This window comes from Antechinus flavipes, chromosome 1 (genome assembly GCF_016432865.1).
Source record: "Antechinus flavipes isolate AdamAnt ecotype Samford, QLD, Australia chromosome 1, AdamAnt_v2, whole genome shotgun sequence".
NCBI classification, from domain to species: domain Eukaryota; kingdom Metazoa; phylum Chordata; class Mammalia; order Dasyuromorphia; family Dasyuridae; genus Antechinus; species Antechinus flavipes.
The window spans coordinates 84,158,872-84,224,006 of NC_067398.1; the positions used below are offsets into that span (position 1 = coordinate 84,158,872).

General features: G+C 46.1%; 2 protein-coding genes across 4 annotated transcripts in view; both read left to right on the forward strand.

Moving 5' to 3' along the window:
• MON1A (MON1 homolog A, secretory trafficking associated) overlaps positions 1 to 4,455 on the forward strand; it is an 11,721-nt gene extending 7,266 nt beyond the window's left edge. For both annotated transcript variants that reach the window (XM_051986267.1, XM_051986259.1), the window contains exons 4-6: positions 983 to 1,748; positions 3,795 to 3,942; positions 4,169 to 4,455. In XM_051986267.1, coding sequence (XP_051842227.1) covers positions 983 to 1,748; positions 3,795 to 3,942; positions 4,169 to 4,309 — 1,055 coding nt within the window. In that variant the 3' untranslated portion in view covers positions 4,310 to 4,455. The remainder of the gene's footprint in view (positions 1 to 982; positions 1,749 to 3,794; positions 3,943 to 4,168) is intronic.
• A 25,993-nt stretch (positions 4,456 to 30,448) lies between these two features.
• Positions 30,449 to 59,748, forward strand: MST1R (macrophage stimulating 1 receptor). Of its 2 annotated transcripts, none has more exons than XM_051986282.1 (21): positions 30,449 to 30,583; positions 30,909 to 32,202; positions 39,277 to 39,465; positions 39,821 to 39,946; positions 41,355 to 41,525; positions 41,997 to 42,157; positions 44,542 to 44,701; positions 44,831 to 44,967; positions 48,456 to 48,617; positions 48,841 to 48,934; positions 49,223 to 49,435; positions 49,570 to 49,716; positions 50,303 to 50,465; positions 54,412 to 54,513; positions 54,598 to 54,777; positions 55,331 to 55,411; positions 55,749 to 55,930; positions 56,273 to 56,382; positions 56,823 to 56,988; positions 57,802 to 57,938; positions 58,622 to 59,748. In XM_051986282.1, the coding sequence occupies exons 2-21, from the start codon at positions 30,979 to 30,981 to the stop codon at positions 58,929 to 58,931; spliced, it is 4,215 nt and encodes a 1,404-aa protein (XP_051842242.1). In that variant the 5' UTR covers positions 30,449 to 30,583; positions 30,909 to 30,978; the 3' UTR covers positions 58,932 to 59,748. The 2 variants fall into 2 exon arrangements, with proteins under 2 accessions (XP_051842242.1, XP_051842251.1); XM_051986291.1 differs by having other exon boundaries at positions 39,821 to 39,901.
• Positions 59,749 to 65,135: the final 5,387 nt, after the last annotated feature.

The window sequence follows — 65,135 nt, forward strand, 5'->3', positions numbered from 1 at the left end:
TGCACTTTCATTTCCTATCCTGCATCAGATTAGCCTTGTGTGCACAGGTCTAAACTAAAGAGAAATCAGGGCAGGGGACTGTTCTTAGGGACCTTCGACAATCCCTAAGGCTAATGGGTAGACACAACCGCCCTCCACAGGCTTTCTTAGTCTGTCAGAGTAGAAATAATCCCAACTCCTGCACATTTATGTAAGGGTAAGCGTGGCCCCTGCCTTCAGGGAGCCCTCGGGCTGCGTGGGAGACATAAGGCCTCTCCTTAGCAAGCCCCCAGCAGGAGGGGGTCTCTGCCCTCAGAATGCCTCTGATTTTGGAGAGAGACATAGATCCTGTCCTCAGGGAGCTCCCAGCCCAAGGGACCTACACCCAAATGCTTTCAGGCCCAGAAATAAGCTGCGTAAGTAACTGGGAGACACCGAGTTGAGGTGGGAGAGTGGGGATTAAAATCAGGGAATGCTTCTTAGAAGAGATTGCAAAGAGCAAGGAGAAGAGCCTTCAGGGCACCGGGAAAGTCCTGGGCAGTCACTGAGGCCCAAAGCTGGGGAAGCAGGAATCTCAGAGAGCCTCGAAGCTTGGACTGAAAAGCCTTTTATGCCAATACGACCACCGCCTGACTGCTGAACTCTGTGCTCGGGGCTGCGGTAGGTACAAAACGAGGGCTTTGCCCCCAAGGAGCTCCCAGTCCGGTAGAAAGATGAGACAGAAACAGATCGTTTTCAGGTACAGTGACAAAGCACATACATAAGCGTATCAGAGCATCCGGGAATTTTCTGTGACATTTACATCAGTGCTAACCAGGAAAGGGATCAGGGCTGGCTTCCTGGAGGAGGGGGGTTTGAGTCAGGCTTTCATAGGTGGGTAGAAATTTAACGGGTTTAGATGAGAACGACGGATTTTTCCATGTGGGGGCTACGATGGCCCCTCGAGCAGGGAGGGACCTCCCTCTCACCTGGCTGATTTTTCTCTTCCTTGCCCCTCCGGCAGACGGCTATAAGGTGGTATTTGTCCGCCGAAGCCCCCTGGTGCTGGTGGCTGTGGCCCGCACCCGCCAGTCGGAGCAGGAGATAGCCCAGGAGCTGTTGTACATCTATTACCAGATCCTCAGCCTGCTCACCTGGACCCAGCTCAATCACATCTTCCAGCAGAAGCAGAATTACGACCTGCGTCGCCTGCTCTTGGGCTCCGAGCGCATCACGGATAACCTGCTGCAGCTCATGGCCCGCGACCCCAGCTTCCTGATGGGCGCCGCCCGCTGCCTGCCCCTGGCCGCCGGCGTGCGGGACGCCGTGAGCACCAGCCTGCAGCAGGCCAAGGCCAAGAGCCTCGTGTTTTCCATCCTGCTGTCCCGGAACCAGCTGGTGTCTCTGGTGCGGAAGAAGGACCAGTTCCTTCATCCCATTGACCTCCACCTTCTCTTTAACCTCATCAGTTCCTCATCCTCCTTTCGAGAAGGAGAGGCTTGGACGCCCATCTGCCTCCCCAAATTCAACTCGGGGGGCTTCTTCCACGTGCACATCTCCTACCTGGAGCCAGACACAGACTTGTGCCTGCTCCTGGTCTCCACTGACCGAGAGGACTTCTTCACGGTCTCAGACTGCCGCCGCCGTTTCCAGGAGCGCTTGAAAAAGCGCGGGGCCCATCACATGCTGCGGGAGGCCCTGCGCACCCCCTTCTACAGCGTGAGCCAAGTGGGCATCCCAGACCTTCGTCACTTCATCTACAAGTCCAAGAGCTCAGGGCTCTTCACCAGGTGAGAGATCCCCCCTCCCCCCAGCAGGTACTGCCAGCACGGAGGGATGGCCACAGAAGCGGCCTTCTGCCGGGCCCACCAACAGAGTGGACATTCCCCGAGGTCTGAGACTGAGGGGAAGGGGGGGATGAGGTAACGAGGTTCCAAAGCACACAGGCCTGTCACAGGCGCAGGCTGTGCCCCCTGGGAAAATAATGGCAACTCATATTTCTTTACGTATTTTTATTTATTTTTGTTTCTTTTAACACTTAAGGCTTACAAAGCACTTTTTTAAAAAACAGCCACGAGCGGCATGTTGTATAAGTGTTATTATCCCCATTTTGTAGAAAGAATGAAAAGACAATTGTTAAGCTTATTAATGTATAAAGCACTAGAAATATAAACAGACAATTGACACATGGGGGTGACAATACCCACGGGAGGGTTTAGCCATAGGGAAAATGAGGTCCTTAGCGTGCAACTGCAATCCAGGTGGTAAGGTATAGGCTTACTGATAATTTAAGGGATACTTCCAGCATCCTAGAACTAAAATGTATCAGAATCAGGATTTCAACTGTTGTCTCCAGACTCCAAATTGGTGAAATTTCCCCCATTCTATGCTACTTTTCTGTATTTTTGGCAAGGATAGGAGGAATTGTCCCCCCCAGTTAAGGTCCTGAGGGCTTTGGAGCCCAGATCCTGGGTTTGAACCCCTTCTCCAAAGCTTAGTAACTATAGGATTCTTTGTATTTTTCTGTCTGATCTGTCTTGTTTGCCTCAATAGGCCTTATATTGTCCACCTTATAGTTGGAAGGCAAAAGCTTACAAGTGTCCTAAAGATGACAAATGACTGTTATTGCTAAAGGAGAAAGTACAGCTTTGGGGCTTCCCACCTCCCCTCATTCCCTCCTTCCCCACCATAGCCTCCCAAATACATACTCATATATGAGTACACTTAAACACATTTACTTTTCTGTCACAGAACTACAAGTTATATGCTAAAAACTTGAGTCTGAGGAGGGGCCTTCTAGCCTGGGAGACCCAGGATCCACTATCCCAGTCCCCTTAAACTGAGAGAAATAAAGAAAGGGCCAGACAGCAAGAACAAAATCTTCAATGAGTAGGGGAGTAAGTAGGGAAGAGAAAAAAAGGGATTGGGGAGTGGTCATCACCAAGGCAGCTCTTCATAGAATATAGTATTTATTATTATCCTTATTATTATTAATGGCATTTATATAGTTTTTTTAAATTTTCAAGGTTTCTTTAAATAATCTCACTTGATCCCCACAGCAACCCTGGGAGGTAGGTACTATCCCCATTTTACAGATGTGGAAATCAAGGTCAAAAGAGATCAAGTGACTTAATTCTTTCTAGTTCTCCTTGACACCTTGTAAATCTGTCTTATTGCAACAGCCTGCATAGCCAGACAGGTAAGTATTTGTGAAAATGAGATTTAGCAAAGAAGAAACCTAGGGATCCCTCCTTTCAACATGAGGAAACTGAGGTCCAGATTTAGTGAAAGGCACATAGGCAGTGAGGCGCAGAATGAGCAGCCAGTCTGAGTGCAGAATTATTGCCTCACCGAGTCACACTCACAGGAGATACCATAAATAAATCAATTCGTACTTAAAGCACTCTGTGAAAGTGCGGGATGTGGTGGTGATGACTGGGGAGCTCATGTCTGGATGGAGGCCACCAGACACACAGAGAGTAGCTCCCTTTCTTCAGAATTTCACGGTTAACAAAGATTTTTCCTATAACTCTGTGAGGTAGATGGTATAAGGATGGTTGTTCCCATTTTAGAGATGGGGAAACTGAGCCTTGGAAATAGAGAAATTTGAACAAGACGCTGCAGGGAGTAAACGTCAGGCGTAGAGTTTGAATTCAGGTCTCCCGACTTGGTATGTCTCTCTTAGATACACACTCATGCCCTCACACCCTCAAAAACACTCTCTGAACCTCCCATGCGTGTTTCCATATCTGCAAGACAAGGGGGGTGGACTGGGTGCTCTGGATCCAAGACCTTCCACGTCTTCATGTTCCCCCTCCTGTCCGCTTCCTCCGTAGCCCAGAGATCGAGGATCCATATGCAAGTGAGGAGGAGCAGGAGCGGCTGCTGGGCCTTTATCAGTACCTGCACAGCCGTGCCCACAACGCCTCCCACCCTCTCAAAACCATCTACTACACAGGCCCCAACGAGAACCTTCTGGCTTTGGTAAGGGGCAGAGGGCAGGCCGCCCTTCTCTCCTCCCGGCAGGGGCCATCCGTGCTGGGGCCTCCCTGCTGGGCTGGGGTCTAACCCTCTGGAGTCTGGGCAGGGATTGGGGCACAGAGAGGGGCGGCACCGGATTTGCAGGCTCTGACTCCCCTCCCCTCCCCCTAGCGCAGAGTCCCTTCCCCCTGGGGTTTCCAGAAGTGTGACTGATCCCTCTCTCTCTCAGGTGACAGGAGCCTTTGAGCTGTACATGTGCTACAGTCCCTTGGGCACCAAGGCCTCTGCCATTAGTGCCGTGCACAAGCTGATGCGCTGGATTCGGAAGGAGGAGGACAGGCTATTCATTCTCACTCCTCTGACCTATTGAAGGACACCAGGGGCAGCTGAGACTCCCCCACCCTCGGAGGGGCCAGACTGTGGGGAGTGCAGAGGGAGGCTGGGAGGGCTGGGGATCTGCTGGGCTTGGGGACAATACCTAGATGCTGTGTTTTCATTAAAGAGTGGATGTCTGAAGCCATCGCTGTCTGCTCCCGCTACACCGGGGCCTCCCGGGACCTTGCCACAGGTTGGATCTGCCTTAAAAATATTTCTTGCCCCAGCTCCCCCTCAGGGAGCTCACCTCCACTTCCCTGCCGCGTACTCCACGTTCCACAGCCACTGCGAACATCCGCTCACGTCTGCCCCACACACATCACGCACACCTGCTGATAGCCCTCGGGCCCACTCCTGCCAGTCCTTGTTCCCCAACCAAGGACATGTACCCACTCTGCCCACAATAAATAGCTGTGCACAAGGGATACACAGCGATCTGTATATAGGTTCCTTTGTAGTCTGCAAACTAGCTGGCAGACCTTAGCCCACTTTTGTAACACCCTTGACTTAAGACTGATTCTTACATTTAAATATATATATTATTTTAAAATGGTTTTTTTTGTATTAAAAATGTAAAAAAAAAAAAAAAACTTTAACTGGTGGGTATGCCCTGGTCTCCAATGTACATTTATATACATATGGATATGATGACAATAATAGCTTTTCTTTCTCTAGCACCTTGAGCTTTATAAAATGCTTTCTCCTCAGCAACCCTGTGAAGGCAGTGATTGATAGGCCCATTTTATAGTGAAGGAACCTGAGGATCAGATAAGTCAGGTGCCTAAGGTCTTGAGCGAATGTGAACACCAATACTCAAACCCAGGACTTTTCCCCAAAAAACCACATCAGTAGCTTGAAGCTGCACTAGGACTTTTGGGATACTGTGTGTCTATGTGTGTACTAAGTCTGCAATTTTAAGCTGTGTATGTATGCATACGAACACACATATATATGCATATACACACATACTGAATATAAAGAGTGCATTTTCCAGCACCTGAAGACACCTACTCATATGTACAAACTGCAACATAAACAGTTTTTCTATCAATTTCCTTTGGGAATCCATCCCTTTCTTTGTGGAGAAGAGAGCCCTGTATTCCCTCACTGTTCCTGAGATGCAAATAGGCCCTGAAGGACTAGGAGCCTTTTAAGTGATTTGTTACCGAAGGCTCAAGAAAAATCTTTGTATTTTAATGTTTATTTGATTGTTCCTCACCCAGGACTAATGCTTTCTCCTGCCATGTAAGCTACACTTGGGTCATGAGCATAACCATATTAATCTCTATCTTGGCCCAGCTGGCTCACTGCACCATCACTTTCCCTGACTGGACCCCTCCCTCCAAATAAGATTGAGTTGATACAAGAAGGAATTGGAGGCAACAAACATTTATGTAGTCCCTACTGTGTGCCAGGGACTGCGTACTTCACAAATGTCTCATGAGAACCCTTAAAAGTAAGTGCTGCCATTATCCCCATTTTTCAGTTGAGGAAACAGGCAGACTGAGTTTAATGATTTTCCCAGTTTCACAATTTATAAATGTCTGAGGATAGATTTGAACTTGGCTCTTCCTCACTTGCTAAGGGAGTGTTCTACCCACTGTGCCACCTGGTGACCTTTCCCTCTATCAGGGCTGTCACTTAATCCTAGGTAGACACTGTACCTCTCAAAATACACCCTAAAATTGCATTTTTTTTTCTCACAATTTCAGAAGAACTGCTATTAGTCAAGCAGCAAGTATTTCTTAAATCCTTAGGATCATAAGATCATAGGCTTAAATCTAGAGGGGACCTCAAAGCCCCTACTGCCATTTTACACACGTGAACCTACTATGTGTCAGCTCCTTTCACGGGCATTAGGGATCCACAGTCTCTACCCATGAGGAAACATTTGGCCATTTGAACCCAAGCACTATGTCTTTACAGCCTCCGCTATAATGATATTCATTGAATCATGCCCTGTCCTTCCTGGGTTGACTTCCCCTCTGGTTTTTAGGTGTTCTGTCAGACTAGGAGCAGAATTCATATCTCCTATCACAGACTCTAAGAGGGAATGATCATCCACCACCAAGGTTCCCTTCATTTGTACCCTAGTTTCTCCCTCTTAGTAAGAATTGGAAAAGGGAATAGAATTATCTTACTGGTTTCTCCATTTTTGAAAAATGGGATTTATCACTAAGGCAAGTCAAAAAGTTATTAGCCATTCTGCTGTTCTCAGAGAGAGAGGGGCGGTGGGATAGAAAGGGGAAGGAGAGAGAGAAGACAGCATGAGAGGGAAAAAGACAAAGGGAGATGGAAAAGAAAAGAGAAAAGAAAGAAAAAGAGAGAAGAGAGTAAGAAGGAAAGAGAAAAGAGGAAGAAAAAAAGAGATTTGGCAGATCTAGATAATTACTCTCTCATTACTGCATGAAGCCTCTGTGTCAGGCTTGTGATCTTTCCCCAACCTTCTCTATTTCCTCTTTCTTTATCGGTGATCTTTTAGCCCAGCTTCTTAAACTGTGGGTCACAACCTCATATGGAATCTTGTAACTGAATGTGGAGGTCACAAAATTATGATTTATTATTAATAAATGTTTGATTTGTATACCAATTTTATGTACTTATGCCCAGGGCCACATAAAATTTTCTCAGAAAAAAAGGGGTCACAAGTGGAAAAAGTTTAAGAAGCCCTTGGCTAAAATATTCTCAGATACAAAATTATCTTTGTTTCTTTCTCCTAACCTTTGACCAAATGCTATCATCTTTCCCTTCTTATTATTGGATTTGTTCTGCTTGAGAACAAATTGGCTCTCTCCCAGAGAGCCGAACTAGAACAATGGGTAAAACTTACAAGGAATCAGACTTTAATGGAATAAAATGGAGAATTTTCTAATAGAGGTCCAATATGAAATGTTTCCTTGAGAGAGAAAAGCTCACCTGTCATTTAGAGGTTACCAAATCAAGGAATCTCAGAACTGCAAAGGACCTTAAAGATTAGTCTGCCCAATCCCTATCTGAAGCATATAACACCAATAATCATCAAGTCTTTCTTTGAACACTGCCAATATGGGGAAACTTCCTGCCTTTTGAAGCAGCTTCTTGCACTATAAGTCATCTCTGATTGTAATCCCTTTCTAGAAATGTTGTCCCATGTGTTAGGGCATAAACCCTCAAAATCAAATGCAGGAAGGCAGAAATAGTAAATGCATTTTTTTTTTCAGTTCATGATGCAATAAAAATCACACACAATATAAGGCCAGGAGAAAAAAAAAAACAAAAAGTAATTGGAAACTAAATAATCTCATCCTAAAGAATGAATGGATGAAATATCAAATCATAGACACAATCATTTCATCCAAGAGAATGACAATATTTAGAAATGTTGTAGAGGGGCTTTTTGTACAGGAGTGGGAAGATGGATGGGCTAGGTGACCCTCTCTGAGACCAAGTGCTTATTAACCTGCTCCTACTTATGGATCTCCCATAATGGAGACTCACCACCTGTCCCCACACTCAGTGTATGGGAAAAGGTGAAGAACTCACAGATTAAGCACATATTGATCAGAGACTGTTAGCTAAAGTAGATCAAGCCTTTAGGCCTCAGTTTCAGTTTCTCCGGAGTCAGGTGATTTTAGATGAGGTCTGGACTACATTCCATTGTCCAATGTGGCCGGAGAAGCTGTATATCCCCTTGTCTACTGCATTCCACTGACCAACTGGGGGAACAGTAGGCTTATGCGACCAATCACAACACATAGAGGGAGGGATTTTGGAGGTTCTTTGTCTGAAATGTATAAAAGCTGTAAGCATTTTCAAGCCTATCCTGCTGTGAAATTTGGCTCGCAGAGCAGGGTGGGGTCTGCTTCTTGAGATTCTAATTATGCTTTCCATAAGGGATCTCCAAGTAGTCAATTTGTCTTTTTATCCCAAACAAAAGCAACCCATCCTACTTTGGATAGTTCTAGCTGTTTATTACATGGAGAGGAATTCTACCTCTGTAAGACCTCCTTTCATCACTCTTAGTTCAATCCTCTCTGACCAGCAGGGATAAAGAGTCATCAATGAGCCATCGAACTGTCCTTAAAGTATTTGAGGACAATTGTTAGGTTTTTTAAGTCTTCTCTGGATTATATGTCTCCACTTTCTTCAAATAATGTGCCAATATTCTTCCAAAAATGTGATGTCTAGAACTGAACACAATGCCATAGATCCGGTCCAATCAGGGCAGAGAACAGTAGGGCTATTATACCTCCCTCATTTTGGACACTACGCCTCTTTAACAATGAAGCCTAAGAGTCCATTAACTGTCTTTTGGCTGCTGTGCCACCCTGTCGTGCTTGTAGTCCATTAAAATCTCCAGTTCTTTTTCATGAACCAGACTAACTTTCTTTTGCCAAATACCTTAGCCTGGACAGATGGTTTTTCAATTAACTGAAAAAAGGAAAAAGAAGTGAAGACCCTTATAGCCTAGTGAGGTGGGAAACTGGCCTAAGGTAAACTTTTTGATCTTAGGACCTTTGTTGTTATTCATTGTATCCTCCTCTTCATGACCCCACCTGGGATTTTCTTTTTTTTTTTTTTAATTTATTTATTTGTTTAATTTTTTTCTGATACAGATATATATATATGTGTGTGTGTAAACTTCTTTAAATTATGCATTTCTTTATGAATGTTGAGAGAGAAAAACCAAAAGAGAAAAAAAATAGTGGGGGGAAAAGTGCACATAATATGTGTTGATTTATATTCAACCTCCGTAGTTCTCCCTCTGGATGCAAATGGTGTTTTCTATCCAAAATTTATTGGAATTATCTTGGATCACTGAACCACTGAGCCAAGCCTTTTATAGTTGATCATTTCATAAGCTTGCTGTTACTGTGTATAAAGTATTCCTGGTTCTGTTTGTTTCTCTCAGCATTAGTTCATGTAAATCTTTGTAGGCCTTTCTAAAATCAACTTGTTCATCATTTTTTATAGAACAATAATATTCCATTACTTTCAGATGTCATGACTTATTCAGCTATTCCCCGATTGATGAGCATCTACTCATTTTCCAATTCTTTGTCACTATAAAAAAGGCTGCTACAAATATTTTTGCACATGTGGGTCCTTTTCCCTCCTTTATGATTTCCTTGGGATGTAGACCTAGTAATGGCACTGCACGACCAAAAGGTATGCACAGTTTGATAATCTTTTGAGCATAGTTCCAAATTGCTCTCAGAATGATTAAATCAGTTCACAACTCCACCAATAAAGCAATAGTGTCCCAGTTTTTATACAACCCCTCCAACATTTATCATTATTTTTTCTTGTCATCTTAGCCAGTCTGAAAGGTGGTACCCGAGAGTTGTTTTAATTTGCATTTCTCTAATCAATAGTGACTTATAACATTTTTTTAATATGACTATAGAGGGCCTTAATTTTATCATCTGAAAATTATCTATTTATCGATTGGGTAATGACTTGTCTTCTTATAAATTTGACACACTTCTTTATATATTTTAGAAATGAGACTTTTATCAGAAACATCAGCTGTAAAAAAAAAAAAAAAAAAAGTTTTCCCAAAATTCTTCTACTTCCCGTTTAATCTTGTTTGCACTGATTTTGTTTGTGCAAAAGTTTTTTCACTTAATTTAATCAAAGTTGTCCACTTTATATTTCATGATGTTCTCTTGTTCTTCTTTGGTCACAAATTCTTTCCTTCTCCAAAGATCTGATAGATAAACTATCCCTTGCTTTCCTAATTGGCTTATGGTATCATCCTTATATCCAAATCATATACCCATTTTGACCTTTTAATATTTTAGTATATCTGTGAGGAATAGATATATACTGAGTTTCTGACATTATTTTCCAATTTTTCCTGCAAATTTTGTGAAATATTTCCCAGGAACTAGAGTTTGAGGGTTTATTAGATTATTTATAGTTGCAAAAAACTAGAAACTGAGTGGATGCCCCTCAGTTGGGGAATGGCTGAATAAACTGTGGTATATGAATGTTAAGGGATATTATTGTTCTGTAAGAAATGACCAGCAGAATGATTTCAGAGAGGCCTGAAGAGACTTACATGACCTGATGCTGAGTGAAATGAGCAGAACCAGGAGAACATCCTTTACAGCAACAAAATTATATGATGATGAGTTCTGATGAGATGATTTAGGCCAGTACCAATGGTGTTGTGATAAAGAGAGCCATCTACACCCAAAGAGAATACTGTGGGAACTGAGTGTGGATTACAACATAGAATTTTCACTATTTTGTAGTTGTTTGCTTGAATTTTGTTTTCTTTCTCATTTTTCCCCCTTTTTGATCTGATTTTTCTTGTGCAGCAAGATAATTGTAGAAATATAGATAGAAGAATTGCATTTGTTTAACATGTATTGGATTACTTGCTGTCTAGGGGAAGAAGCAGAGGGGGAAGGAAGAAGGAAAAAAATGTGGAACACAAGATTTTTCAAGAGTGAATGTTACATATATTTCTACTATGTTTAACATGTAACTACTTGCCATCTAGGGGAAGGCGTGGAGGAAGGGAGGGAAAATTGGAACAAAAGGTTTTGCAAGGGCTAATGTTAAAGAATTGTCCACACATATGTTTTGAAAAATAAAAAAAACTTTACACCCAGAGAAGGAACACTGGGAAATGAATGTGGATTACTTGCATTTTTGTTTTTTTCCCCAGGTTATTTTTACCTTCTGAATCAGATTTTTCTTGTGCAACAAGAGAACTTTATGGATCTGCACACATCTATTGTATCTAAGATATACTCTAATATGTATGAGACTGCCTGCCATCTAGGGGAGGAGGTGGAGGGAGGGAAGGGAAAAGTTGGAACAGAAGTGAGTGCAAGGGACAATGTTGAAAAATTACACATGTATACATTCTGTCAATAAAAAGCTATAATTAAAAAAAGAGAAAACAGAAAAAGAAAAAAATTAAAAGCTTTAATAAAAAAAAGAGTGAATGTTAAAAAATGATCTCTGCATATGTTTGGAAAATAAAAATCTTTAATTTTAAAAAAGCCTAAAAAATGTAGATTACTATAGTCATTGATTATTGTGTCATGAGTATCCAACTTATTCCACTGATCTACCACTTTATTTCTTAGCCAGTACCAAATGGCTTTGATGACTGCTGCTTTATATTAGAATTTTAGGTCTAGTACAGCTAAGTCACCATCCCTTTGTATTTTTAATTAATTCTCTTGCTATTCTTGCTCTTTTGTTCTTCCAGATGAATATTGTTATTATTTTTTCTCGCTCTGTAAAATAAGTTCTTGACAGTTTGATTGGCATGGCACTGAACAAGTAGATCAATCCATTATATCAGCTCAGCCTACCCATAAACCACTGATATTTTTCCAGTTGTTTAAATCTGACTTTATTTGTGTGAGAAGTGTTTTATAATTGTGTTCATATAGTTCCTAGGCTCATCTTAGCAGATAGACACCCAAATAGTTTATTTTGTTTACAGTTATTTTAAATGAAATTCTCTTTATATCTCTTGTTGCTGGGTTTTGTCAGTAATATATAGAAATACTGATGATTTGTGTGGGTTTATTTTACATCCTGCAACTTTGCTAAAGCTGTTAATTGCTTCAAGTAGATTTGACAAAGACACTGAGTGATTTGCCATTTCCTTCTCCAGGTCATTTTTAGATGAAGAAATGAGTCAGACTGAATTAAGTGACTTGGCTATGGTCAACCAACTAGTAAGTGTCTGAGGATCTGATTGAATGAAGAAAGATGAGTCTCCCTGATTCCAAACACGGTGCTCTAGCCACTGGCCCAATCGAACTGCCCCTTAGCACTCCTACATACACTTAAAATTTATTGGGGACTCCTTAAAGTGCTTTTGTTTGTATGGCTTATTTCTATCAGGACAGCTAGGTGGCCCAGTGGATAGAGTTTAAATATGCCATTAGACACTTAGCTCGGTGACCTCGGACAGGTCATTTCTCTTCATCTACAAAGTGAGCTGGAGAAGGAAACGGCAAAAAACAAAGCATTTTTGTTGCCAAAAAAAAAAAAATCCCAAATGCAGGCAGGAAGAGTTGGACGTGATTGAAAGTGACCAGACAACAAAATATCTATTGATATTTAGAAATTAAAATGTATTCATTGGATTATAAAAATAGTTTTGATTTGGCAAACTCCTTGAAATAATCATGCTTTGAGAATCTACTAGCCTAAGAAGTTAGGGTAGGAATAGTCACCACATTGCCCTGGTTACACCATTAGTGAATCATTCCTTTGAATTGATGAGAGGATACAAGGCATTTTAATAGGAATTTTAATGGAAGAATGGCCTGGATTGGACATTCAGAGCAAAAAAAAAAAAGACTGAGATTCTCCTTTTTGCAATGGCCAAGAATGGCCACCAGGGGGAAGCAGAGGCCAAGATGCTCTATAAGGTCTCTGGATGGATGCAGAATCTGGGAGCCATAGAATATTCATCCATCACTTACATGAACTGATGCTGAGTGAAATGAGCAGAACCAGGAGATCATTATATACCTCAACAATGATACTGTTTGAGGATGTATTCTGATGGAAGTGGATCTCTTCGATAAAGAGAGCCTTAATTGATCAACGATGGACAGAAGCAGCTACACCCAAAGAAAGAACACTGGAAATGAATATAAACTGCTTGCATTTATGTTTTTCCTCCCGGGTTATTTATACCTTCTAAATCCAATTCTCCCTGTGCAACAAGAAAACTGTTTGGTTCTGCACACATATATTGTATCTAGGATATACTGCAACCCATTCAACATGTAAAGGACTCTTGCCATCTGGGGGAAGGGGTGGAGGGAGGGAGGGGAAAAATCGGAACAGAAATGAATGCAAGGGATAATGCTGTAAAAAAATTACCCTGGCATGCGTTCTATCAATAAAAAAATTATTTAAAAAATAAATAAATAAATAAAAAAGAAAGTAGGAATTTAATAAATGCTTGTAAATTGAAAAAAAAAAAGAGAATATTCATCCATCAGAACTGGGAAGGCTCTCACAAGGATAGTCCAACCTGTACCTGAACAAGGATCCCCACTAGAGCCTACCTGACTGGTTTCCTTCATAACATTCACTTCTGTCCTGGTTTCTGAGCCCTCATTCTGACCTGGGTTTGTTCATATTCTTCACCTGTTATTCTCCTTTCTGCACAGCTACCAAACTGAATCTATCATATCCTGCTCAAGAAACCTCAGTGGCTCCCTATTACCTCTAAGATAAAATTCAAACCCTTCTATTGACACAGTGCCTGCTTCCCTTAATTACTATCAGATAGTCATTTGCTTGTCTTTGCACAAGCTGAAATATATCACTCCTTAGCCTTCCACTGCTTAAAATCCATAGCTTCCTTCAGATCCCAGCTCAACTGTCACTTTCCACACTGGCTCTTTCCTGAACCCCCCCCGCCCAGTTGCTAATGCCCTCTTTCTATTCCTTCCACAAATGGCTACACACTTGGGGGTTTTTTTTTAGATGTTTGGTTTTTATTTTTTATTTATGTATGTGTAGTTTCTTCCCAATAGAATATAAGGTTCTTAAAAGCAGGATTTGTTTTGAGTTGTCTATTAGTAGGTGCTTAAAAATGTGAATGAATGAATCCAGCCTTTGAAAGTTTCAAGTGATGAGAACTCACTGCTTGTGGGGGAACCCATTCCTCTTAGAGATAACTCTAGCTGTTTGGAAGTTTTTCTTCTTACTAGACCCAAATCTGCTACTGCAGCTTCTATTTATTGACCCAAGTGGCAACTCCTGTCTCCAAGCAGAAGAAGACTAATTCCTCTTCTTTGAGACAGCCCTTGCAACATTTAGAATCATAGATTCTCAGCTAGAAAGAATATTAAAAATCATCTATACTGACTGACTCATTTTACAGATGGGAAAGCCATAGTCCTTGGTTAAGTGACTTCTCTTAGGTCCCACGGGATGAGAGTGGCAGACCTAGGATTAGAACCCAGGTCCTGTGCCTTTTCTATTTCACCAGGAAGCCCTGACTTGAAAACAGCTAATCTACCCCCTTTGAACTCTAGGCAAACAATTTTCCAGTTGTTTCAGTGCATTCTCCTACAACATGACTCATGACTTTTTGCTATTCTGGCTGCTCTCCTGAGAACACTTATCAATGTGCTTCCTAAAATGTGATGCACAGAGTTGAATGCAGAATTCCAGTTGTGTTTTGGCTAGAATGGAATAATAATAGTTAATGTATAACATTCACTATATGTCAGATTCTTTAAATTTATTATCTCATTTGATCCTTACAACAAATTTGGGAGAAAGATGATATTATTATCCTCATTTTACAGCTAGAGAAACTGAGGCAAATAGAGGCTAAAATGATTTTCCCCATGTCATATAGTTATATAAGTGGAAGAGGCACTAGAACTCAAGTTTTCTTGACTCCAGGCCTAATACTTTCCCCACTGTATCCACTGTACCTCCAAGCTGCCTACAGCAGGACTATCACCTTCCAAGATTAAATGCAGTTTTAAATTCAATTTAAGAATTTTTTAAAGTGTCTCCTATGTGCAATGCATTTTGCTGCATTCAAAACAAAAACAAAGAAACAACCACAAAAAAATCTCCTATCAAGAAGCTCTTTCTTTTTATTTCTTTCTTTCAAATTATTATTTATTTTTAACATTCTTTTCTTTTTAAATTTTGAGTTCCAAATTCACTCCTTCCTACATCCTCCCACACCCACTGAGAAGGCAAACAATATGATATCAATTATACATGTGAAATTATGCAAAACATATGTCCATATTAGCCACATTTTTTAAAAAGCAAAAAAAAAAGTAGAAAATTATACTTCAATTTGCACTTAGTTCATCAGTTCTCTCTCTAGAGGAAGATAGCATTTTTCAGCATGAGTCCTTTGGAATTGTCTTGAATCACTGTACTGATAAGAGTAGCTAAGTCTTTTCCTAGATAATCATTATTACAACTTTGTTGTTGCTGTTGTAAAACACAAAATTTCTTACCAATAACTTAGGATTCACTGAATTCTTTCTCACTGATGAATACAGGAAAGATTTCTTTTACATTCTTACAAGAATGGGTGCCTAGCTGAATAGACACACCTTTGAAACTTTCAAAGGCAGCATTTTATTTCCTATTTTGAAAAACAATTCCCTCCCCAGATTCCCCATTAATTGGATGGTACAGAAGTTATAACGTGAATCTCCACCCCTCAAGCTTACACTCTAGAAAGGAGAAGTGAACAGAGGAGGGCTAAGGGCAAAGAATAAAAGGTTCTTTTCAAATCTCAAGCCATCACCTTTCATTACAAAAATCAGTCCCTGTCCCTAAGAAGCTTACGTTCTTTTTGGGGAAGATAAACTCCACCCTTAATTATACCCCGATGTTTTTAAGAGTCTCAGACTTCCAATTTATGATTTATTTCTCCAATTTAATTTTCATAATTGTGAAAACCAAATATCTATCCATTTCTCACAATCTCCCCCTTTTCTTTTTTCTTTTTAATAAAAATTTGGTTTTCACATCTTTTTCTAATTCTTCAAATTTAGCTATTTTTTTACATCCCACTTCATAAAAGTCTGTTAATCCCTACACATATCTCCTTACACAGAATGGATAATTAGTCCCCGAATTCTCCGCTAATTCTTCTGATAGGGCTATAATAGGAGTGAAACTACTTCTAATTGTAACACATGTTCCTCCTCTTCCTGCCAATAACCTTTCCAAAGTCATTCTATTTTCCCATGCCATTCTACTAGTGGCATCTAACTACTCTGCTATTTCCTTCACTGCTTCTCTGGTGTAACTTATCCAATAATATTCACTCACTAGAGTAGGAATGACCCAAATTCAGAACTAACTAGATTTCTAGTCTTGTCAGTTACTATCCTTGACTTTCTTTTTCGAATGCCAGGGTAAAAGGAATAGCCAATTGGATCAGTGCACAGATGCCCACTCAGTTGCCAAGCAAAGCATATTTGAGAGTACTGCCTCCACAACAGCATCCAAGGTTTGCTTGGGTATGTTCATCCCTGAGAAACTGCCAGAACTACCCTCAGTTTCATTCCAGGTATAAGTCATTACAGTCCCTAGATTTTGAAATCTTTCACCTTGCCATGAGAGACAAACTGATTGATTTCCAGAGCTAAGGGGCTAGTATAGCCTGATTTATTCCCTCATCTAAGAGAAAGGTAGAACAAAACACTGCAATTCTCTCTGGGAATGTGATTTTTGGGAACAGAAGGAATTCACTCTCATGTTTCCATACCCAAAGGGAATGGTACTATCTGGACATGGGGCAATCTGTAGCACAAACATAAAAATTGCATTTTGTTCAGACTTTACAGAGTACTTTACCAATTCTACCCTGGCATTGGTGTCTATTGCTTGCCTTAAGTCTTTTTTTTTTTAAATTTTATTTTATTTAATAATAACTTTGTATTAACAGAATCCATGCCAGGATAATTTTTACACGACATTATCCCTTGCAATCACTTATGTTTCGTTTTTTCCCCTCCCTCCCTCCTCCCCCCCCCCAGGATTTGCCTTAAGTCTTTAACTTGATTTCAAATCTTTCTAAGAGAGCCATACCTATTACCAATTTACTCTTTGATCTGCATTTTCTAAATGTCCAGCTCTTGTAGCAAACCAAATATTATTCCAAATGGACAGTCAGTTCCATAAAATTCTCTTTTACTCTATTAGGACATAAATACTTACTGTCTAATATTTTAAAAAACCTACTTGTCTATGGCTCTTGTCAAACCTCTACAATTCTATAATTTGACAAGCATCTAACTTAATTGTCAGTAATACTAACTGAAATCTTCACTCAAGTTTCCCCATCCTGAATCCCAAATACTACTGTAGCAGGGAAATAGCATTAATACTATATAACCTTCCCTCTTCATAGAATTGATGAATTCTTTACAGGGAACCCACTTAGACACTGGGTAGTTTGGGGTTCATTCACCAACCAGTTCTAGTTCCTTCCCAAAGAAATGGGGCCCTAAGTCCTTTAGGGTTTGGGGCAGTAATCTTATCTTCTGAAGCTACTTCCTGCTGAGAATGGACGTTGAGCTGGGTCATCCTACAGAGTCCCATTTGGAGGGGCTTGAGCTGACTGAGGATCCAGTGGGTTGAGTCAGACCCCTGAAGCTGGTCAGTAGAGCTGTCTAGTATTGATCATTTTAAGGTAAATTGCCCAAAAGCCAGAGGAAAACAAACTTAAAAGAACTAGAAAAGGGGAGGAGAGAGTACTAAGAGCAGAACCCTCCTTCTTGGGAAGTGTGCTTATATCTTCCCTGAAGATCTGTAATTATCCAAAAGCAATTTTCAGAAACAGAGAATCCTATTAGAATAACAGAAGTATTCACAAAATCCTTACTTAGAGGATTTGTTTATTTGTCTAAAGCAGGATATTGAGATAGAGAGATTAATCCAGATTTCTGTATGAGACATATGTGAAACCTCTTTGCCAATATATATTTTTATAAAACCACTCAGAACAGGGGAAGACGATATTCCCCCTCTTTTGCCAGGGACGGACTGGGAGAGGCCAGTATAGATTGACCAACAGCTTTTCATATAAATTATTCAAAAGAAAACATGTTTTGCCTTAGGACACACTCTACAAACAAATGATATTCCCATATTAGTAACAAACAAATAAAATTGACTTTCTCATTGATGTAACAAAATATCCCATAAGTTACATCCCTCTAAGAAAACTTAAATACACTAAAATCACCTAGTTTAAACCATATTAAAGATTTTTCAGATTTAGTTTCAACAATCAATAAAATAATAGTTAGGTCCCATAGACAGTTGTATCAATTAATTTGAAACCTTTGAGGACCTTATTTCATATAGATATATACATCTAACAACAGATAGATGATTAGGCCAAGTACTCATTTATCTAATTATAAATTATAATGATTACATATTTTCAGATCAAAACCACCAAGATATTACATATTTGAACAGTGCTTATGGCTTTTATTGACAACTTACTCTGATTATAGAAATTTGCTATAAGAGGAAAAAGCAGAGGCCTGATTATAACAGCAAACCACCTTGTGGCCAATTCAGGAATTCATTTGAGTAACTTAATGGTATTTTCTCAAATAGTGGGTTACTAACTTAATTCAGATAATCATTCCCAAATTCAAAACTCAAAATAGTATCAGTTATAATCCCAAGATATTTCATCTTGATAGCAAGTTTCAATAATCCTAAATTTTAGATCCTAAACTATCTATGAACCCATTTCTACCTTATTTTGGTATATGGTGTTAGAGATTGGTCAAAGGCAAAGTCATTAGTGATGCTATATCAAAGGTTCTACAACTTAGCAATGCAAGGAACTTCTAAGGGAAGTTTGTTAGATTTCTGGTTAACTTCAAATTCTCTGAAAATGGTTATTTCAAAACACATTGAGCAAAATTACCTAATATTTATTAAATGCATCATGGTCTCATTGTTCAATGAATATGATAGCAAATGTGATCGATAGCTTTCTCAAAGTACCTGGAGCAGGATTTCAACCTGACAGTCCTGCAACTAGTTTTGGCTATACTCTGCAAATACATGGTGATAGATAGTTTAGGGTGTCTATTTTTGTCCATTTTGTCTATAACCTCTTCCCCAAATAAATCTACCTTTTGCCAAAGAGAATGGCCACTGTGAATACTTCATGACTGAATCCCAACTTTTGGTGCCTATCATCATCTGATGGCTATAAAACCCACATCATTTTGGGAACCTCAAACCACATGATTTGGTGCCAGCCCAACATCCCATTTTTCTCTTTGTCCAACATTCCATTTCTCTCTCTGTGCCCAACATCCTGTTCTCTCTGTGCCCAACATCCCATTTCTCTCTGTGCCCAACATTCTATTTCTCTCTCTGTGCCCAACATCCTGTTCCTCTCTGTGCCCAACATCCCATTTCTCTCTGTGCCCAACATTCCATTTCTCTCTCTGTGCCCAACATCCTGTTCCTCTCTGTACCCAACATCCCATTTCTCTCTGTGCCCAACATTCCATTTCTTTCTCTGTGCCCAACATTCTGTTCCTCTCTGTGCCCAACATCATAATCCACATCAATAGTATTTATCAATTTTAGGTTTCAGTATGTGACAATAATTCCAAATATCTTAATTAACAATCTCATAATTTCCATAAATTATAGCCAAATAGACATAATATAGCCAATCACAAAAATGGATAGGAATCTCATGTAATTTACAATCAAGTTTCCAATCTTAACATACACATCAATTGGGAAAAAAAGTTATTTTAAAAATCAATGCTTTAGCTTATGAGATTCTAAGTGGATGTCTCATTCAAACTATCACTTACTTTTGCAAACCAATCTTTCTTGTCCTTTGCTTTTAAAATCACCTTTTTTAAACTTTAAGATTCACAACATAGGTAATATCAAAATAACTTTGTACCAGATTTCATAAAACTTAAACATATGTCCAGCAGAACTGACAAAATTTTATTTTTTTATTTTATTTATAGCTTTTTATTTACAAGATATATGCATAGATAATTTTTCAGCATTAACAATTACAAAATCTTTTGTTCCATTTTTTTCCCTCCTTCCCCCCCACCCCTTCCCCCAGATGGCAGGTAGACCAATACATGTTTAAAAAAAGTTAAAGTATATGTTAAATACAATATATGTATACATGTCCAAACAGTTGTTTTGCTGCACAAGAAGAATTGGACTTTGAAATAATATACAACTAACCTGTGAAGGTAATCAAAAATGCAGGCAGACAAAAATAGAGGGATTGGGAATGCTATGTAGTGGTTCACACTAGTTTTCCAGAGTTCTTTCACTGGATGTAGCTAGTTCTATTCATTATTGCACTATTGGAACTGAATTGGATCTTCTCACTATTGAAGAGGGCTATGTCCATCAGAATTGATCATCATATAGCATTGTTGTTGAAGTATATGATGATCTCCTGGTCCTGCTCATTTCACTTAGCATCAGTTCTTGTAAGTCTCTCCAGGCCTTTCTGATATCATCCTGCTGGTCATTTCTTACAGAACAATAATATTCCATAACATTCATATACCACTATTTATTCAGCCATTCTCCAATTGATGGGCATTCATTAGTTTCCAGTTTCTGGCCACTACGAAGAGGGCTGAAACATTCTTGCACATACAGGTCCTTTTCCCTTTTTTAAGATCTTTTTGGGATATAAGCCCAGTAGTAACACTGCTGGATCAAAAGGTATAACTGACAAAATTTTAAAACATAATTTATAAATTTTACAATTGCCCAATATACAATTTAGAAAACAACATATTTCATCTAATTAGGAGATACAAACATGTGACCTCTTTAGGTAAGTTACCAGAGAATTGTGTTTACCATTTTTTAAAATTTAAAATCAAATCAAATACACATTTAAACTTTTAGTAGCAATACTTCAATATTAATGCACAGATTTTTCTAAAATTTTATTCCCAAATGCATCCATTGAAAGTAATTCTATCATATAAAATTTACATTTAAACACAATAATTTAGGTCACATTTTTGGGAGAAAACTCTTCTTTCCCTTCAAAAACACCGTTCTCCTAGATTGCCTAAAATCTTTGAAATGATGGTAAGCTATTTGAGACCTGAGGGGGAGACACAGGCTCCAAGGAACAAAATTGCTTTGGATCCTCTCCCCCCTTTTCCTATGTGAATTGCTGTATTGGAAAGGGGAAAAGATTTTAAAGTATAAAATGGATTTCCCTAGATTTCTCCAAGCCATATGGATGTAGACCACCTGTTACAGAATCCGGAGTCCCAAAGAAGAGTTTGGGAATTCTGGGGATTTGGGGAATGGAGGAACCCATTTGGAGAGAAACTGGGGCTGACTTCAGAGCATGGGATTTTTGGGAAGCCTATCATTCTTTGGAGAGGCTGGATTGAACATAAGTCCACATGCATTGTCTCTGGCCATTCCCTTCTAGGGAGAAGACCTTGAAAGCTTAAGAAAAAATTGCAGCAAGATGCAGAAAAGAAGCACTTTTAAATCCCAAAATGGCCATTTCTTTTACTTTGTAATTCAGCTGACTGAGAATAACTTAGAAAATAAGCACAGACTCATATTCACACACAAACATAAACTGCTTTTAAATTCCTTTTCTTTCTGTCTAGTACAGAATTGTTCCTTCCCTACTTCCTGGAGAAGAACCTCTTCTCTTCCAGAGCCCTACTTCTTTACTTCCTCCCTAGAGTTTCTTGTAAAAACATCTCTCGTGCAGATCCTTCCCACACCCCAGTGTGCAGATCTCCACACTACAGGAATCCCAGATCATTAATATTTACTCAACTCTAGATTTCCTGACATCCCTTCTCTTCCAGAATTATATGAGAAGTATGTCTCAAGAGCTGTCATTCTTTGGCATCATTAAATTTCCCATCTTACTAACTTAACTAACATCTTAGATGCTACAAAATAGCCCCAGACACCAAAGGCAATATTCTAGTTCCCTACCTGATTTCTGGATTCATCAGTGGCCTTACTTACTAAGGTGGTCCTGGGATCTTGGACAATCTATCAGTGGGGGAAGCTGGAGCTGAGTCAGGAAGCCATTGAAATCAATGAGACAAGTCTCTTTGTGCTTCAACAGGGCCATCCTGAACTCAATGATCCCGGATGAGTCCCTATTTGTAAGAAACAAAATATCTTACTAAGAACTATACTGATTCACTGATGAATGCAGCAAAGATTTATTTTACATTCTTGCAAGAATGGGTGTCTTGGTGAGTAGACACACCTTTGAAAATCCAAAGCAGCATTTTATTTCCTATCCTGAAACACAAAGTCCCTCCCCTGGTTTCCCATTAATTGGATGTTACAGAAATAGCCAGTCCCTGCCCCAAAGGAACTTACATTCTTTTCAGGGAGGTTAAACTTACCCTTGATTATTCCCTGGTTTTCTTGTGGATCTCAGCTTTCCAATTTAAGCTTCATTTCTCCCATTTAATTTTCATAATTGTGGAAACCAAATACCCATCTATTTCTCACATTGTGCACAATGATCTCCCGGTTCTTCTCACTTCACTTAGTTCATATAGGTATTGTCATGTCTGAAACCAACCCCTTATAATTTCCCACAGCTAAATAGTACTCCATCAAAATCATATGCCATAACTTGTTTAGCCATTCTCCAATGGATGACCATCTCCTCAATTTCCACTTCTCTGCTACCACAAAAAGAACTAACATAAATATATATTTTTACACATAGGTCTTTTTCATTTTCCTCTTTTCTTTTGAGGTACCTAATAGAATTGTTAGATCAAAAGGTATGCACCGTTTTATATGCTCTTTGGGCATAGTTTCAAATTGTTTTTCAGAATGATTGGACCAGTTTACTACTCCACTAGCAGTTCATTAGTGTATCTATTTTTCCTTCATTCCCTCCAATGTTTATTATTTCTGATGGGTGTGAAATGCAGTTTTCTTTTCTTTTTTTTTATTATAGTTTTTTATGTACAAAACATATGCATGGGTAATTTTTCATTATTGACCCTTGAGAAACTTTCTGTTGCAACTTTTCCCCTCCTTCTCCCCACCCTCTCCCCTAGATGACAAGCAGTCCAATACATGTTAAATATGTTAAAGTATATGTTAAATACAATATATGTGTACATATTTATACAGTTATCTTACTGCACAAGAAAAATCGGATTTAGAAAGAATGTAAAAATAACCTGAGAAGAAAAATAAAAACACAAGCAAACAATAATAGATAGAGTGGAAATGCTATGTTGTGGTCCACATTCATCTCCCAGAGTTCTTTCACTAGGTGTAGCTGGTTCTCTTCATTACTTAGTAATTGGAACTGATTTGGATCCTCTCATTGTTGAAGAGAGCCACTTTCACCAGAATTGATCATCATATAGTATTATTGTTGAAGTGTATAATGATCTCCTGGTTTTGCTCATTTCACTCAGCATCAGTTCATGTAAGTCTCTCCAGGCCTTTCTGAAATCATCCTATTGGTCATTTCTTACCGAACAATAATATTCCATAACATTCATATACCACAATTTATTCAGCCATTCTCCAATTGATGGGCATATATTCAATTTCCAGTTTCTAGTCACTACAAAAAGGGCTGCCACAAACATTTCTGCACATACAGGTCCCTTTCCCTTTTTAAAGATTTCTTTGCGGTATAAGCCCAGTAGTGACACTGCTGTATCAAAGGGTATGCACAGTTTGATAACTTTTTGAGCATAGTTCCAAACTGCTCTCCAGAATGGTTGCGTTTTTCTAGTCAATAATGATTTTGAATATTTTTTATTTGACTATAGATAGCTTTTATTTCTTCTGAAAAGTGTCTATTCATATCCTTTGATCATTTATCAATAGGGAAATGTGACTCAGTTATTTTTTTTATATCAATGTGACTCAGTTATATACTAAGTAAATGTTTTAGAAATGAGTTCTTTTTCAGAGAAATTTTGGTAATTTTTTTATATTACTTCATTGTCTATAGTACCTTTTAGCTAAATATAGTTTCCCTTTTAGATAGTTCTATTTTTGCTTTTGCTATGTCTGAGATAATGATTGCTACTTCTGCCTTTTTTGTCAGGTGAAGAATAATAGATTCTGCTCCAGACCTTTATGTTAAACTAAGTCTTTCTATTTCTATTGTCTCTTGTAAACAACATATTGTTGGATTCTAGTTTTTAATCTATTCTGCTGTCTACTTCCATTTTATGAGTGAGCTCATCCCATTCACATTCACAGTGATGATTACTATGTATTTCCCTCCAACCCACTTTTTTTTTGTATCTTCCTAGCTCTCTCTTTATCCTATTCCACCTCAAGTCTATTTTGTTTCTAAACAATGCCTCCCTTAATCTGCCCTCCTTTTTAATCATCATCCCTTCTCTCTACTCCTTCCCCTACATAGCAAGTGATCCAGTATATATTAAACATGTTCAATTAAGATGCTATTTTCTTCAGTATTTTTGCATGCCTCTTTTTGCCAAACTATTAATTCTCTTTTCATATTTTTTTTTTTGCGTCACTCTTATTTCTTTTCCCAATTTTTCTCTACTACTCATCTCTTTCTTTAACTATTCCAGGAATTCTTGCTGGCCTTGTGTTCAATTAGCATTTTTCTTTAAGGTTTTTTTGGTAGCTGTATCACATTGTTGTCTTCTTCCAAGTTTATATCTTGGACTTCTCTACCACGGTAGTAGTTTTTTATGGTAAAAAAAAAAATCTTTTTTTGCTATTTGTTCACTTTTTTTCCTAGACTATTTCTTGACTGAACTTTATGTTAAAGTTGGGCTTTGCTCATCTTAGTGCGTAGGCACTATCCCAAGCTTCTGGCTTTTTTTGTGCTGCTGTTTTCAGAGCTAGTTCTCAGGGTCTGTGTATTTGGTGCTTCCAAGATAGTGTGATCCTGGAAGAGGTGCATCACTGCTCTTCTGGTCTATGATCTGGTCTTTACCCAGAAAGGGCTCCTAGTTTCTTGCAGCTACAAGCATTAAGTCCCTTGTGACTGACTACCAGTGTTCCTCTGAGCTGGGGAACTGCAATCCAGAACTGTGTATGGGCAATAGAGTTGCCAGTCAGTGCCAGCTATAGCGAGTGCCAGCAAAGGGTTCCCTGTAGTCTCTTTCTGACCAATCATCCCGTCTCCTTACTGTCACCCAGCCGAGAGGCCCTAAGTTGCTGCTGCCATAGCTACAGGTATGTGGGCTTCAGATAAGCCTCCACTCTGATGTCACAAACTGTCCCTGTCATCTTCTTAAGTTTTCTTAGACCAGAAAAGTGTCTCACCCTGACCTTTTGATGGTTCTGCCTCTCTAAAATTTGATTTGAGTGATTATTTTAAAGTTGTGAATTTTGAGAGAGTTCAGATAGATGGCTGCCCTTAGTCCAACATACTAGCTCTACAGTTAAATAAATACACAATAATTTGAGGAGAGGTCAACTTTCCTTGTTCCCATCTGCTTGGGGTGTGGGAATAATTACAGCATAAACCTCATGGGGTTGTTGTTATTCAGGTCAACTGAAATAATGCATATAAAGTGTTATTTATACTAGTCTTAAAATGGTACTGAAATGCCAGCTAGCAGGTATTGTTATTAGCCTACTTAGTTTTTGTCATCTGCAGATCTGATGAACTGGATGAGCAGGAAAGCTATCAGTACCTGTAGCCAAGATTTTCTAGATGATGGCTCTGGGCCAGGCTAGCTTTTGAGCTCCCCAGGGAGAATTCCTGGAGAAGGTTCACAGGCATCTTTAGGGCAGACATATAGTACCCCTTCCATCCTGCAGATGATAAATGTAAAGTACTGGTTTTGATCAGAGATATAACCTGTAGACTTGAGACTGCTCTTCAGGGAGCCCTGACCTAAGAATAATGACATTGGTCCTGCCTTTAGAGAGTCCTTACAAGGAAGGTGAGATATGATGGGATTGGTGACACAGCCCCATCCTCCCGGGAATTCCTATTTTCAGGATGGGGTGCACAATCTCAATAGCAAATAATATACACTCCTAAACGTATAGTTTTCCAAAAGTCTCGGTGCAGTTTTAAGCTATTAAAACTTTAATAAGCTTAAAACTAAAGGTATAGTTTTAAGCTATTAAAGCAACTTTAATAATAGCTTTAAACTGCACCAAGACTTTTGGGACTTTCTATATAAATACATATAAAGTACTTACTTGGGCAGCTGGGAGAGTTTAAATGCCTCAGTGCTGAGGAAATGGAATGTCTAATTCCGGGGAGCAAGGCCATGAGGGAAGCAGCATTCTGTGGTATTTAGGAAGGAGGAGTAATTTAAGGAGAAAAACTGAATAGGATTAATTCCCTCACCCCACTCCCATCCCACACAGCCTGAGCTAGGTTCTGTCCCTGGAATATGAAACCATTTTCCTCAGAGATTCCCCTCACATCCATCTCCCACCCCAGTTTTATTCATCAAGAAATGTCACCTATTCTACAGAAGGAAAAATTGAGTCTAAGGCAGAATCGTGAAAATCTCTAGAACACCCAAGTCCTAATCCTGTCTATGTGCACGCACACATACACACTTGTGTGGGAACCCTCCCCATTAGGGGAAGAAGAGGAAAGGCACTCTGGGGGCCGATCCTCTGGAGGCTGGTGGGAGTCTGGCCTTGCAGGGATGCATGGGTATGGGGGAATCAGCAGTCCTGCCTGGGAAAACACAAAATCATCGGCTGGAGCCCTGGTTCCCAAGCTCTGCGTTAGGGGAACAGCTGAGCCATCTCTGTCTCAGGCCCTCTTTAAATAAGGAGACTGTCAAGAGGCCCTCTGGTTCATAATTGAAGTGGTGTTGAGTTGGGGTGGGCAGGGAGGGGGGAGTGCCGACAGACTTGTTAGAATTGGAATAGACCTCCGTGAGATAACACCGCACCTCTACCATTTACAGACAAGGGGAAAGGAAGCTCAGAGAGGGATGGGATTTTGTCCAATGTCACACAGCTAATCTGGGGTCAATTCCAAGAATAGAGCTTTTTCTAGACCCCTTCCGGAAGATATTAGGAATTCTGACTTGCCTCCTCCCCCACTTCCCCCCAAGCCAACAGAACAGGATACTGCCTTTCCTTCAGTCTTCTCCCTAGAAATTCTCCCTGGAAAATGTCTTTCTCAGAAAGAAGAAAATTGGTACAAATGATAAAATGGCTAGGAGGGGTTTTACCAAGTATTAGATTGGGGGTTCTTAAATTGGGGATCACTAACTTGTTTTTTTAAAAAAAAAGTTTGGACAATTCTATTTCTGATGTAGTTTGCTTTGTAATCTTCTGTATTTTGTTTTCTAAAATAAGATATTTTATTCTGAGAAGGGGTTCCCAGATTTCCCCAGACTGCCAAATGGCACAAAGGTTAACAACATGCAATATAAATCAAACTCTCTCCTCTTTTTTCATGAGGAAACTGGGAGGGAGAGAGATTCCTTGAGAGCAAGGTCTTGTTGGGGTTTGTTTTTCCATTTCTTTGTATCCTCACTGCTTGGCACAGTGCCTGGTATGTAGAAGGCACTTAGTAAATGCTGACTGACTTGGTCAAGGTCACATAGGTAGGGGCAGGATTAAGTTTCAGACTTAGGTCTTCTGATCTCAGATGAAAGAGATTCTCTAGACCTCACCCCTCGTTCCTTAGCGGGCCCCTCTGCCCTCCTTTCTCCTTGTGCCCACTTGAATCTGTTTTATAGACAGACAAATGAGGGCAATGGGGGAAGCCCAGGTCAAACTATTAAAGAGGCCGTCCTTGGTGTGTTCCCAGTCCTGCTGGACATGCTCTTGCGGGGAAGGGATTCAAAGTCCCAGATTCCACCACTGACCCCCAAGCTCTGGGTCTTTGAGTCCTTTCATTCCCAAGATCTGGCGACAAGCACTGAGGAGCACATTTCAGAGAGGGGTAAACTGAGGCAAGAAGTCAGAGATGAGACTGAGCTCCCAGACACCCCGCTGACGGGGAAGTGGAGCCGGGAGAAGTTCCCAGACTGAAAAATGAACTGTGTGATCCAAGTTGTGAGTTCCTGCGTGTGTGTGGATGCACATGCGCGTGCACATGGAAGACAATGTTACGTAGAGGGAAGAGGTTTGAATCCTGACTTTGATGATCACTGGGTAAGGGTCTTGGTTGTTCACCTAACAGCCCCAAGCCTCAGTTTCCCCATTTATAAAGTGCAAATAATACCTATGGTACCCAGCTCACATTATAGTTAGGAGAACATTTTGCCAACCTTAAAAGCACATTAAAAAGCCCAGCTCCTACTGTCATACATGTGCAGCCATGTGTTGTAGGAATAGGCATGTTGTAGCATGTCCGCATCCACCTCTGCTCGCCCCGGGATTATGTGTTCTTACCCATGGGTATGTGGGTGAGCGTGTGCCGGAGGAGAAGCAAATTCTCCTGAAGGGAACCCATGTGACATAACGGCACACGGTGTCAGCTTCCCAGCACCCTTGGTGGTGGCAGAGGACACGTGAGCCAGGGGGAGGGGGAGCGAATGATAGGAGCCCGTTCCCCCCGCCCCACCAACCAGGAAGGCGGCCAAATGAGGGGGGCGTTCAGCTGCGGAAATTGAAAATCTGTATCCCCTGGGCCAAGCCTGCCAACTGCTCTTGCTGATACAGATGCAAAGATAGAAAAAGGGAGAGACAGAAAGAGACAAGGAGATAGGGAGAGAGAACAGAGGCAGAGACACACAGAGACTAGAATACACAGAGACAATCACAAAGCAAAAAACCTAAGATTGGAACCCAAGTCTCTAGACTCTCAGCCCAGAGTACTTGTCCCTCCCTCCTCTCCTCCCCCCTTTTCCCTTCTCCCTCTCCCTCCTTCTCCTTCCTCTTTTCTCCTTCCCCTTCCCCCTCCCTCCTCCTTCTATCTCTTTCCTTCCTTTCCTTCCTCCCCCTCCTTCCTCTCCCTTTCTGCTGCCCCTGCCTCTCTCCTCTCTCCATCTCCCTTCTCCTTCTTCCTCCTCTCTCTCTTTTCCCCTTCCTCCTCCCTCTCCTCCCTCTCTTCCTCCCTTCTCTCCTCCCTCCACCTCTCTCCTCCTCCCCTCCCTCCTTCCCTTTCTCCTATATTTTCCCCATGTTTCCAAGGAGTGTATACCTTCTGTGGATCCATCAATCTTCCTTTGTCTGGTTTGAGGTTTTGGGTCTATTTTTATTTTTATCTGTTTTTCTCTTTCTGTCAGGCCCCCGTGACCTCACTGGCACAGGATTTTGCTTCTCCAGACCCATGTCTAAGGTCTTCAGGTCAGGCTGAATACCCTGATGGGGTTTGTCTTGCCTTCCCCACCTGGGTTGGCGCTACTCACATCCACACACATCCACACACATCCACACATCCACATCCTGGCCCCCTGATGGCAGCCATTCTTCACGGCTACAATTCCCTCCCTCTCTGCTCCTGTAGGGTCCATTCTTCCTAACCTGTGATCCCTCCTCCGGGCCAAGTGGTCTGCCTTCCACAGAGCAGAGCAGAGGGCTGGGGGCAATCTTTACACGGGCTCTGTGCTCTCCATCCTACTCCATTTTCCACATATGTGAGCGCTGCAAGAATTGCTTGAGGATGCTCAGGACCCTCCTTAGGGGGAGAACAAGTACCAGTCTGGCATCCTACAGAAATGGAGGACTCGAGACAGAGTTAAAAGATCTGACTCTCCACTTAATACAGGAGTGTCAAACTCAAATGAAAGGGGACCACATAAGGATTCCTATGGGCTGCATATTGACTTAGAAAACCACAGTGTACACACACACACACACACATCAAACAGGAACTATGTTTTAAGCAGATTTGGGTTATACTCTGGAGCTTTGTCGCCTGGGCCGACAAGTCTGATTTAATAGAATGGGGCAAACCCATTACCTCTCTGAGCCTCGGTTTCCTCCTCTGTAAAACAAAGGGGCTTGGAAGAGATGACCCTAAAGTTCCCTTCTATCTGTGATCCTCACCTCCCTGAGATCCCTTCCGGCGCTGACATTCTGTGAGCCTAAAGTGTGGTCCAGACCAGAACACCAAAAGGCACATACGCAGGGCCCCACGGCCCAGGCTCTCTCCCACGCCCAGTCACTGCTCTCGCAAGCCCGCTCCTAGAGCAGTCCTTCCTTTCTTTCCGGCCAGAGTCCACCTTGGATTCTTTCTCCTTTGACGACTTTGGGGAGGAGAGGAATGGTCCCACAGTGGCTCTAAAAATTAGTCCTGGGAGGGGGTGGAGAGATCCGCTAGTCGGGACCACTTCAATTTTACAAATCAAGAAACCAAGTCCCCTGTAAGTTGCCCAATATCATAGAGCGAGCAAGCGGGGACAGGATTGAACCCGTCTTTTCAGTCGGGGTCCAGGGCTCTCTACGGTCTCTACAAGGCTGACTTCAGCCACTGGTGTGGCTCTGGATCCAGTTCCCAGCACCGGCAGTAGGTTCTGGAGCCTGAAACCCCGAGCAGATCCCCACCCTACGCCACCGCCTAGCCGGTTCGGGTGCAGGACGCGGGCAGGACTTGGACCTTCCTATTCCCGGGCCTCCAAGCAGGGCGGGGTCCGAGCAGCCCCACCCCTGCCGCTGCCCCTCCTCCTGGGCTCCGCCCCCTCTTGCCCTCTCAGGCGGGGCTCAGCCCCCTGCCCCGCCTGCAGGGCCGATCTAGCTTTTTTCGGCCCGAGTCGGGAAGGCCACAGGTGAATGATTTAAGCGGGCCGGGCTGGAAGTACCGAGACTCAAGCAGCTCTCTCCTGTTTGTGGCTGGCTGCCTCCAGCTCCTGCCCTACCACAGGTATGGCTCCTAGGGACTCATTCCTTGGGAAATGGGGGGAGGAGGAACAGAGGGAGGGGAGGGTGAGTCCGGCACTCAGGGCCAGACCTGCTTTGGGAGGAATCTTAGGGAGATTCCTGCCCAAAGGGAGCTGAAAGCCAGCACTCCTCTCCCATCCCGCCGGAGACCCTGCTCTGTGGAGTCCTTTCCTAATGAAGATTCCGCCATAGCTCAAGTCCTGAACATTCCCTGACTGGCATGGGAAGGAGGGAAAGCTGGGGACCCAGCCCCAGAGATCTCTTTCGTAGGGACTGATCCTCTTTTGCTGATCTCTCCCATCTCCTAGCCCAAGAAGGATGCTCCCTGCGGCGCCTTTTCCTTGGCCCAGCTGATAATCAGCCCCCTCCATCCCTGCCATGGGGTCCCTCTCATTCTGCCTGCTGCTGCTCCTCCTGGCACAGGGGACACCTTCCCTACAGGAATCTTGGCAATGTCCCCGGATCCCGTACGCCGCCTCCCGGAACTTCAGCGTCCAATATGTGGTGCCCAGTTTTGAGGCTCCTGCCCCCATTCAAAGGGTGATAGCTTATGGCGACGGCCAGGTGGTCTTCGTGGCCACTAGGAATCGCCTGTACATGCTGAGCGCCAACCTGAAGCTGCTCCAGAGCCTGGTCACGGGCCCTGCCGGCCACCCCGGCTGCCAGTCCTGCGCAGCCTGTAATTGGTCAGAGTCCTCACTCCCGGGCGGAGACACGGACAACGCTGTCCTGGTCCTGGACCCTGACCAGCCCTGGCTCTACAGTTGTGGCTCTTCCCTGCTAGGCCGCTGCTTTGTTCACGAGCTGGACTTTCAGGACAGGGCCCCCCGCTTGGGCCACACCTCCTGCCTCTGGGACCCCTCGGCCAATAGTCCGCAGCATTGCCCCGACTGCATAGCCAGCCCGCTGGGCACCCTGGTGACTGTGGTGCCGCTGGGCTACTCTTCATACTTCTATGTGGCCTCCACCCTGAACCAGACAGTGGCCTCCCGCTACAGCCCCCACTCGGTGTCCATCCGCAGGCTCAAGTCAAACCTCCGAGGCTTTGCCCCCAGTTCTCCAGCCCTGTCTGTGTGGCCCGCGTACCTGGCCACCTATCCCATCGAGTATGTCTACACGTTCCACTCTGGCGGCCATGTCTACTTCCTGACGGTTCAGCCGGAGTCCCTGAAGGTTCCCCCCACTTTCCATACGCGACTGGTGCGGCTGAGTGCGACCGAGCCCGATGTGGGGGAATACCGGGAGCTGGTCCTCGATTGTCGCTTTTCTAACAAGAGGCGGCGCAGGAGAAGCCAGGGGGTCAGCCTGGAGAAGGAAACTTACAATGTGCTGCAGGCAGCCCACGTGGCCCGAGTGGGGTCTTCGCTGGCGGCCGGCCTGGGAGTCCCCGAGGGCCAGGAGGTGCTGTTTGGGGCCTTTGCCGTGAGCCGGGAGGGGAGCCGGCTCCCGCGCCCCAAATCCGCCGTCTGCGCCTTTTCCATAAGCAAATTGGATGAGCTCATTGACAATGGCATGGAGAGATGCTGTGGGTCTCCGGCCCCCCAGGAGCGCCTGGAGCGAGGAGTGGAGTTCTTTCAGCCCCAGAGCTACTGCCCAGATCCGGTGAGAAGGGGAAGGGGGAAAAAGACAGAACGGGAGGGGGGAAGGGAAAATGGGGGCGAAAGAAGGGCGAACCCACCGTTTGAGGTGCACCAGGGACAGGATCCTGTCAGGTTCATTCCAGCACTAAAAAAATTAAAGGGAACCAGAGCAAAGTTTGAGGATAGACTCCTCCTTTTATTCCTCCCTCAGGATTTAGCCTTAAAGGTTCTGGAGCAGGAGTCCTCAAACTTTTTAAAATAGGGGGCCAGTTCACTGTCCCTCAGACTGTTGGAGGGCCGGACTATAGTAAAAAGAAAAACTTTGTTTTGTGGGCCTTTAAATGAAGAAACTTCATAGCCCTGAGTGAGGGGGATAATCAGCCTCAGCATCCGCATCTGGTCCCTGGGCTGTAGTTTGAGGACCCTTGTTCTAGAGTCACATCTTTTACCCCTCTATATATCATGACTCAACCCCAAGCAAATCCCTTTGCCACAGTTTCCTCATATGAAAAGTGGGGTGATTGGATTAGAATTGGGGATTTTAAAACTTGAATGAGGAAAAAAATACAACTTTATTTTCATTAACTTTTAGCTGAAATTCAACATCAATTAGAAGGAAAATAAGATTTTCCAGGATATTAAACTTCACCAGATTACTCAAGAGGTCTTTGGCACAAAAACAGTTATAACCCGGGGACTAGATGACCTAAAGGTGTTCCCTTCCAGGTCTAGATTGGTGGCTGAGAAATGGGAAAGTGAGCTTGCTGGATCCTGGAGAGCTACAAGGGTGGTGAACTCAGGAATCATAGTTAATCTGTTCAGGGAAAAAGGAAGAACAGGCCCTAGCTCTAGAAGACTTCCTCCTGGCTTGGCCCCAGCCCCACCCTCTGCCTTGGCCCCATTCCCCTGATTTATTAGGAGTTTCCAAGGTTACACCAAAGGGTGATTACACCATAGCTTGAGTCTGACTTTCTCCACCCTCCTTCCCCCACCAGCTACCAGGAGGTCAGGCAAACACCCTTTTCCGGGGATTTCTTCCCTACCCATCTTCGGGATTGTTGATACCTTCTATCTCCCCAAAAGTAGAACAATTTATTTCCTTCTCTATTTGGGGAACTTGGGCTAAGTGCCTTTACAGGAGACACACCTCCCAAGCCTAGGTGCTAGAATCATTGATTTCATTGCTGAAAGGGATCTTAAAGATCATTTAGTCCAGGGGCTTTTAACTTGGGACCCATGAACCCCAAGGGGAAACTGTGGACAGATTTCAGAGGGTCTATGATCTTGGATGGGAAAAAAAAAATTCTTTTTTTGTGTATGCTAACCTTTAACTGAAACCTAGCATTTCCTTCTATTGTGAATGAAAATAACATTATGCTGAGAAGGGGTCCATAGGCTTCCGCAGATTGCCAAAGGGGCCCAAAACACACAAAAAAGTTAAGAACCTCTAATCAGATCTCTGAAATTTACAGAGAGGAGTGAAAGTCTGATATCCATCAAGGTAAAAATGATTTACTCAAGGTCACCCGGCTATGGAATTGTAATATCATACATATTGCTGCCTCTGTGTGACAGCTAGCACATGCTGCTGTTCAAAGCTCCATCCCTTGCCAGCTCAGTGCCCCAGCCCCTGCAGCAGGAGGATGGCCTCTGGGCTTTGTATGAGTTTCGGGGTTTGATACAATAAGGGGCCCCCTGGGTAGGGTCAGGAGTCTTAGCTTCCGAGGATAGAAAGCCCTGACCCAAACTAATCTTAGCCAAAGTTTGGTACCAGACCAGGTCTTTCCTGGGAAGGTGGGTTAGTGACTGGGGTCCAGTCCACGAGGAGGTCCATGTTTCCCCTGAGGACGGACTCTCAGGATCTGGATTTGGGCTTTCTGCCTGTGCCGGAGCCCTCTCTGTGGGTGCTAAGGCCGGGTGCGGGAGTTTGTAAACATCCTGGGGCTGGGTGGGATAGCTGCAGGGATCTGTTGGGGCTTGGCCAGGGTGGGGCAGAGTGTACCTGGTTGTGAGGGCGCACCGGGCCTCCCTTCTTGGCACATGCTGCCAAGCTCCCTGGGCTTCTCGAGCACTGATCGGCCCTTCCTGGTGGGGCCCCAGCTTCCTCATCCTCCTCATGGTGGGCTACTGGGCTAGGTCTCTGGGTCCTTTCAAGTCTAAATCTATGATCCTGTAAAATCACCTACTTGGTCATGGGACAGAATTTAACTTCCAGCTTTCCACCTGACAGGGCCCAGCCTCAAGCTCAAACACTCTGTATCAACCTCCCCTTTAACGCCGTCCTCCCAATTCTATATCTCTAGTCTGAGAGAAGGGGCCCAAGATGTGATAAAGCAAATCAAAGCTTTCTGGGTTTCCCTCTGGTCCCACAGCTGGGGAGAGTGTCCCGGGTGGGCCGGCCCAGTCATTTACCTGCTTAGGAGCCAGAAGAAACTGTCATTAGCCTCTGATTTTAGACTTTAGCCTCTGGGGTTCACTAGATCGCAGGGTTTTAGCATCCTAGAACCCTTTGGGCCATCTGCTGGAACCTATGGGGTCCTCAGAATCAAATGTTAAATTTCAATTAGAAGTTAGTGAATAAATTTTTATACATATTATACATATATATGAGGATGTATACATGTAATATATAAAATATACTATGTACATATGTATACTTGTGATGTGTAAATATATACATGTGCACAATATATTACATACTATGTATATCTAGATGTGTGCAATGTATTGTACACAGATGTACGTTTGTATATGTATATGTACACATGTGCCATACACACAATATCACACATACACAGCTGTGCATATGAGTATATGTGTTTGTATACATGCAATATGTTGTAAATATGTATGTGTGAGTTTGTATATGTGTATCCATGTATGTGATGCACAGTATTTTACATATTGTGCATATCTATATATTACATGCACACACACCTGCAATATACTACACATGTATGCATTTGTGTATATGTATGTGTGTAACATAATGTGCATGATATATGCATACATGCATGCACATGCACAATATACAATTTATTACATGTGTGTGCACTGTATGGGTATAACATATAATGTATTACATATACTCACACAACTGCATGTACACTATGCATATGCATTGTAACATATGACCCATGTATGTTTTTGTGTATATATATGCATGTGTAACATAATATATTATGCCCATATGTATGTGCATGCATCATAACACTGCAATATATCTATATATGCATGTATACATGTGCAATATATTATATATGTATATCACACATGTGTGTATGTGGAGATACTGTGCAATATGCATGTATGTGTACAATATATAATATACACCTGCATATTTGTAATAGTGCATGTGCATATGTAATGCATATAAACACATGCGTTATGTATATACATACTTATTTGCACATGTGTGCATATATGTGTGTGTGTGGATATATGTGCATGTACATATAATATACTATATATGGATACACAAATCACCTGATTAAGAACCTCTAGGCTAAACTTTGGAGAATTTGAAAACCACCACTACCAACCTGCCCTGCTGCAACTTTCCCAGTGACCACTTGTGGAACCAGTTGCTTAAAGCTTTCTGTGTCCCACTAAGCATATGCCCTTCCCATCAGTTCAGAACTTTAGACTTCCCAAAGCACTTTCATGGGCACTGGCTCATTGGATCCTCACCACAGCCCCAAAAGGAGTCAGTGCAAGGATTAATATCCCCATTTTTTCAGATATAAAAGCAAAAGACAGCAATTAAAATTTTATTTTAATAACAGAGGATAATAACTTTGATGCACCCTTTTTGAAATGAGCTACGAATCTTCAAACGGGATGGGAGGATGCTTTTTTGTTTTGTTCTTAAAAGAAAGACCAATTGCAGATTAAAAACCTTAACATTTTACAAAGGATAAAGAGAAGATTAAAAGACAGAAGTTATTTGGTCAAAGTCAAATAGCTATTAGATGATGAAACCAAGACTTGAGGCCAGATTTTATTTCTTGCTTTCCCCTAAATCATGCTGCTTCTGTATATTTAGTCTTACTCCCATTTTTATATTTAAAGTGACTAAGATTCAGAAAAGTTAAGTAATTCAGTCAAGTCTACTCAGGAAGTTGCTAGTTGAGTCAGAATTAGAATCCAGTCCTATTAATTTTTTTTCCAAAGTTTTTCCATCCAACTTTGTTGCCTTGAAATTTCAATGCTGAGTTTACCAGTGGGTAAACTGAGGCTCACCAAAGTTAAATGAGTAAGAATGACACTTATCTCTTTGAGGGGAAAGGGCACGGTCAGCCCAGCCCTTCTTTTCCATCCTACCCCACTCCTCACCCTTAACCCCCGCCCCCTCAATTTTGTATCAGGAGAGAGTGAGTCACTTAGCCCATCCCTGCTTTCTAGCATACCTGGAGTCCATACCTTGGAGTCCCCAGGGACAGGGAATGATACAGATCGTTTCTAGTGAAGAAACAGATACCCTAACCCTACCCCCTTTCCCTGGGCACTAAGGCACTGGGGTTATCCAGCTCCACGGGAGGAGCGGCTCCTTCCCTGGCCCTACGGGACCCTTACAGACCAGTCCCCAGAATGTTTCTCAATCTCCATTTCTGAATTTAACTGTTACCCCTGTTCCCTGGCTTTGGGGTAGATACCCCCATTCTTGGGATCATGGATTTAGATAGAGCACGGAAGGACTCTAGTCCAAGCCCCTCATTTGACAGTTGGAGAAACAGAGACTTTTGTGACTTGTTCCAGGATCACACAGTAACTGGAAGAATCATCTACTGACTCCCCCTTGCTCAGTGCTTAGAGCGGGATGTAGCCAAGTTATAGAGCTGATCCCTGCTGACTTTGGGGCCAGAAAACAGACCCCCTGCTGTCTCCTATCTCCTGGGCAAAATAGCTTAGGAGCTGGGACAGAGCATCTTTTCCCTCTGATCTTGGTAGCTCCTGTCTGGAGCAGGCCCGTCAGAGATCCCAGACCCAGTGCTGAAAGAAAGGCCATTAGGTCCAGCCTCTTCAAAGCCCGTGTACTTTTCACTGTACCACGCTGCTCCCCCACCCCACCAAAACCTATGGTAGTGTGAGCTGGTGCGGTGGGGGAAAGGGGAGCATGGGGGTGAGGCAAGCTGACACCTAGGAGCCAACACCCCACCTGCCTCCTCCACAGACCTGCTTTCTCCTTCCTGCCCATCCCAGCCTCTCCCCAAGATTCCTCTGGAGCTCAGAGAAGGCATGAAGGGAAGGAGGAAGTGGAAAAGCTGGGGCCCGGCCCAGCTTTTCCAGGAGAAAGGTTTAACATCCCTCCGGACAGTTGTGCCAGGTTCCGGGGGCTTTGCTCCCCTGCTTGCTCCACCTTCTGAGACTCACTTGGTGACTGCGTTATTCCCTTATTTACTTAGTTCTGAATTTGAAGTCCAGGATCTTGATTTATTTAGGACCTGCCTCCTGTTTGTGTACCATTGGGCAAGTCCTTCCTCTATAAAAGGAAGCAGGGTGGACGAAATAATCTCTTGGGTCTCTTCCAGTTCTAAAAGTGCTACAAAGGGCAGAAAATCCCTGACCGGTCAGCAGGAGACCTGGGTTCTACCCGGACTCTGCCTCTAATTCCCGATCTTTTCCTTTATGTATTTTGCTTTCCTCTTCTATAAAAGCGGGGTGTGATAACTTCTGCCTCCGTGTTGCCCCCAGAGAGTTTTTGTGAGGATCCCACGTGACACCAGTCATGGAGGTGTTTTGTACAGACGGAGCCGCTGAGGTTCTCTTATCCAGCTCTGTGTTGCTTTGTCTGTGTTTGAGGAACTACTAGTCATGATTTGTTGGGACTCTTAAGAACGGGGTGGGGCTGGAAGGACGGAAGATCATCCCCCGGTCTCCTGAGAAGGGAGCCCGCAGGGTAAGGCAGGGTTCAGCTGCCGAAGGTTGCCTCGGTGTTTGGAAAGTGAGACCTGTCCCGCCAGAGCCTCACCTGTCTCTGAGTCATGCTGAGAATATTTTGCAGGGATTTTCTCTGGAGTGACAGCCCCCTAGACTCCCCTCTCCGCCTGGAAGGCCCTCCTGGACAAGAGCCGGTTAGCTCTAACCCAGGACAAGGGCACCAGATTTGGAAACCAAGGATCTGGGTCTACATCCTTAGCTGGCCGGGTGATTTCCCTTTCAGATCTTCAGTTTATTCACTTGTAAAAAGGAAATGGTGGTACTTAATCATCTCCTTTCCCTTTAAATGCCATGATCCTTTATGTTCTTAATGTGTCCCTTGGAGAGTTGCCCCCTTTTCCGTAAGTGGGGGTCAGGGGTGCCCAGGCTAACATTTGTCTAAGGGCATCGGGGGAGGAGGGGACAGACTGGGAGTCTGCACTAGGGGCCTCATTTCGTAAGCGTAGGCGTGATCCAGCTGCAGACAGATGGAGTACACCTCGACCTTCCCCATTCCCTGACACAGCGCAGACAGACCTCAGATTGAGCAAAGTCTGTGGCAATATTGGAAACAGGAAATGTGAGTGTGTGCTGAAGGGGGTGGAGATGGACCTTGAGAGGAAAAGAAGGAGGAGGAGGAGGAAGGTGAGGCTTCTATGGTGAGCATTGCCTTCAGGGCCCTAAGCAGCTTTCTGGGGCTGATGGGTCTCTGGGGAGGGGAAGGATGAAATAAGGGCTTGAAGGTGAGGAAGAGAATGTTGGGGAACAACCTAGTTAAGGTTTGATCTCAGAAAAGACCAAAGTTTAAATAGGGGTTCTATTACTGACTTACTGTGTAACCTCAGGCAGTTCCCTGGGCCTTTATTTCAGCATCTCTGAAATCGAGATTTCACTCTGTTGGTACTGCCAGCCTAACATGGAGATGGGATAAGAATGGGGCACAGAGAGCGATTTCGGTTTGCTCTGGTACCCAAAGGTGAGTTAAATGAAACAAGGCTTGATAGGATGTGGAAAGCCTTGAATTCCAGGATCAGAAGTTTACACTTTATTTAGTAGACAATGGGGAGCCACTGCTGCCACTTGGAGACCTCAAAGAGCTATAGAAATGTGAGTTTTCATTTCTATTCTTCTGAATTCTGTTGATCCTCTCTGTTGACATCTTTTGATTCTCTCTCAGCCTAAAACAATATTCCTGGACCCCAATGTCAGCTGCTGGAACTACCCCACCATGATCCCCACCAACTACCCCCGAGAGGACCTCCTCAATGGGCACCTGGACAATGTTCTCCTTACAGCCATCCACGTTATCCACCAGGGCAATGCTACTGTGGCCCATATGGGCACTGCTGATGGGCGCATCCTGCAGGTGAGGGTGGGAGGAAGATGTCTGGTGGGGGGGTAAGACATAGTTGTTAAGGTCACTATCTTTTGGCAAAGAGGAAGCAGGGTGTGGGGGAAAGAGCTCTAACCGTGGCGGTAAGAGAGCTGGAAAAAAGCCACAACTCTACCACTTTGTGTGAGTGTGTGAGAGAGAGAGGGTAATAATGGGAAGAGAAGGGGGGAAGGGGGGCGGAGAGAGTGACAGAGAAAGAGACAGAGAGGAAAAAGAGAGAGGAAGAAATAAAGAAAGAAAGAGAAAGAGAATAATAATCACAAAGTATTTTATAAATCATAAAATTCCCTAGCAACTTCTATTATTCATGTTCATTTCTGGCCCCCAGGTGAAGTTGTACAGGTCGCTCAACTATCTGCTCTACGTGTCTAACTTTTCCCTGGGCTCCTCCCAGCCTGTGCATCGAGAGGTCAGCTCCCTTGGAGACCACCTGTTCTTCAGCTCTGGCAATAAAGTAAAGTCTGGATCTCCCTGGGAGGCCATGCAGGAGGGTACCAGCAAAGGGGATGGGGAGTGTCCCTCTGACCCCAGCTATTCTTTCCCTAAGGGAAAAGGCCTAATCTCACTTCAGGAAACCTTTATTAAGCACCTCCCAAATAAAGAAGCATTTATTAAGCACCTTCCAAGTACGGGAAGAACCCTGTGCTTAGTGGGAAATATAAAGGTAGACAAGATGCAGGTCCTATCTTCAAAAATCTTCCAATCTATGAGCTTTAAATCTAAGTATATACAGGGGAATTAAGAGGGTCATATCTAGTCAGGTTTGGGAAAAGTACTCTGAGACATTTGAAGACAGAGTGATCCCTGCCAACTTGAAGAGGGCAGAGGAAGAGGCAGGTGGCTTTGGGAAGGTAGGCAGCACATGAAATGGACCTAAAGGAAAGGAAGAACTTCAGAAAATGGAGATATAAAAGAGAGGGTGGCTTTGGATTAAGAGAGCAGTCTATTACAGGAATTCAGTTTGGGGTGGGGTATGTGAAGGTGACTTAAATGAAATAAGGAGGGTCTTAAATGCCTAGATCAGAAGCATAGACTTTGTTTGTCAGACAAAGGGGGGCCACTGAATGTTTTTGAGAGAAGGTGTGACATGAAGAGAGGCAAATTTTAGGCATCCCAAGGAAGAGGAATCAGGGAAAAGGGGAGACTGCAAGCTGGGAGACAGATAAGTCTATGCTTTGATGGAACTCTTTTTTAAAATTTTTATTCATTTATTTTTTGCTGAGGCAGTTGGGATCAAGTGACTTGCCCAGGGTCACACAGCTAGGAAGTGTTAAGTGTCTGAGGCTATATTTGAACTTCTGACTTCAGGGCTGGTGCGCTGTCCACTGTGCTGCCAAGCTGTCCCTGATGGAACTCTTTAATGGAAATTTAGCAGAGGAATAAGATAAATTACAATTTGTCTTATATATGTGTATATATATAAAATATACAATAGTACATAGTAAGGGCTTGGGAGAAGTGTAAATAAGGTGGGCATACTATGAAAGGTGATAAACCAGAGCCTTCCAACTTCCCTCCTTGGAGTCTCCAGCCTTGCCTCCAAGCTAAGGCTGCCTACAAAGAATGAGAGATGTGATCTCTCTGTTTTTCTCTTTTCTCCTCCCTCTTTCTTGGTCTCTCTGTTTTTCTCTGCCTCTGTGTCTCACACTTTCTGTCCCTCTTTTTCTCTTTCTTCCCCTCTCTCTTTTCTTTGTCTCTCTTTTTTCTCTCTGTCTGTTTCTCTCTGTGTGTGTCTTTGTCTCTCTCTCTCAGATGTCCTTCTCTGTCTGTCTGTGTGTCTGTCTGTGTAGGTCTGTCTCTTTGTCTGTTTGTCTCTCTCTCTGTTCCTTGACTCTGACCAGTGCCCCCATCTTTACCCACAGGTCTTCAAGGTGCCAATTCAGGGTCCTGGATGCCGTCACTTCCTGACCTGTAGAAAATGTCTCCAAGCCGAGCCCTTCATGGGCTGTGGTTGGTGTGGGAATGTCTGTGCCCGGCAACAGGAGTGTCCAGGTACTTGGCAGCAGGACTCCTGCCCCCCCATTATGACTGAGGTATGTTTTTTCTCCTGCCCTTGCCCCTCCATCCCCTCTCCCAGAGCAGCTGTTCTTTCTCTTGGATCAGCTCAGAACGAAAGATTAAAATTAAGTCACTCAGCACCAACCCAAATCTGCCCCCAGTTCTCCAGTAAGCCCAGGGAACTCACAATTTACCCAAATTACAAAGCAAACCCATTATGTTGAAATATTTATGAAAATTCAAATAAAAATAAGTCCATACTCCCCAGATTGAAAACTACTGCTCTGAAAGCTATAAAAGGCAGAGGAGGAAGGGAAAACTAAATTGGCTGGGGAAGCCAGAGCAGGATGAAGTGAGACCCCACTGGTTTTCCTGGCATGTCTTCAGTCCTGAGGATGAACGCTTTACCCGCATTTCATTGGATCTAGAAACCTAGGGGGGAATGGGGAGTGGTTCCTCCCGGCACACACATGTGTGTACACGTGCTGGGTCTATGTGTGTTACAGTTCCACCCCAAAGCCGGACCCACGAGGGGCAGCACGAAGCTGACAATATGTGGCTCTAACTTTCCCAGCCACTTCCAGGATCTGGCCCCAGAGAGTCCTCAGAAAGTCACGGTGGGCCAGAGCCCCTGCAAAGTGTCTCCTGCAGCTACCTCATACATGGCGTATGTATACATGACCCCCCACCCTCCCAGCCTGCTATCGAACTGTTCTCCTTTGTCCCTCTTCTCTCCTTCTGCCCCCTCCTAGCTGGCACATCACCCAGGTGGGAGCCAGGGAGACTCGGGTTCTTATTTCAATGTTTGTTTGATCTCTCTATGCCTCGGTTTCCCCATCTGTCAAATGGGAATAATAATCTCAGTCCTTCTCTCTCACTTGTTTATGAGGAACCAAGAGGGAATGGGAGGGTACCTGCTAGTTATCAACTGCTACACCAGCGTGAGGGATGTTAGGTAATAAAAATTCAGAATTCAGCAAGCATTTACTGACCACCTGCCATGTTCAAGGCTGTGTGCTGTGGCTGTTACAGGGGAAACAGAGTAAAGTTTTTCTTTCCACTTAAACCTACATTTCATCTCAAGCTTTCCTATTTCTGTTCCTGGTACTACTGTCTGTCCATTTGTCCAAGGCTCTGAAGCTCAGAGCCGTCCTGGATTCTGTTCTTTCCTACCCAATAGCCCCAGCCCATCCGCAGCCAATCAATAGACAAGTCCTGTTTCTCACCTTCTTTAACATCTCTCCCATTCAACAACCGCCTTTCCCCAGCTCCACCTTGGCTCAGGCTTTCCTTATCTCTCATGTGGACGTCCCCTCAGAGGTCTCCCTAACTGCATTCTCTTCCTTCTGATCTTCCCTTCCAAGCTGCCAAAATCATTCTCTTCATATGTCCCTCTCCTACTGCGAGGTTTTCCTTCAATAGCTCCCTGTTGCCTTCAGGATATAATACAAACTCCCTGCCCTGGCAGCGATGGGCTTCTGTGATATGGCTTCAACCTCATTTCTCTCCATAGTGGAGACAAATTGGGCTACTGGCTATTCCCCAGTCTCTTCCTTACCCCTGTGCGATGGCAAAGGCTGTTGTTCCATGCCTGGAGCACTCCCCCTAGTTCAGTCTGTTATCCTTCTCTTTCTTAAAGGCTTAGCTCAAGTCACTCCCTCCATGTATCCTTCTCCGATTCCCTGCCTCCCCCAGCTAGAAGAGATCAGACCCTCTCGCATCTTTCCTCCCTCTCTATTTCTCACCTACACACTTAGGTTTCCAGTTGTAGTGTAGTTGTTTGCGTATTTGTCTTTTTCTCCCATTAGACTGTAATCTTCTTGAGGGAAGGTACTCCTCTATCTTTGTATCTCAGTCATGAGGCTTAGGAGCATCTAATAGCATTTTATTGAATCGACTAAAATCCAGTCTTTGCCTTCTTCGAGGCACAGTCAAATAGACACATACAAGTAGCATACAAAGCACGATGATTAGGTTCAGAAGACAGAGAGGGGGGTATGTATAGTGTTAGATCTAGCAGGTGCACAAGGAGCAGGGGTGGAGAAGGGAAATCTCCCCCGAGGGAGGTGGTATTTGAGCTGGGCCTTGAAGGATGGAGATTATTCCTCTAAACAGAAAGAGGTCTAGGGAAACGGGAATTAAGAATTTGTCTGTTCAATCATGTCTGACTCTTCCTGGCCACATTTGGAGACGGGAGTGGTTGGCCATTTCCTTCTCCAACTCATTTTACAAATGAGGAAACTGAGGCAAAAAGGACTAAGTGACTTGCCCAGGTCTCACTGTAAGTATCAGACCAGATTTGAACTCAGAAAGATGTGTATACCTGACTCCTGGCCCAGTGCTCTATCCATTGCATCATCTAGCTACCCACAGATTTATCAAGTGCCTACCTGTGCCAGGCACTATGCTAAGTGCTTTACACTTATTATCTCATTTGATAGGGTAGAGAGTTGGAGAGTCCAGGCAGGAGCAAAAATCAAAGTATATTTGACAAAAGGTAAGTAGCTCAGGCAGATTGGGACAGAAGGTTATATAATGGGTGGAATTAGGAGATGAGGCTATAAAGGTAGATTGAATACAGATTAGCCTTGAATGCCAGACTAAGAACAGATCCATCTCCTGACTCTGCATTTTTCCTGGCTTTCTCTCATGCCTGAAATGCTCTCCCTCCTCAGCCCTGGTCCTCAGCTTTTTTTCAGATGCTACTTAGAATCTCATCATCTTACTTTCAGCAAGAAGCCTTTCCTCATCCCCTTTAATGTTATTTGTTTCCCTCTATTGATTATCTGCAATTTATCCTGCATATGTCTTGTTTGTACGTAGTTATTTACACTCTGGGTCCCCCAGTGGAACGAGCTCTTTAAAAGCAGGGACTATTTTTTGCCTTTTGGGAGTATTTTCAGTGTTTTTATACAAAGTGCCCAGAATATAGCAGGCCTCTAGTAAATGCTTGTTGACTTGTGTCATGGGGTGGAGAGAGTTTGAATTAGGAGAGGGAAGGTTTCGGACACAGACTTTACCTGGCTGCATGCTTCCCCTCGACCTCCCAAGCTTCAAGAAGGATTATGTGGAGCAGCTGGAGTGTTTGCTGGAGGCTTCGAGTTCCCAGGCTCCTGGCCCTGCCAACGTCACCCTCAGCATCCTCGGGGCACCTACCAAATTTCACTTTCAGCTGAATGGCTCTTCTGTCCTGGGCGGGTTCTCCTTTGTGGTAAGTCAGTTTGGTTACTGCTGTGGGTGAAAATGGGGAGATAATGGGTGTGCTGGGAGGCTTATCCTAAGTAGGGGGTTGAGCTGTTGATGATGTATTCTCTGGCTTTTCTCCTGTGTCCCTGAGTAGGAGCCAGTGGTGACGTCCATTTTGCCATTATTTGGCCCTCGGGCTGGGGGCACCGAGCTCACCATCAAAGGGCAAAATCTGAACGTGGGTTCCAGTCACCTGGTGCTGATTAATGGGACTGAGTGCACCCTTAAACAGTGAGTACTTCTTTGGCACTGAGTAATGGCAGTTGAACATGGTTGGGGGGGACTTGTTGCTATGTTTTCTTTGGGGGGCAAGCAGTCAATCAATGAGCATTTATAAAGCACCTCCTTTTGTCAACTATTGTGCTTATGTGCTGGGGAATATAAAGACAAAAATGAACCAATCAATGCCATGACGGGCTTACATTCTATCAGAAGATTGAGGGGAATAATGTGTACATACACTGAAGCTACTGGAAGGACTGGATGGTGCAATCCTGGACAGAAATAGGGAAGTTCAGAAGAGGGATGAATTTTGGGGAAAAGATGATGAGTTCTTAGAAAAACTGAGTTTGAAAGACATCTAGTTTAAAATGTTAAATGAATAGTTACTGCAAGACTGGAGCTCAGGAGAAAGACTAGGGATGCTTATATGACTAGGGATCATCTGCAGCAAGATACCAAGAGAAGGTGTGAAGAGAAGAATAAGGGGGAAAGACCTAGGACAAACTTCAGTATATCTGCCACAGCTAGGAGGTGACGTATGAATGATGGACCAGCAAAGGAGGCTGAGAAGAAACAGTTTGACAAGTAGAAAGAGAATGGCAATAGTGTCATGAAAATCTTGAGAGTAAAGAGTATCCAGGAAGAGATAGTGATCCTTTGGGTCAAATACTGCAGAGTGGTTGGGAAGAATGACTACCAGATTTTTCAACTAAGAGATCATGGTAACTTTGGGGAGGCCAGTTTCAGTTGATTGCAAAAGGTTAATAAGCGAATGAGAAGAGAGGAAGTAGAAGCCTGAATAACTTTTTCTAGGAATTTGGCTGAGAAATGGAGGAGAGTTTAAGGAGACAATAAGGTCAAGGGAAGAGATTGCAAATAGCAAGGGATGAGATGGTATAAAGGGAAAGGTTGGAGATTGGAAGAAGAGGAATGATTGTATTTTAGTCTGTCTGAGGAGATGGAAGGAGGTGGGATCAAAGGTCTAAGAGAAGAGATTGTTCTTAGACCTTGAAGATTGCTCCTTCATCAGAAACTAGAATGAAGGAGAAGAAAATAGGAGATGGTAGCAAAAGGTTTTGAGACCTAGAGAAGGTGGGTGGGGATAGGAGCTGAACATTTTTCCTGTTGGTGAATTGTTACTCAGTAAAGTGAAGTCAGGACTTGTGCTGAGAAAGTGGTCAGAAAACAAGAATAAGGCTTGAAGAGAGAAGTTTTGGCACAATCACTGTGAAAAGTGAAAGAGAGAATTAGTGAAGGAGAAATAAAAGGATTGCTTTGCTGCAGTGAGGGCCCAGTTGAGATCTGATAATACAAGTTAACAGTGGAAGCGCTGTTGTGGTTGACAGCTGTACTGAGAGCCCTAGTGACTACAATAAGAAAGGTGTGATTTCGTCCCTTTGAGAGGAGTCCTCTGCCACCCTGAACGAGAAGGCTGCTAACCCTGTCCTACTCTGTCTGCCCTGGTCAGATACACCTGGAGAATGACATTTAGTTCTAGATGCTACAAAGACTGTCTGGAAGAACGAGGGTCTGTGAGGATCTATTTTTTTTTCTTGGTCAAAGGACGAAGTTTATTATAATTGTAATGTCAAGACAAGTGGACTAATTTCCAAGAGAATTTAGCAAAGAAACAGAAACAAGGAGACACATTTGTCTAGTTGTGAAGGATTTTTGTGGGAATTAGAAATATTAAGCTTTGATTAGGAGCTATCATTTATAATTGGGGCATATGGGGTGTTCCGGTGGAAGAGCACCTCTTGTATGGTGGCTTGCTGAGCCCTTTTCAGGGCTGTTCATCCACCTTTAGGGTTCACTTGTTACCCAAATGGCTCCAAGAAGCTGTAATAAATGACCACATGCTGATAAATCATCTTGGCAGATGGGTTAAACCAGGTTGAGGGTAATGAACAAGTCTCAAACCCTTGAGAAAATTAGGGGGATGTCTGGATGTCTACACGAAGACTTCCCCCGCCTCCAGCGGGCCATGAAGGTGGCTGAAGCAGGTGCTAGGGAGAGCTTAGAGCTTGGGCAAGAATCAGAGATACCAGGGTCCCAGTGCATCCAGGACCATCATCAGTTGTCCTGCCTTTTGTCCCGCTCCTGGAGTTTAATGAAGAGAGAGTAAAGAGAGCAATTTTTTGTGACTCTGCCTCTCTTAAATCCAATTTAAGCACAAGTCAAGAAACACCTATGATGTCATTGGTCATCTTAGAAACTGAAGGACAAATAACAACAGTATTTATATAGTGTTTTAAAGTTTGCGAAACACTCGGCTGATATTATCTCATTCGCCCTCACAACAACACTGTGAAGTTCATGCTGTTGTTATCCATGCTTTCAAGAGGCTGAGAAGTGTAAAAAGTTACTTGCTTGGGGCTATGTGAGTAGTGATCGTCTGAAGCAATATTTGAATTCAAGTCTCCCTAATTTCAAGTGCAGTGCTCTATTACACCCCCTAGTATGTATCCAGCTACATATGGATCTGTCCCTTAGGATTTGATTGGTTTCCAATACATTTTTAATCTATGCTTCTAAAGCCCTTTATTGAATATGATTTTTACTACGTTATGGTGCCGAAAGGGTACATTTAATATTCTGCTTTTCTGCATTTGTTTGTGAGGGTTTTATGTCCTAATACTTGGCCAGTTTTTGTGATGTTGCCATGTACTGCTGAGGAAAAAAGTATATTCCTTCCTATTGCCCTTCAGCTTTCTCCAGAGAGCTGCCATATCTAACTCTTCTAAAATATATTCATCCCTTTCACTGCTTTCTCATTTTTGATGGTTAGATTTATCCAATTCTGACGTGGGTGTATTTGTACATAATCTGTGTAACTTAGAGAAAGTATTTGAAGAGCTGTCACATAGAAATGATAATAGCCAGCATTTATGGAGAGCTAATTGTGCCAGGCACTGTTCTAAGTGCTTCACAATTGTTATCTCATTTGATCTTCATAACCACCCTGGGCCGTAGGTGCTGTCATTATCCCCATTTTACAGACAAGGAAACAGAGATAAAGTGACTGGCCTAGAATCACACAGCTATTAAACGTCGAGACTGGATTTGAACTCAGGTCTTCTGACTCTGGGCCCAGCACTTTGTCAGCAACACTTAAGAGTTCTGCTTGGCTGCAGGGGGCAGAACTGGGAGCAGCAGGTCCAGGGAGGCAGGCTTTGTTTCAGGGTAAAGCAGCTGCATTTAAGGTACAAGCTTCCCCTCCCTTAGTTTTCGGCATAGACTGGATGGCCACTGGTTGGCAATAGCCTTGCAGAAGCTCCTGCTCAGTTAGGAACTGGACTAGGTTCACTTTGCGGCTTAGGAACGCCGGCGAGTCAGACCCGACACAGAAAGGGGCTGAGGGTGACGGCTGAGGGGAGACTAAGAGGGATCCAGGCCAGAGCAGGAAAAGGTTCTCAGGGGAGAAGGAGAAGCTGGGCCGGGCCAGACTGCACCCCCCCCCCTTCAGCCCTTGAATCTTGTCCTCCCCCTTTCCCCAGGATGGAAGAACAAAGGCTTCTGTGTGTCACACCACCAGGGAGGGACGTGGCCAACGTCTCCATCAGCTTGTCCATTGGCGGTTCCAATGTCTCTATCCCGTGGCTCTTCCAGTATCGGGACAATCCCCGAATCTTCAGCATCTCCCCCAATTGCAGCTATTCGTGAGTCCCTTCCACTTTCTGTCCCCCTCCTCCCTCCCTCGGGGAGCTCCCAGTCCGTAAGGGGTAGGAGGAACTGACGGCTAACTCCTGTGCTTCCCTTCGGGCTGTGACTTCCTAGGCCCACACCCTGTGGAGGGCCGCAGCCCCTCCTGGACTTGGGGTTCCACCTCTCCCCAGAGGCTGCGGCCCTCCAGAGTATCTGTCTCCTTTTCTGTATCCCCAGCGGCTCCCGCATTACCATCCGAGGGCAGCATTTGGATGCCCTCTGGCAGATGACTCTGGCCTTCGAGGACGGGCACAGGACGAAGGAGCGCCTGGTGAGCCCCGGCCCTGGGAGCCTCCCGAGACCTTCCCCTCTCCCCCCTCCCGAGACCTTCCCCTCTCCCTTCTCCTGGCCCTGGGAGCCTCCCGAGACCTTCCCCTTTTGCCCCTCCCGGCCCTGGGAGCCTCCCGAGACCTTCCCCTCTCCCCCCTCCCGGCCCTGGGAGCCTCCCGAGGCCTCCCCCTCTCCCCGCTCCCACGTTAAGCGTGGGTGACCTCGGGGCCCTCAGCCCCGGCCCGGGACCGGGAGAAGGGTGGCCAACCTGCCTAACTTTGGCCCCCAGGAGTGCGTCAGTGCGGCCCTCCCCTCGGAGCGCGTGTGCCGGGCTCCTGCCTACGCTCACCTGCCGGACCTGGAGCAGGTGCAGGGCAACCTGAGCATCAGCGGGGACGGCTCCGTTCTCTACTTCCGCCCCAACTTCCCCTTCTACCCCAAGCCGCACGTGCACCCGCAGCTGGGCCCCCTGAAGATTGACCACGGCTCTGTGGAGATAAAGGTGGGGGGGAGGGGGCTTCAGACGGCTGAGGCCCCGGCCTCCTGGAGACCGGCCTCCTGGGTGGGGAGCGGGAGGGAGGGGGAGAAAAGAGACAGAAGCCGGAGGGGAGGACATGTTGTCGCGTTCCTTCACAGTTTCCCGGGCTGAGTGCCGTGGCTTCCTGCATGGAGGTGAACATGACCGTGGGTGGCCAGAGCTGTCGGGCCAACCTGAAGAGTAACCCCGTGATCTGCTACGTTCCCCCGTCCCTGGCCATCCCCCGCAGTGGAGCTCCCCTGCAGGTAGGCTGCCTGGGCCCCGGAGCGCAGCGCCCTGGTCTCCCCGAGCTCCCATCGCCAGGCCCGGGCAGGGCCAGGAGCCATTTCTGGGAGCGCAGGGAAAAGCAATGGGCCCCAGGCCCCGGACCCACCCCGGCCGCCTCAGGCCCTGGACCCACCCCTGCCGGCCCCGGGCCCCGGACCCACCCCGGCCGCCTCAGGCCCCGGATCCACCCCGGCCGGCCCCGGGCCCCGGACCCACCCCGGCCGCCTCCGGGCCCCGGACCCACCCCGGCCGGCCCCGGGCCCCGGACCCACCCCGGCCGCCTCCGGGCCCCGGACCCACCCCGGCCGGCCCCGGGCCCCGGACCCACCCCGGCCGCCTCAGGCCCTCGGTGACCCAAGGCGGGCGGATGGTTCCCCAACCGTGGGGTCCCGGCAGTGCCATCTCCAGAAGCCTCGCTCCCCTGCCCGACTTCAGTCACAGAACTCCCATCTAACGGCCCGGGGGCCTGCGGCTACCCAAAGTGGGACTCCGTGAGGGGGAGCAGGGGGCTTCTCCGGGCTCACGCCACTGCCGGGGCCTGAGCCGGGTCTGGTCCGTCCCTAGATCTGCCTGAATGGGGAGTGCTGGCGCCTCAGCACCGTGATACAGAGCTCCTCGGAGCTCCCACAGGCCTTCATCATTGTGTTCCTAATCATCGCCATGCTGGTGGTCTGCTTCCTGTCCTTGCTGCTCTTCAGGCTGTGGAGGAAGAAGAGTAAGAGGCTGGGTGAGTCTGCCTACTCCCCTTTCCCTTACCTTTGCCTCTTCATTCCCGTCCCCCCTCATCGATCCGGGAGACTGAACAGAGTCCTCGAGGGAGGAAGCCCCGAGTTAAAATCTGGCCTTGGACACTAGGGCGTGATTCTGGACAAGTCACTTAACCTCGGCCTGCCTCAGTCTCCTCATCTGTAAAATGGCTTAATAACGGGACCTATCTTATAGGGTTGCTGCGAGGATCAGAAGAGACCAATGCTCAGTGCAATGCCTGGCACTGTAATGCTTAATTCCCCCCAAAGTGGAGGGTCTGGGCGGTGATGGGGGAGGGTCTCCAACCACTTGTTGGCACTTTGTTAAAGGCATTCCATGTGCAGGCCACACAGACCCTTTCCAGGTGAGCTCCCTCTCAGCTCTTAGAGTGAGTCTGAAGGAGCAGACCCCCCAGTCTCACCGTCACACTCCGCTTCTCCCGCTCTTCCCAGCGTAGGCCTAAAAGCTGACAAAATCCTCAGACTGGGGAGTCAGGAAAACTGCCTGTTAGTCCTGCCCCTGGCCCTGACTTGGGCAAGGCGCCTCCCCACCTGGGACTCCACTGCCTCATCTCCAAAGCGAGAAGGTTGAGCTGCGTTTCCCCAGTTTCTCCCGGCTCGGAGACGCTTTTGTTCTTTGTTGTTTAGTCCCTTCCTCGATCTGACCTTCTATGTCCTGGTTGTGAGGTCCCTCCCGGGCCTGACAGTCTGCCCCCTGCACGCCAAGGTCCCAGCCACTGGGGGTCCTGTTATTCTAAGTCTGTGCCCTTGGGACTGGAATCTAACAATGGAAAATTATAATTCATTATAGCACCCATTATGCTCTGCATGATGACTCAGAAAACTTGCATGTCTATTATCAATCAATCAAAAGATTATTAAGTATCTGCTGAGTGCGGAGTGCCTCTCTCCCCACTCGAACCATCCTCCACACAGCTGCCAAAGTGATTTTCTGAAAATGCAGGTCTGACTGTGTCACCTCCCCCCACCCCCCCAGTCTCCCACCCTGCCACTCATTGCAATGGCTCCCCGGTAGCTCCAGCACGAGCAGAATGAGCCCTTTGTTTGGCATTTAAAGCTCTTTGCCGGGGGCCTCTTCTTGCCTTTCTAGTCTCCTCACCGGCGCTAAGGTCCGTCTATACTGACTCACTTGCAGGAAGACTCGCCCTCACCTCTCCCCCTTTGCTGAGCGAGGCCGGAATCGCCTTCTCAGCCCCATTTTCAGACCCCGGCTTCCTTGGAGACTCGGCCCAGAGGCCGCCTCACACAGGGGGCTTTCCTTCTGTCCCCTGCCCCTGCTCTTCTCAGGCTTCCTTCCGCCCGCTTTGCCTGAGTCTTGTTTGGGATCCTTTATAGGCACGTTGTCTCTCCCTAAGATGGAGGTGCAGAGAATGGCTAAAAAGCCAGAAGGAGGAAGGGGGGGAGGATCCAGCCCAGACTCCCTGGCACATGTTGGGAATTGCTGGGAGGAGGAAAGGCTGCCTGCGGGTCTCTCACCCTGATGCCAGCCGAGATAATCAGGGGACGATTTTGTGCCAGAAGATCAATGATCAGAGAAAACCAATTGCATTTGCCAATAGGGGGCTCGGGGGCTGGGAGACCGTTCTCCCTTCCACAAAGGGATGGGATTGGATTTGAAGAGGGCTGTCTCGAGAGTGCTTGGGACCATGTGTACAGAGCTAATTTCAGAGAAGAACCGAAAACAACTTGTTGACCTATATTCTGACAAGTGCTAATTTGGATGCCACAAAGCAGCTGTGGCCCCAGCCTTCTCCGAGCTGGGTGTGCATCGTTTGACAGGAAGAACCAGTGTGAATGTAGATGCCCCAGCCCATGAGCCCCCGTGGACCAGAAGTGACAATTATCTGGGGAGTGGGGGCTGGCGTGCTCTGTGACAGACGGAAGCAGGCCAGGGGGCCGGGGGCTTCCTCTGGAGAGTGGACCCCCGGTGGAAGCAAAGTTCATAGCTTTGGGCCAGGCCTTCTTGTTGGAGATGAAATGAATGACTGCTGGTGAACCCAGCTCAAAGAAAATGGGTTTGTGAGAAGCGGTGACCCTCAGGAATCAGTGCTGGCGAAGGGATCTCGGAATCTGGTACAAAATGGCTCTCTGAGCTCCAGAAGGTAGCAGGAGTACACACGAAGCGTGAAGCTGTTTACCTGAAGCATTCAAAGGAAGGCCTGCCTAGGACAGGAGCGGCTTACTGGGGGAATACAAGCAGGTGTGGACTTGGGAAGCCAGGATTGGTTTATTATCTCTGGAAAGAGCCCAAGACAACATTCAGCATGTTTCATTTTTTTTTAATTTTGAAAATAGCATTTCATTTTTCCAATTACATGTAAAGAGAGTTTTCAACATTCAACTCATTTTGAGTTCCAATTTTTTCTCCCTCCTTCCCTCTCCGAAATGGCAAGTAATCTGAGATAGCTTATACATATGCGATTATGTAAACATATTTCCACATTAGTCATGTTATGAAAGAAGATATAGAACCAAAGGGAAAAGCCATGAAAACAAAAAAACAACCACAAGAAGCGAAAATGGTGCGCTCTGTAGTGTTTCCCATCAGGAGTCTTCGGGGGTTGTCGTGTCAGCAGGGCAGATGTCAGTGGGAGCCGTCCGAGGAGGGACCCCTGATCCCCTTGTTTGCAGCCCCTGCGACTTCGCTGGTGGCCGGACTGGGATGGGGGAAGGCTACCTCAGTGACGCCTTCTCTGCCAAGCTGGATCTCCATCGGGCCTGAGGTTCTGTCCCTCCAAGAGATGCTTGGCTTGGAGGAAACGAAGGAATGAGGTTCCGGCCCCTCCCAGGGCTCTTCCCTCTGAGGTGACCCTGCTACGGCCACCGAGGCCTCAGTGCCCTCAGCGTGGGGCTTTTCTACTGCGAACCACCAGGAAAGATGCCAGAGGCTTTATTCTCACACCTGGCCGTGGGGGGAGCCAACTGCTGGGATCTGCGCTTTGGAGTCCCTGCGGACAGGGAGGCAGGGAGAGCAACGGCCGGTGACTCACTTGATGGAGCGACCAGCCGATGGAGGCTGATTGTCTGGCTTGGACTCAGCCCCGGAGAGCCGGAGAGGAACAAACAATAACACGAGGTTTGGAGTCGCTGGCAAGAGCTTCCATTCCTGCTATAAAGTGGAAAGCACAAAACAGCCGAGGAGTGAAGAGCCACCCGCAAAAAGCAGACTTAGGTGGTCTCTGAAGTCTCCTCAGAGAATGGCCGGGGCCCTGGGAAGCGTCCCAGTCCCCGGGGGTCAGCCTCCCTCTCAGCCAGTAACGGATCCGAATGGGGAGGTGGTCTCTGAAGTCTCCTCAGAGAATGGCCGGGGCCCTGGGAAGCGTCCCAGTCCCCGGGGGTCAGCCTCCCTCTCAGCCAGTAACGGATCCGAATGGGGAGGGACATAGGGGCTCATCTGAGAGAGGAAAAATCAAGGCCCACGGGCAGATTAGCAGAGCCGGGGGTTGAATCTCAGTCTTTTGGTCCCAAATGCTTCACCACTGTCACATTGCCTCCTATTGCTAATGAGTTCTTGGGCTTTGACTCACTTGTTCCTGATTGACAGCTAAGTAACTCCTTCCCTCTCCCTCTGAAAGAGAAAAAAGAACAGCTCTCATTATCACTTTATGCTTATCTGCTGTGGGGGGGGATGACTTAATGCAACCCTCAGTTCATCTTTAAAAGATTGCCCATATCCCTCACTGGCAGGGAAGGTAGATGATTTTTTCTTTGCAGATGGGTAGACTGGGGCCCAGAGAAACGTGACTCGCTTAAGGTTGTCCATGGAGTTTGCAATCTGTCCAGAACGAAAATCAGAGTTTTTTGCCTCCCAGGGACCCCCCCTGGTGTGGAGAGCCCTGAATCACTGGGTGGGGAAGGGGTATGCGGTGGTCAGTGCAGCTCTGAGGGGGGTTGTTGCTTTCACAGAAATCTCTCTTCAAGTAGACCCACGAGGGTCTCTGGACAGGAGTCCTCGAGCTGTCTCCCTGCCCCTGCTCCGCTCAGGCTCCGATTACAGGAATGGCGCTGGTAAGGAGGAAATGGCAAGGGATGGATGGTCCAGCGGTCTGCTCACTCAGTGCCTCACTATTTCCCTTCCTCTCCACACACTAGAGCCTGGCCCTGTTCAGTTGGTATCACCCACGGGCAGCAGCAGCGGTTCTGGGGTTCCCCTCCTTCGGGTCAAGTCCATCTGTGTGGCCCAACTGAGTTCGGAGCTCCTGGCTGAGGTGAAGGATGTCCTCATCCCTCCCGAGAGCATCCTCATACACAACGACCAAGTCATCGGCAAAGGCACGGGCTGGCGAGGAGGCTCGGGGCTGGTCAGAGGAGGGCGGGGCGTGGGCCGGGGGAGTGGGAGAGGAAGGAGTAGGGCCAGGTTCTCCCGTCCCCCAGCATCTCCATAAGGATGGAGACCAAGCCGGCGGGGATGGGGAGGGCCAAGGGCCCAAGATTGGGGGAATGGGAGGGGAAGGAGTAGGGCCAGATTCTCCCCGTCCCCCCAGCATCTCCATAAGGATGGAGACCAAGCCAGTGGTGATGGTGAGGGCCAAGGGCCCAAGGTTGGGGGCATGGGAGAGGAAGGAGTAGGGCCAGGTTCTCCCGTCCCCCCAGCATCTCCATAAGGATGGAGACTAAGGCGGCGGGGATGGGGAGGGCCAAGGACCAAGGTTGGGGAAATGGAAATGTTGGATCCTCTGGGTGCGGGGGGCGTGAGGTTGGGTCTCAGGGCCCGGCGATGGGATGGGGGCAAAGCCAGGTCCATTCCCGTCATCCCTGAGGAGCTTTTCTCCTGCTCTTCATCCATCCCAGCCTCCTTAGGCGCCCTCTTCTTCTCTCTCCCCAGGACACTTTGGAGTTGTCTACCACGGGGAATATGTGGACTCTTCTCAGAATCGAATCCATTGTGCCATCAAATCCCTGAATCGTGAGTGTGTGTGTGCCTGTGCTCGGGCCAGCCCTGTCTGGGATCCTGGGCTTTTGCAGTCAGGTCCTTACTTGGGACCCCGGGAGAGGAATGGGGGAGGAGGAGGGGAAGATGATCGGTCGTCTCCCCTGGCGCTGAGGGAAAGCCGCCCCGGCCGCGGGGCCGTCGTTCCCCTCTCAGGGCAGGGCGCACACAGCCAGGTCTGTGAGGGAGCGGTGCCCCCCAGGATGCCCTGCCGCCGGCTCGGGGAAGGCTTGCCCCGGGGGGCTGGCCCTCCTCCACCCCCCTGGGAGAGAGAGCAGGCCCCGGCTACGCTGAGAGCTCGCGTGTTCTGCAGGGATCACAGAGCTGGAGGAGGTGGAAGCGTTCCTGAAGGAGGGCCTGCTCATGCGGAGCTTCTGTCACCCGCACGTCCTGTCCCTCACGGGCATCCTGCTGCCCCCCGAGGGGCTCCCCAGCGTGGTGCTGCCCTACATGAAGCACGGGGACCTGCGACACTTCATCCGCTCCCCCGAAAGGGTGAGGGACCCCCAGACCACCGCTAGCCTTCCACAGCGATTGCTGCAGCTCCTCCCGGGGCCCCAAGGTTGCAGGCCTCCCTCCCCTGAGACCGAGAGGCCCGTGGCTCCCCAGCCAGAGCCCAGCTCCCTTCTAGCTTAGAGAAGAGCCCACAGCTCTGCCCCCTCTGCCTCATGCAACCTCCCCTACTTGCCCACGGTCTCCAGGCCTTTGGGGTCTTGCTGCCCAGCCCATCGAGGGTCTGTTTCTCCCTGAACTCCCCCAGACTGACTTCCTGCTGGCCAGGCCACTCGGAGAGTTACAGCCAAGGGGGCTCACAAAGCCTCTGTGATCCCGTTTCAGAATCCCACAGTGAAGGACCTCATTGGCTTCGGGATCCAGGTGGCCCGAGGGATGGCCTACCTGGCGGAGAAGAAATTTGTTCACAGGGACCTGGCAGCTCGGAATTGCATGTGAGGAGCCGGCGGGGGGAGGGCAGAGGTTAGGGAGGTCTGAGCCCCGGCAGGGAGAACCAGGGGGACTTGGGTCAGGAAGTCCAGGAGCAGCTGCCGGATTCTGGGGAGACCAGCCCGCAGCCCAGCAGCAACCTGGATGTGAGATCGTAGGAAAATCTCCCCTCTGGCTCCCAATGTAGAAGCAAGAGGGACTAGACAGGGTCTCGAGGGTCCCTTAAATCTCCAGGAAAGCTTGCTGATATAGGGGACTGAACCCTGGGCTTGAAATCAGCAGGCCTGTCGCTCTGGTCAAGTCACATCCCTTCTCTCAAGCTCAGTTCTCCCACCTGTAAAAGGGAATTGAATTAGCTTACCGGCAGGGCTGCCCCAGACAAGCCAGCAGAGGGGGCAGTCCGGTCCCTGAGGATCACCTCAGAGCCCTGTCCCCGTCTCCCCAGGCTGGACGAGACGTTCACGGTAAAGGTGGCTGACTTTGGCCTAGCCCGGGACATCGTGGACAAGGAGTACTACAGCATCAGGAAGCACAGTCACGCCCGGCTGCCCGTCAAGTGGATGGCTCTGGAGAGTTTGCAGACCTACAAGTTCACTACCAAGTCGGACGTGGTGAGGAGGGGGCTGTTCCTCTTCTCCCCCTGCCCAAACCCTACTGTCTGACTGCAGGGAGGAGCCCTCCCCTTCTCGTCACCTGCAGAATGGGGGCTGTGAGCCTCAACCAGGGGGACAGTTCTCCTTTCCCCCTCCTGGCCCCGTTAGCCTTCACGGTCTCCCGTATGAAAGGACTACTGACGGGCCGGAGCCCGACTCTCCCCAGACAGGGGCTGACCTAACAGTGTGGCCTCCGCAGCCCCCGCCTTTGCATCCTTCCGAGGGCTTTCCTTCCAGCAGCCCTGGGAGCTGCGGGGGGGCGGCGCAGGGGACGGCACCCGATTTATAGCTGGGGCTCATTGCCATTCAAGGTCACACAGTCAGTGTCAGACTCGGGGGAGTGACACCTGGTCACTCGGTGCTCTAGAATGAGTCACTGTTGTCATGAATAGGAATATCATACATTTGCCAGATAGTCCTCAAGGTGATTCACCCCCTCTCCTCCTCCCCACCCCCAACAGATAATCAGGAATGGATTCTAGAGTCCCCGACATTTCTATCATTCCATGGTCTCAGTTTCTCCCATCAAGTGGGGGGAGATTTTCTGTAAGGGTCTGGGCAGAGGAGCCAAAGGGCTTCAGGAGCATGGTTTGGGGGGATTTGAGATCCACCGGGGAAAGAGGAAGAAATGTTGAAGGCCATTTAAAGGATAAAAAGTCCACCATAAGCCTCGGACACCTCGTCTGTAGTCAGGGGGTCCTGTGGGGAGTTGAGAGGACCCTTCTCAGGCTTCCCCACTGACTCTCCTAATACCGTCTTCTTCATCCCCAGTGGTCCTTTGGGGTCCTCCTTTGGGAGCTGCTGACTCGAGGGGCATCCCCATACCCCAACATCGATCCCTTTGACATTGCCCATTTCCTGGCACAGGGCCGACGACTACCCCAGCCCGAGTACTGCCCTGACGCCCTGTGAGTACCATGAGGGCGCTAGGGATGTGGGGCACAATTCACTTGAGGGAAGAGGGAAGGGGCTGGCTGTATTAGGTTGGGAATCAGGATGCCCTGGGCCTCTCCAGGTTTGTTTTCTCCTTTATAAAATGAGGGGATTGGAATCGTGAAGGGCCATTTCAGTTCTAATTTGTTACCCCCAGATGATTCCAATGTTCCTTTTTGGAGTAAGAGATTTATAAATTAGAACCAAGTCACTTAATCCCAAATGCCACAAAAAACTAGAACCAGAAAGGGTTCAGGCCCTTAGACTACCTAATCACCTCATTTGGGGGAAGGAAATGGAGCCCCCAGGAAGTGCTTGGTCAAAGTCATAGAGCCTGATTGACAGAGTCAGGATTCAAAAGGAGGTCCGGTGCGTAGAGTGGGCACATGGACCCTGGCTGGGGAGACGAGACCCTTGGAATTCAGACCTAGCTCTGCCCTAACTTAACTTGAGTGACTTTCCCCAACTTGTGGCCCACTTCTCCCCTTTGTGAAACGAAGGGGGTGGGACTGGTGGGTCCATAAGAACCGCACCAAGCTCGGGTTCAGCGAGGCTTTCTCGGGCTGGGGCCCGAGCTCAGGGAGCTTAGATGAGTACGGAGAGGATGGCAATCGGTGTGCCCTCGTCCACTCCCTCTGAGGGTGTCTGTCCTTGCCAGGTATGCAGTGATGCTCCAGTGCTGGGATCCCGTCCCCACGGAGCGGCCAGCCTTCGGGGTGCTGGTGAGGGAGGTGGAGTGTGTCTCGGCCTCCCTCCGGGGGGAGCATTACGTCAACCTGCACAGCGGCTACGTGAACCTGGAGTGCGGCCGCAGCTTGCCCCCCTGCCCCAGCTCTGAAGATGAACTGGACCAGAGTGAGGAGGAGGAGATGGGACCTGAGGGTTCAGGGAAGACGTGTGAGGGAAAGGAGGCCTCCAAGCGAGGCAGGGGTTCCCGGCCCCTCTCGGCCCCTCCCCTCACTACGTGACAACTGCTCTCGGGAAGGATGCCATCTGAATCGGGACAAGGACCTTCCCAAAGCGATACAGGTGGCCCGGGGGATGGCCTACCTGGCCTGGATCTGGGGGCTCGGGACCCCAGAGCGGGCAGCTCAGGGAAACTGAGGGAAGGAGGAGCAGGGCCGACAGAGCGAGCCCCTGGCCTGGTCTGACTCAGGGCTCCCCGGCTCTTGGCGCTGGGGAGAAAGGCAAACATTTCAGGCCCGTCCTGGCTGCTGTCCTTGTTCGGGAGCCCTGGTCCAGCTCCTTGCTTATAATCCAGGTGGTTAAGGGACAGGGGAAGGGCAGGCCATCCTTCCCCTCCTTCCCTCTGAGGAAAGAATGGGGACAGGACCTTTTTCAAATGGTGTGAAAAGAAGCACAGAGCTGTCATTCACCAGCTCTTATACCTACAGAGGATCAGGGGCAGGCCCCCTATCTCCCTTCCTCTCCAGGCATGGTGGTCCCTTAGTGGTTATAACGACCACGTCATTTCTTTTGAGACCCCTTAAATGTTCAGCCAACCTGAGGAAGAGCTGGCCATAGAGAGTGCTTGAGGATGCTACAAATACTTCCTCCCACTGATGCCAGAATTTCCATCATTATATTTTCATTCATTCCTTGACCTTTTATTGGAAAAACATTATTCTGGAATCCCACCTTCTGTAAGAATAATCCCTTCCCAGTCCTCCTTAATTGAGTGTTTTCCCTCTGAGACCATCCCTGATTTATGCTGTTGTTTGTATATAATTGTCTTCATGTTGTCTCTGTCATTAAATTATGAGCTCCTTGAGAGCAGGACTGGTATTTGTTTGTTTGTCTTCTTGTTTTGCCTTTCTCTGCCTCCCCAGTGATCTCACGCTGTCTCCTCCAACAAGAGGGGCGGGCCTGGGAATCCGAAGAGCCGGGTTCGAGCCTTTGGCCCTGCTACTTGTGTGACCTTAAAAAATCCCTTTTCTTCTTCCTCTGAAGTCAGGATGGGGCCTGGAGAGGCAGAGCCCCCGCTTCCACCTTGGACAGGCCGTGTTCTTAGTGTTCCTCCCACTCGGACGTTTGGGGATTCTGGATCTAAGGCCTATGGGGGATGCTGACTTTCGGCCCTCCTCATCCGGCTAAATCTGGAGTCAGCCTCTGGTTCCCTGGCCCAGACACCATCCCCCAGTTCTGTCCAGGCAGAGTCTCAGCTGAGTTGGGGGAAGGGAGGCTGGGAATCTGTAGGGAGGGGGGCCTGGGAGAGGAAGGAGGAGGGTGAGGGTGAGCCATCCATTGTAACCAAGGCATTCAGACTTCTATTTATACCAGCCTCAAGGCCATCAGCACAGCAGGCCAGGCGGGGACTGGGGGCCCATGAATGGCTGCTTTCCCCAGAAGGGGCTGCTGGGGGAACGGGGGAGGGCGGTTCTCAGGCAGAGAAGGAAGAAAATGTGAAAAGCACAGAGTTTTCCTCCTCTTCCCCTCATCCTGCTCACCAGATCAGACCCAATTCTAGAAAATCTACTATTCACTTAGAAAACATCTCCTGCTGGCTCGGAGCCTCTGATTCTCTTATTCCTGGCCCAGTCTGGCTAAGTTGTCTGGGTAAAGATAATGTCCCAGGATCAGCTGTGTCTTCCCCCCAACCCCACATCCCATGCTTTGCTGACTTTTTGGACTTTGGGTTTCCTCCATCTTAACCTGCTTTGATTGACAATAAGCAAGAAACCCAGAATAAAAAAAAAAAAAAAAAAACCAATTTCCTCTAAGTCCCTTCCTCTCACAGGGCAGCCTCAGTTTCCCCACCTGTAAAATGTAAACATCAGGCCACTTGGTCTCTGAGGTCCTTCCCAGATGGAAAATTCTGATGGTCAGAGTTTTCTGGTCATTGCCCAGCCAAAAGGCTATAAGAAGACCCTCGGGTTCTTTGCCAAAAGAGTGTGGGGTCTGAACTCCAGCAGGAGGAACAGTGTGTTGACCATACTCTGGCTGAAATGCATCCCTTGTGAGATCACTTACATTTTGAGAGACAGTTGGTAGTATTTTGGGGAGGTTCATCCTGGCTTAACAGCTGATGAGCCTGATCAAGAGAAAAGAGTTGAGATGACCAAAAATTCAGCTGTCTAAATGATCTTCCTCAAGTGCCTGTCTAACCATGTTACTCCTCTACTTAACAGACTCCAGTAGCTCCCTATTAGTTGCAGGATCAATGATAAAATTCTCTGGTCTGCAAAGCCCTTCCTAACCCAACCCCTTCACACCTTTCCAGCCTCCTTACACCTCACTCCCCTCCAAGGATTCTCCCATGCAGTGATACCGGCCACACTCTGAAGCATGAACATTTTCAACCCCTTCCTTCTGTTCCTCAGGCCTGGAACTTTCTCCCTCTTTATCTCTGCTTTCATCCTTCCCTGGTTTTCTTCAAAGTTTCAGCTAAAGTCCTCCCTTCTATACCAATTATCCTTTCCCAGTCCTCCTTAATTTTAATGTCTTCCTTCTGAAACCATCCCAAATTTATCCTGTCTCCATCTTACTCATATATGTCTGTTTGCATGTTTTCTCCTCCATGAGCCCAGGAGCAGCTAGTTTCTTAGGAGCAAGGACTATTTGGATTTTTTTTTTTTTTGGCTTCTCAGAAACTCTAGTGTACCACACCCTTTCATCCTGGCTCCGGGAGCCAAATGGCTTCTTGCCCGTTTTTGATCATGAGGGACTCTGGGTTAGATCATCTGCCTTTCCTGATCATGGCCCACTGAGAATTCTTTTTTCATTCTGGGATCCTTTGGGGGATAGGAGAGGAGAGGCAGAATGAGACATAGGATCCCAGGCTGAGGCATTTGGGACCACAGTCAGGCTCCAGAGATGGGGATCCGACTCTTAAGCTTTGTCTGCTCATATCTGGGACGGACATGGAATTTTCCAAAGCCTGTTCTAGATAGTATCTAATGTGCTGAATTTGGAACCAAGAGGACCTGGATTCCAGTGCTACCTCTGATGTTTAAGAGCCAGAGTTTAATATATTGCCTTAAGGTTTGAGAAATACTTAAATATTATCTCAATCTGATCCTCACAATAACCTTTTGAGTTCTCTCTATTTTATATTTGGGGAAACTGATAATAAATGTCTGAAGTTGGATTTAACCTCAGAATTTCCTAATATCAGGCTCAATGTTTCATCTGTTACATCAAGTAGCTCCTTAGAGATGTCAGTAAAGTACTTTTAAAATCTTTAAATCAATGTATAAATTAGTAAGGTCAGCTAACATGGAATGCCAAGCCTAGAGTCAAGATGGCTCAATTTCCTGAGTTTAAAATCTGGTCTCAAACACTTACTAGTATGAATATATGTATCTATGAACCTGAGCCAGTCATTTAATTCTGTATGCCTCAGTTTCCTCATCTGCAAAAATGATCTGGAAAAGGAAATAGTCAATCTTTGTCCAAAAAAAAAAAATCCAAATGGGGTCACGAAAAGTTCTGCCTGAACAACAAATAATCAGCTGTCATTATCACTAACAATCCTCAGAAGCAACCTGCACCAGCTGAGTGTACGTACTCCTGAGCAGAGTTTAGAAGCACGGGTATACAAGTTGGCTAGGAAAGGAGGCCATGGAGCCATCCATGCATGGCCCAACAAAGGCTGAAGGTCACCTGCTGCTTTAGGCCATGGGGAGCAGCTGCATCTCCATCCTGGTTAAGTGCAATGAAAACAGACCGAGACCTGGTCTCCATCTCCCTCCAAGCCCTCCAGCTATCATTTTTAATAGCTATTCTCCTGACAGTGAAGTTTCCCATTAAATTATATATTCGGGCTTAGCTCTGACCCAGCTCTAGCTTTGATGTTGCCCTTAATATCAGGCTGCTAATTCCTCATTAGGAATTTCCAGAACTTCTTTGTGTGCCCAGTTCTGTGTTTCACCCAGAGGAGATAAGTCCCCGTTGGCAAGATGGCACTCAGACGTGTGGGAAGGGCACGGACCTCACCAAAAGCTCTGTGCCTCGTGAGCTCCCTTAGTGTCCCAGGCCAGTTCCATACCCTCTCTAAATGGGAGTTAGGCTAGCTTAGCTATAAATTCCCTTCTGCCTCTAAACCATGTGATCCCAAGATAACTGAGAAATTGTTATCTCTCCAGAAGAAATTCTCACAAAGCCCTAGACAGAGAAACACCTGTTTTAGCAGCTGGGGGAGGAACAGGATGAACAGAATTCACTCAACGTGACCAGCTGTCGTTGGCTTTAACCATCTCTCTGCAGGACTCTCGGCTCAGCCCAAAAGTTCCCTCTTCTTTGCTCTACTCAACCATTTTACCTGTTAACCAAAGAAATAAAGGGCCCAGGATCAGAACCAAGTTAACCAAAGAAGTAAGGGACCTAGGATCGTCTGATCTTCCCCGATTGAGCTCCAGATTTTTCAGGAGGAAGAGTGAAATCATCAGGGATCCTGCCTGGATTTTATTTCCCATTATTCTTTTGGGTGGAGCCTCTGGAAAAATATAATTGTAATGATATAGAGCTTTAAGGTTTTTTCCCCTCCAGTTCACTTTTCTTTTTCCTTTTTTAAAAATAATTATAACTTTTTATTGACAGAACCCATGCCAGGGTAATTTTTTACAGCATTATCCCTTGCACTCACTTCTGTTCCGACTTTTTCCCTCCCTCCCTCCACCTCCTCCCCTAGATGGCAGGTAGTCTTATACATGTTAAATATATGGCAGTATATCCTAGATACAAGTATGTGTGCAGAACCGAGCAGTTCTCTTGTTGCACAGGGAGAATTGGATTCAGAAGCTAAAAATAACCCGGGAAGAAAAACAAAAATGCAAACAGTTTACACTCATTTCCCAGTGTTCTTTCTCTGGGTGTAGCTGCTTCTGTCCATCATCGATCAATTGGAACTGAATTAGATCTTCTCTTTGTTGAAGAAATCCACTTCCATCAGAATACATCCTCATACAGTATGGTTGAGGCACATACAGTTCATTTTTCTATTGAAGATCTGTGAGTATTCAAGATTGTCTCCATTTTATAGGCAAAGAAGGTAAAGAGGTAAAATCTTGTCCAGAGTTACACTGTAAGTTGCAATCCATATCTGGAGTTTGGGCTGTTTTAAGAAGGCTTTCCAGAAAAATTGAGTGTATCCAGAGGAGAGAGAACAGAATGTTGCAAGAGGGCTGGAGACGGACACAACATACGAGAATCAGTTGTTTAGTCTGCAGAAGAGAAAACTGAGCTGGAGGCATGATCTCCGACTTCCAAGTATCTGAAAGACTGTTATGGGAAAGAGAGATTAGCTGCGGAGTTTTTTGGACCTAAGAAAGCTGTCACAGCTCCAGTGGGTGTTAGCTCCTTTAGTGGGGGGAAGATTTCTTCCATTGGAGGCTGAATGACCATTGTTAGAATATTATTAAGGGGGATAACTTTTCAGGTATGGGTTAAATGGTCTTTGAGCTTCCTTCTGATTTCTAGGCCTTGCTCCCTGGGATAGAAAAAACACTTTGGAGGGCAGGGAATTGAGATTTTACTAAGACCCAGGGAAGGAGGATTGGAAGGAATTGGGAAGAGTGAAACCATGGACCCAGCTTGGCTTTGAGATTCTAATTCCAAAGTCAACAAAAAGCCCTTAAAAGTCCCCAAAGGGGAGGAAAATAGTTAAATTTTGGACATGTTGAATTTGAATGGTTTTTTCTCTAATAATTGTTAATAGATGCTTATTGATTATATTTCTAATCCCTGAGTGCCCTATCTTCTCCCTAAACTTCCATTTGCCTCATACTGTCCCTCTCCCTGACCAGTAAATAGCTCCATCTAGTCCAGGGATGCTGAGAACAAAGCTCAGAGTCAAAGTAAAAATGGAGCCAGGAAGAGGACAAACCCAGACCCTGCCCTCAGGGGGATATAGTTTAGGAGGAGCGGAGGAGGAGCAGAACTGGCCTTGCCTCCCCTCTGTTTGCTTCCAGCCTGAGGAAGGCAAAGGAGAGGGGCCAGTTCTCTAAGTGGGAGAAAGTCTGGTCTCTTCGGGATCCTTCCCCTTTCCTGTCCTGTGTCCCAAGGCATGTCCTATGGCTAAAACTCAGCAAGTGGGGAGAGGGAGATGGGAGGGGACGTCTGTCGGGGGCATTCAGAGGGAGAAAAGTTGGCGTCTGGTTCTCAAGTTCCCTGGTCCAGTGAGACAAGAGGAAGCCCTCCGCCTCCTCTCTCAGCTGTCACTGGGTAGTTATGGC

Bases quoted from the DNA above. Each gene is read 5' to 3' on its own strand.
- MST1R (XM_051986282.1), top strand. From the start codon at position 30,979: ATGGGGTCCCTCTCATTCTGCCTGCTGCTGCTCCTCCTGGCACAGGGG. The intron at 54,778-55,330 runs GCACGGGCTGGC...CTCTCTCCCCAG, and splicing joins CGACCAAGTCATCGGCAAAG to GACACTTTGGAGTTGTCTAC. The intron at 55,412-55,748 runs GTGAGTGTGTGT...CGTGTTCTGCAG, and splicing joins TGCCATCAAATCCCTGAATC to GGATCACAGAGCTGGAGGAG.